The sequence below is a fragment of the Mercenaria mercenaria genome, chromosome 16, assembly GCF_021730395.1.
Source record: "Mercenaria mercenaria strain notata chromosome 16, MADL_Memer_1, whole genome shotgun sequence".
NCBI classification, from domain to species: domain Eukaryota; kingdom Metazoa; phylum Mollusca; class Bivalvia; order Venerida; family Veneridae; genus Mercenaria; species Mercenaria mercenaria.
In genome coordinates, this window is record NC_069376.1 from 30,950,698 (window position 1) to 31,022,786 (window position 72,089).

At 34.2% G+C, this 72,089-nt stretch overlaps 2 protein-coding genes across 2 annotated transcripts; both read left to right on the plus strand.

The window, feature by feature from the left end:
• Positions 1–6,016: 6,016 nt before the first annotated feature.
• LOC123540492 (uncharacterized) lies at positions 6,017–11,519 on the plus strand. Its single transcript, XM_045325576.2, has 3 exons — positions 6,017–6,917; positions 7,896–8,110; positions 9,208–11,519. Exons 1-3 carry the CDS (start codon positions 6,116–6,118, stop codon positions 10,180–10,182), a joined length of 1,992 nt encoding a protein of 663 aa, XP_045181511.2. The 5' UTR covers positions 6,017–6,115; the 3' UTR covers positions 10,183–11,519.
• A 10,661-nt stretch (positions 11,520–22,180) lies between these two features.
• On the plus strand, positions 22,181–53,172 carry LOC123540487 (integrin alpha pat-2-like). Its single transcript, XM_053525843.1, has 17 exons — positions 22,181–22,222; positions 24,442–24,574; positions 26,461–26,546; positions 27,179–27,259; positions 27,999–28,172; positions 29,649–29,757; positions 30,179–30,364; positions 30,947–31,138; positions 31,621–31,769; positions 43,641–43,787; positions 45,307–45,815; positions 46,250–46,424; positions 47,281–47,421; positions 48,203–48,322; positions 49,220–49,309; positions 49,707–49,826; positions 51,702–53,172. The coding sequence occupies exons 1-17, from the start codon at positions 22,181–22,183 to the stop codon at positions 51,873–51,875; spliced, it is 2,628 nt and encodes an 875-aa protein (XP_053381818.1). The 3' UTR covers positions 51,876–53,172.
• Positions 53,173–72,089: the final 18,917 nt, after the last annotated feature.

Genomic DNA, 72,089 nt, shown 5'->3' on the forward strand with positions numbered 1-72,089 from the left:
ACACGGAAAACTTCCTTTCAAAATAGGTAGGGATTATTTTAGATGCATAACTCATTGCATAACTCAAAACTCTTTCTCATCTTGCATACTGTTTGGGCCAGAATTCGAGTCTTGGTTTTAGAGAATTGTCAGAAAAGCAGCGGGCTGTCATCGAGTATAACGTAATTAACCTTTATCCTGCTAAATTTTTAGAATGAACTTAGCCGTCAATTTGGACAGTACCATTAACTGTTAAAAGGGATGCTTACCAAAAAGAAAAAAAAATGACTGGATTGCGAACAGTGCAGATCATGATCACACTGCACGGATGTGCGAGTTAATCATTATCTACAACGGTTGCAAAAAGGCAGAATCAATCGTGTCCAGCATGATGAGGTTTAACTGCTATCCATTCACACTAACATGGCCCGTGACGGTCTTATGTTTTCCAGAGACCTCATTAAAATTTCGTAATTGATGGATTTTAAATCTTCAACTTCCTCTTCAGGACTTGGAAACTCTTTCTACGACACCTTACACTTTCCTTTTAAAGTCTATGTAACCGCAGATCTACGAATCGCGGGGTCGTAAGTTCGATACCCGGGCGGGGCGTATGTTCTCCGTGACGACTTGATAACAGACATTGTGTCTGAAATCATTCATCCTCCACCTCTGATTCATGTGGGGAAGTTGGCAGTTACTTGCGGAGGACAGGTTTGTACTGGTACAGAATCCAGGAACACTAGTTAGGTTAACTACTCGCCGTTACATAACTGTAATACTATTGAGAAAAAGGCTTTAAACCCAAACAAAACAAAACAAATAAGACTGTTTAACCATAAATCCCATAGATTAAGAAACGTTGAACAATTGGCACTGATCTAACGCGATGGTACTATACATTTTATAATTATCTACTGTGCGAGTAAATGTAGATATAATTATAGTAGTATAATGGTATATTTGGCAATGATAAGAAGCATGGAGGTGTAATTCTATTTATTTACTTATTTATTTATTTATTTATTTATTAGGCTTCGAGGGGTATGAAACATGCCGCTTAGAAAACAAGGCTGCGGAAATCGCCATAAAGGTGATGGACAGGGCTTTGGCGAATGAAAGTATTATAGGTAATATTGATTGAAGTTCATTACACGTTTCAAGTTGTAAATTAAAGTATTAGTTATATGCTGTGTTTTATAAAGTAGAGACAAATAAGCTATCTATCATACATAAACAAGACTATGTCACCAATCAAATATATTTTAAAAATGAACATAGTGGTAGAGTCACATGACTTTTTGGCCAAGAAATAAACACACATGATATTATGTGGACATAAGAAATAGATTATTTAACAAAGCAACAGCCATATGTTATGTATACACATTTACTACACTAAGGTTAATATACTTGCTGTGTCAGCTTTTATATTTATACCACATTTTTTAATTTTATCAGAATTTAGTGTATATAGATGTAATTAAACAACCACATTTTTATCTTCGTTCAGTTTATCATCGCTAACCAGTTCATCCTTGATCTGATCATGAACGATATTTGCTATATATTAAGACATTTTTGTAACGCTCCAATAGTACCACTGTTTTTCAGTCTCAGTGTCTTAATAGTACTTACTTTTTGGCAGTTTATAAATAAATTATGCGAAGGTAATCTGACTTCTGTGTAATTAGTTTGTTAATGTCCATTGATTTTATGTCTCTTCTGATTCATTTATTGAATGACGAATAACATGATAGTTACGTTCGCTAAATCTTATACATATACATAATTATTATTGTGTGCATTGTAAAAATTGTTATATGTTTATGGGATGAAAGTTAGATAAACTATTAAACAAAGTAGATAACATTATCCTACTTACCATAGCGTGTTTAAAAATGGTTAGAACACAATATTCACAAAACCCGCCCGCTTAGCTCAGTAGGTAGAGCGTCGGTCTACGGATCGCGGGGTCGCGAGTTCGATCCACGGGCTGGGCGTATGTTCTCCGTGACTATTTGATAAACGACATTGTGTCTGATACCCATTAGTCCTCCACCTCTAATTCAAGTGGGGGAAGTTGGCAGTTACTTGCGGAGAACAGGTGTGTACTGGTACAGAATCCAGGAACACTGGTTAGGTTAACTACCCGCCATTACATGACTGAAATACTGTTGAAAAACGGCGTTAAACCCAAAACAAACAAACAAACAAAAACACAATGTTCTCATTATAGAAAAAAAACTAAACATTTTATGAGTAAATAAACTCCAAAATATCACTATTGTCTTACATTCATATTATTTAATTTCAATATTGGATGTAACCGTTTGAAATAATGTGTTTGAAAAGAAAATATTGTCTTATGTCCCTTAACCAGCTTTAAATATGCTATTTAACAACTCATTGTAACATATTGGAATATTAATCATAAATATTATTTATAATAAAGATAATAGGTAAAAGCAAAAACAAGGATAAATGTCCAGTTAATGCAATGCTTGTATTCTCTTTCTTGAATGTCACTTATATTTGTGTCCCTAATTTGCTCTTCCTGTAATCACATTAACGACTGAGATAACTAGAAAGTACCAATTAGTAAGTAAAACTTTAATTTTATTGGCCTTATGTCTTTGACATCATAAATTTTGGCAATTAAGACAAATCTAAAGCCTTCGTTGTCCCTGGCTCGGTTTTAATGTTTACATTGAAGTGATTGATGGACGTTTAATAAAACTGGATCTATATTTACACGGTGAAGACGAACGCACTATTTTTAAAAAGTTTTAAAGGTTATTGATAAAGAGAAGCTCCCCTGAACATTTGAACATTTCATGAGTATGAAGTATATACACATGTCACACGTGTTCATAAATTGATATAATATCAATTTTCATCTGTATATTCCCGACCTAATTGTACCCTGGTATAATCGAGCATTCTGGCTTAAATGTTTCGCAACGCTACTTTCTAGACATATACTAGTATTCTAAACCATGAACTTCACATTTGTCATTAGATACAAGTCTAAATGTTGCTCTTTGATTTTTATTGCTGCCAAAGCTCATGATAGACCTTTGCCAGACTTCAAGTGATTGTGTTCGGACAACCGGTAATAAAGCACCGAACGAACAGTAATATCTGTAATGATAATTTATTAATTTTGTATTGCCTAATATATAGGCTTGTAAAATATATAGATCTATAAATTCAAGATAAAAGAAAGTTGAGAACTTTAAGAGAGACTAATTATTCAAAATAGTCATTACATAGATATTATAAATGGACATGATATTTGATTAAATCTTAAAAATACGAAAAATCTAGTTTAACTTCCTGTTTCATTTTGTGAATATTTCAAGCACGTATAGTTTCCGTGTGCTGTCAAAACGCATTAAAACGTTTCATGACTACCTTTCGACATTTTAAAGATGTACACTGTATATATATTAGCTATAATATTTGGTTACCAGTCAAGCACTGTTTTGCTTCATACATATCATCTCAAACTGAATATTTCTCAACATTATTATCATTTACCAATTCTTGAACTTATCCTGCTTGTTATTAAAATCTGCCATAGGGCCATTTTGTTGAATCCTATTTTCGTTAGTTGATTTCTTATATACTTGCCATTTGCTTGGACATTGATTAATAAAGAAGAAATCACTACTGAGTTCTTTGTTCTGAGTACTTCTCTTAATGGCTACGACTTTATATTACGTTCATGTGTAATAATAAAAGAAGTGTTTGATAGACCATGTAATTTTTTGAGTTTTAACTGAAGGTTTAATGCTTTATTCGACTTACTTTAAATGTATTTCTTCAACTTCGCATCGAACAATTTAACATATAAGTGTATAATAATAAGATTCAACGCATATCGGCAGTGAACTAATGAAAAATGAATTTTGAAGAAGCACACATTATTCATATCCGTTACTTAATAAAATTCCGATCTTATCTTATCAACCAAAAATGGCATGGAAAAAACTATAAGTAAATTTTATATTAAATGAATTAGATAGATAGATAAATTTTCTCATTACTGGCTTTAATGTCAAACTGACACATTTGTATGGCATATGGCAATTCTTCAGCTTTTTATGTGATGAAGTAAAACTCTGGATAGAACCGAAAACCTTCCATAAGCCAGCTCGATGGCGTCCTAATAGCACATGGAAATTACTACGACCTATGCGATGCTCGAACCAACATCGATAAGAGTCAATTGATTTCAACTACCATAACCATTTGGTAAAGGACACCACCTCTAATGACAAATGTTATTAATCTATTTATAAAGAAATCTATAAATAAATCTATGGGGATACTATAATAATAACCGATATTCATTTTACTTTATATCTAATGCACTGACATTATACTCGATTAAGGTGTTTATTCTTTAAGTAATTTTGATTAGAATTATATAGAGGATATTTGTTTGTTTCAGTGTAAGATCGAAATATATTTCACCGAGTGAACACTATAATGCAATATTTTCACGAGTGGCGCAGCCACGAGTGAAAATGTAAATTATGGTGTTCACGAGTGAAATATATTTCGATCTTACACTGAAACAAACAAATTTTCTATTTATTTTATGTATTTTTTAATGAATTTAACCAAATTATATCCAGTTTGTCCGCGCAACGTCACGTGCATCGCATCATGACGTCATAATGTCGTGACGTCAGAATGTCTTTGTAAAAAAACTGTAAATAGTTCTATTACGTTTCCTGATTACTGTTACACTTTGTTATGATAGAATGTATATATTTATGATACTGGCAGTATTGTTATACATCTATATCTTAACTGAAGTATATTTTGCATGGAATTTTCTATTATTTATAATTCATATTCTTTCGCATTCAAGTGTAGTTCCGTACCAGTGAAAAAAAAATCTATTTCACTGGTAAATATCAGTATTTCACTGAAGAGCATAAAATAAAAAGTCATCTCGGTTTCGTTTTCAAACCTTAAAGCATAATAAAAAACATCATTTTATCCTCCACTGTTTGTCAGTCGAGTGAATCAGATTTTCAGTTTTTCACGTCAAATAATAAACGAGAAAATAAATTGAGAATGTTTGATGAGAAAACGTTTTATTTACCTAAACTTATCTTTTTGAAATAATGACATTGGTAGCATGGGAATTTTAGACAGGATTGTATACCTTAAACCTTTTAAATCTCAAAAAGTAAATAACACTTTGAAATTCGTGACATGTGTCATTTATTTCGATTATCCATTAAATATTTACTCTGATAAAGATTTAATCAATAAGAGGAGCATATAAAATGTTCTGGTTACAAGACCATTAATCTTGCTAATGATTTTATTAGTTAAATCGTCAAGAAATAATTGGGTGGTGTTAGACGATTATGACGATTATGACAAAAACATGCTTATGAGAGGGAAAAAAATCAATACAGAATATTACTTTATAGAAGTTGGGATATTTTTTAGAAACGTTGTTGTTTATGAGCTTGTAATCGACTCAACATGTAACATGTAACTTATATTTTCATGTTATGGATGAGGAGCTGTAAAGATTGCCCTTAATTATAAACTATGTTGAAACGACATTTTTTCACCTCATCTAATTTACGTTGCAATATGGTTTGAAGTTATTTGTTTTGTTCTACATTGTAATGGTTGTAATTGTAATTTACTAAACTTCTGCAATATATTAGCATTTAATATGGCTATATACTATACATGTCTTACCCTCCATTGTTTTGCTACGCCGATTTACTATTCCAGTTGAACGGTTTCTCATTACAATAAATTAAAGGACTTAAAATAAAACAAACTGATAAAAGCTAATTGTTTACCATGGCCATATTGGTGTTAAATTATAGCATATATAACATTCTCATAATAACTGCTACTATGTATAAACCATGCACTGACATCAAAATGTTATCAACACATTAAACACTTTAAACATCCCTTTTTTGTGGCATAAGATTTTAACATTTATTCTTGTAATACATGTATGCTTCTTAAACGTATGTAATATTAGTCTTGAACAGTTTCTACATTAGTACTTATGTCAGTAATCATAGAAACGGAATTCATTATTAACTAAGAACAATTAAATTGTACTGATTTTATACTAAAAATGATTGGTGTAAGGTCATTTTTAGGTCCCCCGGAGTGTTTTGCTCCTTATTGTTACTTAAGTAAATATATTTTTGATATAAATCAGCGCTATGCCGAACTTGCGAAAATCCTTGGATTCTCAGACAGTTTAGAAACACCAAAATTTGGTTGGCTGAATATACATATATGTGAGCAACAAAAGTGTATGAAAAGCCTAGATATAACAGACGTCATTTCAAGAAAAGGTTACAAGTCTATAGATGTTAAAGGACAGATCAATCACAAGAATTTAGGTACATTTCTAGAGAGAAATGAAACATTAAAATCAACAAATGTGTCTCTGGTATTGATAAATAATAGCTTGGAGTTGTTGAGTGAAGTAAATGCACTTAAGAGTACGGAAAAGGACATACTGTTTATAATAATATTAGACAAAACTAATGAAAAACAATCAATTTCAAAGTGTCAAACAGAGGAAAGATCAAGTGGTAATGTATTAATTACATCAAGGGAGAATGTGAATGACGATATAGGTGATATGTTAGAACGCATCGTACTTAAGACAATGAAAACAAAATGTGAAAATGTTTACAAATGGCTGAATGAAATGAAGTCTTCGGTTGTGAATAAATTGACCACAGACGGAAGCAGGAAACGAAAGTCATTTGATGAAGCCCGCTGTAAAATTAAAATGATGTGCACTCATAGATTGACTAGCCACGATAAAGAAAACGACAGTATGTGTCAACATTTCTACACACCAACAGGAATCGACGACCACGTTTCTTCTAATGACAGGAATATCAATGATAAAAACAAAGGTACGTATAAGCAATGTCAATAGTCTCGCGTTGAAAAAAAGTAAATTGTACCTTGTAAAGATATAAAAGTATTTTTTATGGCTTTTACATTTGTACACAATGTAAGTATAACTGCTATCGTGTAATATTTGGTAATACGTAGTGTAAGGGACATTTTCTCTTATTTCTGCCACAATTAAGTTTGTAAGATCACGTGATTCAGAGAAAATGTCTTGGCGAGGATGATAATACTTCTACAAGATAACTGTATAACGAAACATTTATTTCATATACTAAGCCCCGTAAGTACTTCCATTTATTATCTCCGTAGCTGGTATAATATAATCAGAAAATCACCCTCCTTTATTCTTAAAATATTATATCCTAGCGTTTATATAAAGTATATTTCAACTATTACAGGAACAAATAATTTCATAAATGCACAATTTGAAAACATTATTTGATAATAATTGCAAAAATGTGGAAAATTTCATAGAAAACTTTATTTGTTGTTGTTATTTTTTATTTTTTTTATTTTTTTTGTATGTGTTTTTTTTTTTTGAAAAGGCAATCTTATGATTTTGAATTTAGACATCAGTTGTAAAATACTTAAATTTATACTTAAATTTAAACATTTTACCGCCTGAATAAGAGGCGGAAGACTTTAAAGGTAAAATATGTATTACGACTTTCGGAAAATTACATATTCTCCATATGCGATTTCGGCTTATACGAAAAGTCATGTAAGATAACAACTACTTTAAATTACGTCCGAAAAAAAACCGAGAATACGCTATCGCATTGAAATTCCCAATTATGATTACGGATCTATTTACGTCATGTAAAACATTCACTTTGCTCGCAAATCGACAACATATACTCGTATCAATTTGTACAATGTTATTGTATTTCTGAAATATAACTCAATAAATGTTATCAATTTAGGGGAGTCTGATCTAAAATGGTAACCTATCAATCTGAACATTTTCTTTGATGTAGTTTGTCCACAGACAGGCGTTGAGGAAAATAGCATAGCAAAACGCACAGACAGTCGCAGCTCATCGACGTCTACTTCTTACAGACAAGAATGTATTGACCGCGATACCATTGAAAGCTTACTGGGGGAAATGGTTGCCCTCTTTAGTAATAGTAAAGTTCCGCACTATGAACGACCCAACCTCCCGCAGTATGAGGAGAAGGAAATCATCGAGGAGGTAATTATACTTTTATTTAACTTATATCCTGATGGCGGCAAGTGGTTTTACCTTTGCGACCAGTGCAGAAGAAGATTCACTGTGGGAAAATGCAGATTGTAACGTCATCAAAAACCAAGCGCAAATGAGTTATCCACGCAAAAGTTAACGCCACTGCAGGTAAGAAAAGTCTTGTAACTTATTTATAATCGGAATAAAGAACACTGTAACCGCCTAGGAGTATTCTATTCTGTGGTATTATTTCATGTTGAACGTATAACTTGATTTATTTTTCCGAAAACGCAGGGGCATGAGCGTATTTTGCCGTTCTTTCGTGAAATGAAAACGTAAAACTTTTTACTGTACAGGCCAGATTTTAAAACGATAATTGGCTTAATTTAAAATGTCGTTGTTCTCAATCAAAATCGTACGTTCGAATGTTTTGGTTTCAATAATGTTTTCTGTTTTGAATGAAATATTTTCTTTAAACCTTAAAACGCAGTCGAAAGCTGCAGTATTAAAAAAGTAACAAGATATTTCTTACTTGAAGCGCCCTTAATTTCTGTGTGGACAACTCAGTAGCGCTGGTTTTTGATGTCGTTGCAATCTGCGTTTCCCCACAGAGAAGTTAGCCTGCACGTATATGCAGGCTGATCATGGTCTACACTGTTCTCTATTCAGTCTGTAATTTTTAAATGAACACGCCCTTGAATAAGAAGTGGTGCTGCCAAAATTGAATGATGGACAATTTGAAATTTAGCTGGGTCAAGGTTATTATTTGAAATGAAAAATAATGGAAAATGATTCAAAACAACATATTTCTCTAAGCTTTTCATAAAAATACATATGTGTGAACAATAATACTAAGACAAATAGCTTGTATCAGCAGAATTTCCTAATTGGGTCTCATGTTTGGGTGAATTAACTCTATAATTATAGCTTGGTATAAGTAATATGCACATCTACTATAATACTTATATATAAACTATTGGGCTATTATAGGATAAGGTTTTGAAATGTCCGAACAGGTCAGATATACATGTACGTATGGTTAAAAGTATCTGTTTGAAAACTGTATTTCTTTGTTGTCGCATAATTCCTAGTTTTCATTTTCACAGCTCAGAACAGAATTACTTGATATTTCTCCATCTATAAGGGGAGTCGGCTTTCGTTTTACCTGCTTCGTCGTATACGTTGAAAGAACGGGGACAAAACGCCTTCTACGAAAAATACGATCTGTATTAAGGAAGTACCAGATAGATGACTATGAAATACAAACCGTTTCGGAACAAAGAGATTATTGCCGAGTTGGTGCCAAAATACGTGCAGCTAGAAGATGCAAAGATCAGAGCAAACCAGTGGAAGGTACTCTTGGATGCTTTGCGAAGAATACGGATGGAAAAGATACTAATATGTATGCTTTAATTTCGAAACATGTTGCACAATTTTGTGATTCATTTAAAATTTCCTCTACCTCTGCTTCCGACATATTATGTAAAGTGATAGAGCGAAGTGTGACACAAACGGGTTTGGACATTGCAGCTCTCTGGCTTGATCTTAATGACAAAAGTATTAAAATCTGCGCTAGATATAAAACTGAAATGATTGACGATGAATCGGCATCGGGAAGTGCGGAAGGCAATGACGGTTCTGACCTATTACAAGGCAAACTCCATCACTACTCTGATCAACTCAAATGTGGTCAAAGTGATATAGTATGTAATGGGCAGAAAGTGTATATTTGGGGAGCTGTATCAAAACCCGGAAAAGGCGTGATAACGATGCGTGCTTTTAAAAGTGGAGAAATGAAAGCATTGATTCAGGTCGAAGATAGAGTGCCTAGTATGGTAGGAGAGGTTCCAGAACGGTTTTGTTGTTCTGGAGATAGCGGTGCAATTGTGTGTGCGGAGGACAGGCGTGGTAAATGTGTCCATATTCTGGCTATGGTTATGGGAATTGCAAACGAAAAGGAAATTAAGGAAAATCCAAAATTAAGAGGGAGATATTTAACGGTTCCATTGTCGAGCGGACTTGAAGAGCTTCAAGACCGAACGGGACATATTTTTCAGATTTGTGAATGTATAGACAGCTAGTTATTTATTTCTGCTGCTCTCCGAAGACAATTTGTTTGAAGTCAAATGACTTTAGAATAAAATTCATGTTGGGTAAATGTCATATATTTGATAGGAGCACGTTAGTATTGGTATTGAATTGTCGGTAAAACGCAGTTCTTATGCAAAACAATTAATAATTATTGTAAGGTTAATATAATCTTGTTTTTTATTCAGTGTGGTGCACCTATAAAAATACTCATACATGATATATACATGTTTTTAAGAGGTCGTAGTTTTTGAAGCCAGATTAAATTACATTTAAATATTAAATACTTTACTGTGTATATAACAGCAAAATTTTACACTTCAGTATATTGTTATCCCTGCTTAATCCCTCTCTCTCCCAAAAAGCACAGACAATAACGTACAGGTAAATGTAAATGATACCAACTCGCATGTCTTGACAATGAAAGTAAATACCTTCGTGTATGTTTGTTTCTGTTTGTTGCTTCTATGTTATTTTTACTGTAGTCTGTGATCGTGTCATTATTTCATATGCGCAGCATCTGTTACATGTGTATATTTTACATATTAATATTCTTTATGGACTGTATGGAGTGCTGTCTTCCCAGCAGCATTTTTTGAATCCTGTTTGTTTCCCTGACAAAACTAATCATTTTATAATCTTATGATTTATGTACTATATACTTATGATACTTTCTATATAAGTATTTACAACCACTTCCCACTACCGAAATTCACAAAGGGTAATTAACCGTTTAGATTAGCGTTACTTACAGGTTGATCCCATGTATCAAAGGCCTTGAAAGAGTAATTTGTAAGATGTCATGATGCAGTGGGTAAAATGTGTGAAAAATTCAACTTTCTATCGTAAGTTCTTGTTGAGATATCCAAAACCCTCTTATGGTGAGATATTCAAAACCCTCTTAAGGTTCTAGTAAGCTGTTTTTTTTTGTTTGTTTATTTTTTTAATTTTTTTTTTGGATTTAACGTCGCACCGACACATGATAGGTCATGGCGTCTTATGGTTCTAGTAAGCTGTGGAACTATGTATAGTTATCAGTAAGTATATAAGGTATTCGCCAGGCGTGGATGATTTGTATTAATTCTGTCCTCAACGTATACAACATGGTAGGATTTGTGCGCAATTTATTGGTTTAAGCCCTACAATGGTGTTTATGCCTCTAAGCGTTGAAAGCCAGTGCCTCATTGTGTTTTCTAGTGTCCGTGTTGTCTATTAGTTTCACTTTATGTATTTTTGTATGTTTTACACATACATACGCTGTTTCGGGAGCCTGCGTTCTAGGGACGTGGCTGTTGCTGTTAGATACATGTCCTCCATTCTCGTCATTTGGTGAATAAACATAGTAGAAAAATATGTGTTTATTGATTATAGCTGTATTTCTATGTTACAAACGAATACTTATTTGGTATGCAGATAAAGCAATCTTACCCTTGATCCGCCAATTTCCATCAAAGGGTTTCTTCCTTATGCTCTTACATATAAAATTTTAAACAATTTTAAAAAGATAATTTTACTCTAAATCTGGAGTCTAGTCCCTTTCAGCCAAACGCTTGCTAATATCTCGTCTGGTTGGTTCAAATAAAAATAGATTGATGAAAACGAAAATAGCAATATTAGAATTTCGATTATACAAGAAGTTCTAACATCTAGAAGGTCGATCACTTTAGTCATTTGGTCAATTATTGTATGTGTAATCGAGGTTGCTACTTTAATGCATACATTGTCAAAACACTAAATACATCATAATAAGCTTCCAAGAAAAGTTGTCCAATACATTTTAGTTAGCTAATAAATCAGTATTGATTGATTTATTTATTTCAGTATATTAAATACATGGGATGGTACAACACACATCAAGAATTTCAAATATCACATATACAATGACTAGGAATTAAAACATATTGAAAGACTATTAAGAATCATCACTAACATAAATTATTAGTAACTGCAAAAAATGTACCAGGAGATGTATTCATATACCCATGTTGACACAAAAAGGGGAACGTGAAACCCCTCATTTCCATTGTGATCCTGGATGAACGATGACATGTCCTAGTTTGACTGTTTAAAACTTACAATTTTAGATTCACAAGTGCATTTGAACTTGCTCGTACAATGATGAAGTCACAACGTCTCTGTTATTTGTACAAAGTACATTGTATTTACGTACAAAGAAACGGGCTGTGTCCTCCGCGGAAAGTCACTATGGTATCATTATATTCAGATTTCATTTACAAATGTAATACGTAATGTAAACAAGTTTCAGAGCCATTGCCACTAAGGTTGGCGACTTAAAAAATACGGGTAGCCCTATAAAGGAGTCTATTGCTTTCCACAAGCTAATTTCACGTAGTACATTTTCTTTAACTGGATTCATTATCTTTTTTTTTAAGTTGCACATGTACATTCTTGGAAAATATAGCCCTGTTATATCCCAAAATGGTGGCAACAGATTCTGGTAGTCACTGCCGAAATTCGGCCGAGTTTTGGTAGCGAGAAAATGCATTGCAAGGGTACATATGATGTGTTAAGGATCATGGAATAGAGCGTATTTTGATAGCTTTTTCTACATCAGGGGTTATGCTCATTTTAACATAATGCACAAAAGAGAGAGGAGTGAATGTCTCCTATAAAAATAGTGGGGAAGGGGGTTCGGAGTTCCCCTTCCGAGATATAGCTTTCGTTTAAAAACAACCAAAATATAGATTCCTGAACGTGTGAAAGGGGCCACAAAGGACGCTTCCTATGCAATTATATTGTATTGTTTAGTTGTTTAAATGTGCTAGTGTTGTCGGAAGGATAGTCCACCGAAATGTTTTAAAGCATGAAAATGTTGAATTCTGTAAAACGAAGTATAAATATAAGGATAGCACGTGGGTCCTCTATCTAGATATTTTTTAAAACATCCCACATAAACATAAATAGTAAATTCTGTGCGTGTTTTGGGGGTCTAAGAAAAATATTTCTAGCAAAATAGATGTTTTTCTCTTTAAAGGTGAGGGGTTTCGAGACCATGTCTATCTTGCATATACTTTTAAAGGTATTATACAGCCCGTCTTATGTGACCTTTTGTCGTGAATCTCCTGAAATTTAATCTCAAACAGTCTATACTTACTTATGGGCGTTTGTGAAATCTGTCACTGGGTTATGCGAAGGACGTATCAAATAATTGTGGTGAACAGCTGTGCCAATTTCCTACAATATCTCTCGATGTATGTCCAAGTTAGAGTTGCATTGACCTCTCTCACGTGTGTGCCAATGGTCTTGCTTGACTGAATCTATGGCCGTTTTATTTTCAAAGTCAAAAGGTCAAGGTCGGATGAGCGACTAATTTCCATCATGAATCTCTTTGAAATTATATTGTTTATTCCTCACAAAATATTCTTTTTGTAAATCATGAGGTTATTATTGATACCGTTTTGCGTTGGATGTGTGCATATCAAACGCATATTGGTACAACATTTTTGTAAACTACCAAAGTGCGTAGAGTGTAATGTATTTTGGTAGTGACTTCCAAAACACGGCCGAATTTTGGTAGTGAGTACCAAAATACGTTGCTACCATTTTGAGGTGCGACATAGCCCGCTTAGGTTAATAGTGAGTTCAGATATATTGATCATGGGCTTCGAGTCTGATGCCCTGTTAAGGCATATGTTCTCACTGAATATTTGAAAGTGTGTTTGAAATCATTTAACTTCCGTATATGACGTAATGATTCATGTGGAGAAGTTGACAGTTACTTGTGGAGAACAAGGTAGTACTGGTGCTTAATCCAGATCGAAGAACTGTTTAAAACGGCACTAAATAAAATATAATCAAAATAGATATAAGAAAATATAAAGCAAGATGTATTATACACATTTTGCATAAATATAAAAATGTTATAACTGATTTGTATCTCTTAAATGTAAATGTAGCGTAAATGAAAGAAAATATATAAACACTGAGAAATACTGGGCACTTGAAAACCGCTGTTACAAGCCTGGTAAACAACAGAGCTACCTCTTTCAGAAGTACACGGTAAATTGCTCTGTCGCAATATCCGAGCTAGTACATGTCGCCATAAAAGAATGTAAACAAAATTTAAGGCGAGTGTCATCATACATTTTTTTTTGTATTTTTTACAAGCATTTTATTGAATATCAAAATTCGGGGAATGGTAGGCGATGTAGATTTGATTTAACGTTACAGAGAACTAAAAGTTCGCTAATTTATTTTTAATTAATGGTCGTGGCGTTGTTTACCAATAAACTGATTTAGCGGTAAACTGTGTTTTTTTGTTTGTTTTTTTTCTCTCCATTTTTTTTTTAAGATTTAGACACGATTTTCGATCAGGTGGATGTATTTTGGTCGGTTTTAGGACCTAGTAAATGTCTTTTCTCGCATTTTAGCACTGCAATTGTCAGAATGTTATTGAAATTAGCATGTTTCTGAATGAACATGACAAACAACCGATTAAATTGATTTTGAATCGAAATTCCACGAATAAGGTAAAACATATTGAAATACTGCTTGCACAGGGCTAAATTTTGGAATGGGGGTGACCTGTAACAAATGGTCATTTCTCTAGATTTTCTCAATATTTTGCAACGAAACTTAGCAGGATCATTGTGAAATAGGTGTACCTTCAGAACGAATGCAAATTCGTGAAAAAATCACACAAACAAAAATTCTCTCGTAGACTGATCATTACCAAATAAAATGTAAGCCCCCACAGGTCTATCACAAGTAGTCCAAATATAAATAGTGTTTATCTTTTTTCCTTTCCTGTCGCCTTCTCATCAGCAACATGTTTACTGTTTCCCTACCGCGTTTCAGTATGAATCACTTTGCATTCTGTCTGTTCCTATCGCATGTTAGGTAAAAATGGCGACGTAAGAATTTAATATCTCGAAAAGAGAAATTGTAAGAAGCGAAAAGTAGTAAATTCAGCGGGTTGATTTTAACGAACTGTAGTTTTCTTATATAAAAATTAACTCCCCCTTTTCTTTTTGTTTTTTCTAAGTAGCGAAAATAGTTCTTTATGGGAATATAAGTCTCTGAAAATCTGATATGCTAGAAAATGTCGAAAAACAGTCATGAAGTAAGTGGATTTTATATGAAAAAAGGCCGGATTTAGTGGTGTTCAGCCTTCAACAGCTGTGTAGTGTGTACCCGGTAAAAGAATCAAGAGTACCTGACACAGCGGAGATAGTTATTTATAGTTTGATTTCGAGGTCAGCGATGTTTTTGTACTATAAAAATTATTTAGGTAATTAGTTATTCTATGGAACAGAAGTAGGGCAAAAACTGCATTGTGCTTTCCTACATCCAATCTTGCAATTTACATGCATGCATTTGTGATTCTCTTGTTCACATGCTTCCTTCTGACATCCGACTTTGCATTGTTACATGGCCATTTGTCCATCTTATGTTTGCGTGTTTCTTTCTGACATTCATACATGCTTAATTCTGAGAAAAGATCTGTGCTTGCTTCATTTTTCTAAGATATTCGTATTGCTTTCGGACATGCTGTAATCTGACATACTACAATCATCATTCATCTTATTAACTAGTGGTTACTTGCATCATGCCTTGCTGGGAGCGTCAATGGTGTATACTTATTGATGAAAAGAGCACAAGACTTGAAGTGGTTCTTTAAATATTTGAATGCAAGGAGCTTTGATGCTTACATACAAATTTAACTGCGGGTTATGAGAGCATCTATTGATTTATTCTCAAATTCTTGTTTAAGTGGAGATAACCCCTTGTACGGAAACACACGAAATGTACCGAGAGTGTTAAGGCTACACGTGCGGTAACCGGACAAGCAACAAATATTCTTATCTGAATCCAATGGAAATAAGCGTGTTCTTTTTTTGTTTCTTTTTGTTGTTGTTATTGTTGTTCTTTTTCTTCTTCGAAACACTATCTTTGATATTGTGTTGGCAGCAGATAATTATAGTGCGCTTGAAAAAGTCTACACATTAATATCATGTCAACATGAACTCAGAAATTTACACATATGTACCCTGCAAAGATCGGACAAGCGTGTATACATATTTTTGATAGCCGTAAATTGAGATATAGTAGCGCTATATCCGCATCATTAGTAAATATAATTGTTGAGGTGCTTTAGCGGTTACACTTTAAAGCAAAAATCCAGGAACCGCCCCTGTTCACGACACTATAAAGACTGTGACTCAATGCAGACTTGGAGCGCCGGTATAAATTACAGACTCCGGTATATACAGGATTAACTAAATTTGAACGAAAAATATCTTAAATGTATATATTTTGTAACCATGGTGATACTAACCCTAACCTTTAGTCAGTATATTATGCATACTATACACTAAATGCGTGCGGACATGCAAAAATATGCATATTTTTGCCGTGCGCTACAATTGATAATCATTTCCGGGCATGCGCAGAAGACCGCTCCAACTCTGCAATGAGCAACATCACACTAGAAAAAAGGAGGAAATAAAGATTAAACACTAGTTTGTTTATCAAAATTTCGGTGAAATATAATGACCTGGACATATTTTGGCAAAGCATTTGTTGTAAAATTGTTTAATTTTGTGCGTGAAAAAAAGTCATGGTTTTACTCAAAACAACCATTTTGTTTGGAAATTTTCTGGTCAAGATTAGAGAATAGGAACTTGTTTGTTGTGATTTAATTTCGTTGATTGATGCAACCATTATTAAAGGCCATTTCACACATATACCGGACCCATTTTGTTTTCGTCGGAATCGGCTAGAGTTTTCACTGCTTGGATATATTTAAGAAAAGGACGCCGAAGAAGAAGGCGGAGAATGAAATTAATTGGTTTTGTGAGCCACAAATGGAGAATACCGCGATCTCGTTTAGGAATTGCACAATTATCCTGGAAGATTCAGCGGTTTATTATTATTATTTTTGTTTTTGTTTTGCTTTTTTTGCATTAGCAGAAGAAAAACAAGATAATAACGGTATAAGCGATTGAAGTTCCCAAAAGTATGATTATTGCATATTAAAAGAACAAAAGAGGAATTCTCCGATTAAGCAAATACCTCTTTTAGTGGGGAAACTTCCAAATAAATTCCTTGGACCTCAAGTAAGCATTTGCTGAGTGAAACTTTCCCTGAAGTTTCGCTAAATATTAGCTAGGAGTTGGTTAGGAAATCTCTGGACAAGAATGGCGCTATAGTTCACTAATGTTGAATAATCAAAGGGCAATAACTCTATGTAAAATCATCCGACCGGTACATGAAAACAATGCACATATGTCCTCTTTAGTATTTTCATTAAATGCCAGGCAGTGGTTGCTGACCAATACTTCGGATAATAACTGGTACTAAACAGCATACTAATGTTGAATATCAAGGGGCAATCACTCAATAAAGATATCATACGACAAGAACATGAAAAAAAATTGCGCATTTTCTCTTGAAAGTGAAGCTTCCTATGAAGATTCGCTGAATTCAAGCCAGTGGTCGCTTAGAAATGTACCAAACAAGAATTGCAGGACAGACTAGGTGGTTACTATATGCTTTCGCATTCGGGAATCATAATAAACTAACTTGTGGAAAAACATGACTGTTTTACATTTTCAACCCGACTTTGGTAAAGTTCACGTGGTCATTACCAAATTTTTCATCTTTATGATCATTTCCGTAGATATATTCAGCCGGCCCAGGAGCCAGTTCTATCCATAGCATCAGCACATATACAACACAAAACTCGGGAATTGAGTGTCTAGGTTAACCACAACCTAATACATGCGTGTCACATTGTGGTATGACAGATATGCAAGATATGCCAGAGACTGATGATGATGTTATCAAAATTTAACAGTTCAGCATGTATGAATGTAAGAAAAGAACACTTAAATATAGGATGCGCAAATGGTCATGCAACAATGCAAACTGTGATGTCAGAAAGAAGCATATGCATATAATATATATCGCAGATTGGGGTGTTACGAAGCATAATGCAGTTTTTGCCCTAATTTTGTTCCATATTAGATACAGGCCTTGTCCCGGGTAACTTAGCCTAGGTCTTTCCGAATGACATTCTGGTTCTAATAATGCCTGGTGTATATCATCGATACACGCGAGCTTTTTTTCCTGGGAAGAACAAGTACGGGCATCTTATTTAGGTGGGAAACACTCAAGGCATATCATAAATTTCAATTGCCTGGACCGATATTCGAACTCGAACCCTTTTGGGTTGACAGTCAAGCGTTTTAACCTCGATAACACCTACCGAAGTGCTATCTCTTCGATAACTAATTTTATTTCTTGGCTCGAAAGGATATCTCATTTTATTACTGTAACATGTTTTCAGTTGATTTCGAAATATAAGCGTGAAATTTTTCTGCTATTTTCCGCTGAAAAATATCAAATATTCCGGTGCTAGAAAAACTCATCTCACACCCAAGGTTGTAAGATGATTCACGCGCTATACTTTATGAATGAATGCGTTAATTCATACGGTACTACAACAAAGTAGCGCCTTAAAGAAAAACCTTCGTTTTATCGTCTACAAATTGAAGAATAAGTCATGCAAGAAAAAGAATCAATCACTGGCAGCAGGTAAAGATGGGAAAAAGAATCAATCACTGGCAGCAGGTAAAGATGGGAATATCCGGCACTCGGCAGGAGCCTCGTTACCGCCTAAACAGTTACCCCCGTGCCGGATATTCCCATCTTTACCCGCAACCAGTGAAAGATTCTAATATGAACTAACGCCGCCCGTGAAAATATTGCATCTGGTGTTTACTCGTGAAAGATATTGTACATGTAATTAATTACTTAAAAATCATATATATTTTAGATAAACAGCTTTAAACTTTATGAAAAATCACCTTTTTTATTATTTCCTGTAGTTACTCAATAAATCTTAAAGCGACTTGCAATATAAGGCACGCATTTATGAAAAAGGCACACTTCTCCAGAACTATTTTTCAGAATGCATGTATCGGCAACATACATACACAGTAAGCATCTACCACCCTGTATATAATTCCGTGTTTCATATTTGTAACTTTTGTAAACGTATCTGCACCTACATTTTCAGTCGGTTAAAAATGTATAGCTAACCTAGATTTTTTCACTTATTGATAATATCAGTGCAGTCCACTTAGCATTTAACAAGGGAGCATCTTATACGTTTTATTTATGGATGATTATACACTTTTCAATCGGAAGTAAGTAATCTGGCAAATATTTATATTTCCTTTTCCTGGTTAAAGGTAATTGTCCTAACTTTCCATTACAATGAACTTATATTATCTTTTAACTATCCCATTAATGACTGTACAAAATCTGAAATAGTACAAGTTAGACACGCTACAGTTAGCAATCATCTAAAATCTGCGTAACACCACAAAAAAAACCGGCCAAGTGAACGCATTTGTGTAAAGTTATCTTTAAAAAAATGCAAAAGTAAAACTTGAGACAGAATAAATATCTCACGGAACGTACTGGTCAGGAATTTTTAATCACATTAACAACTATGCCTTTTAAATGAAACAATTTGAGAGATATTTTAATTACTTAATTAATTACTTAATTGATTTAAGGTTGCATTCTGTCTATTAGATAAAATATTTTGCTTTTCAAACGCGTTACTATCATTATCGACGTAACTGATATCTATGCGCCACTACCTTTAATATAAGCCGTTTTGATCTAAACAGTAGCAATGTTTGCTGCATAAGCACATCTTCACGTTACAATGTTAGAAAATATTTATAAAATGTGACCCAAGTGGTAAAAATGCGAGTGGTTTTTTGTGTTGGATTATCTACATCTATAGATTCGCTTTGACGCTTGCTCTATATAAATTTTCCCTTTAATAACAAATATATGTACTACTAGTTACCATAAGTCACTGATCCATTAGTTTAAATCAATAGTGGAAAAATAGGGTAAAATAAATTTGATTATGCAAACATGTTTTTATCAATTAATGTAATATCATAATATTTCTTTGGAGCGCTTTTGCCTGTTCTGAGTGTTGGATTTAATATAGATGTGAAGGTACAGTGACATTACGTGGATTTTCGGATCCTGGAAGTTATTTTGGATACTCTGTGGGGATAGCAGTAAATCAAAACACAGGGAATAAATGGTAAGCCAGTTTTCACTTCATTACTAGTATTTTACTTTTTCTTTTCATTCAGATTTCGTTCTCTTCTTCTTTAAAGCCATATAACTAAAGGCTTTAAAGTTTACGTTAAAACAAGTGAAGAAGATGAATTAATATAGTTAGAGAATCAAAGGGAGATAATCATAAAACAAAGCATTCGATAAAACTTCCTATGTTAATCAGTATTTTCAGTATTTAAAAATTTGACCAATATTTGAAAATAATTAATAATTTGAAATAGTACAAGAAATTAATACAATTATGTTAAAAAAAACAAACAAAAAAAGCAACAAAAACAAACAAAAGCTTACGTAGCATTATTATAAACAAAAATATTATGAGCCTTAAAACCAGCTGTTTCCTTTGTATTTTTATATATAGTATAAACATGTATGATATATACTTTGTGTTATAAAGCAAGAAGCGTATCAATAACTGATACATGTTTGTTGTAAGCATGTCCGTCAAAACCCGGTTTAAAGATGATATATTTCAATCTAAAATTAAAGTAATATCTTTATTAAAACAATCCACTGAAAATCATGTAAAAAATTGCGGTAAGTTACTGCGAAACATTTAAATTTTTTAAGGCATGATTGCCGTGGATTTCGCGGTTTAAGCAATTCACCATAATTATTCAATACCGACAAAATACAGATACGTTCCCATTCACTTGCCCTCAAATTAAATAATTTCACAATATTCAGTAAGTTAACAATAAAAGTCCGGCACGTGCTGAGAATGAGAAAAAAATGCTTTGTCAATATCCACTTATATATAAACATTTAACATAAAAAGGGAAATAACTCCCAAATGCCAATTTTGACATCTTGCTGCAGATTTCCATTCTATCACGCCTCGGTTCCATAATGTGCTACACCACACGTATAATGACATACAATTGCGCAATTAAAAACATTTTGGTAATGTGGTATTTTTTCATGTTTTTTTTCACGTTATCTATGGCAGCTTCTCTCGAACATGACACAAAAATATTCCGTAAACTACGGTACATGCCTCCTTTTCTTTTAATGATTTCATTTTGTTTACATTTTTAGCAGTGGCCATGTTTTTTTTTATCAGAAAACGTTCTGCGCTGTGTTTCTCTGTTGCCAAAAAGCGACGTGTTTTATAGTGATTTTTTTATAAACGTTTTAAAGACATTTTATCTATTCAGAAGTCGAAAATTTATATGATCATATTAATATAAGAAAAGGAAGTAAAATCTGGCCCGTAATTCGTTTAGAGTTGGATTTTTACCATGATAGGTCAAATTACCCGAACGGCTACTAAAAGCATGACAACTTCTTTAAATAACTTTGATGAATTTAGACACAATGTCTTTCTCACAATATGGATAACATACTCCTCGCCTGGGATCGAGCTCATGGCCCAACAGTCTGTTGACTGCGCTCTTTCAACCGAGCTCGCAGGCAGGCCCCATTAAGTAGCAAACTTTGATACAAAGTATCCCAGAAAGATTAAATCGTTTTTTGCCACTACAGGATTTTAGTGGGTGTCTCGAAGTAATGACCAGACCTTCCCAAAAGTACCGGGACCCGGTGCTGTGTTTGCCTGCACGCTTCCTTTACAAGGGAATTCAACGTGTACCAAGTTGGACATTGATGGTAAACATTTTACAGTCTAGATAAACTTCCTGGTCCCGGATTCTGGGTTTAAGCCATCGCCGCGGATATCTGTTTTGGCGCTACATATTACTCCAAAGAACTTCTTTGATTGCTCCTTATTCAATGGGAGTCCACTATGTTAGAGAATTTAAATAATCCTTCAGTGTATATTTAAAATAAATACACTACTTTTATAAATGATATCTATTCTTGTAATAATCAAGATTTTGCAGTAAATTTTAAACAATGGCATATAGTACAGTGAATGAGCGTTCAGTCCCTAACTCCGTAAGGTATGAGATAACCCTTTACTCTAAGTATCATATTGCATGATATTAAATCAACAGGTTTTTTATTCTTAGAACACAGGGACTTGATAACGTGAACTTTGGTGGAAGATCATTAATTTCAAGCACGGTAAATAATTCCTGGTTTGGAGGATCCATTGATGTTATGACGTCAGGTTCCTCTGATATATTTGCTGTAAGTATTATTACGTCACAAATAAGTTTTGATTGGCTGCTTCATTGTTTGGCAATTTATTGAAAAGCGTTTGCTTTGATTTTAGATTTATTAATATAATTATGGATGCGTCCTATATTTCGTAAAAATTACATCGGTGGACAGAAATGCGATGTGAGATTTCATATTGCTTATCAGTGATGAATTTAGTCTACTCTCATAGGCTGTGTTGCATATTTTCAAAGTTAAGCAATATTTTTCGTTTTGCTTTCATGACTTTTAACGTTTGTTTGTATAGTCTTCTTTCTATTTATCGTTAATCATTTTTGACAATAATCTGTCGGGTCGTCAGGCCGCTTACTTAAGGCCGCTAAGCCGCAAACTTAAGGTCACTAGACTGCCATGCCGATAAGTTGCCAACTCCTGTCAAGTTTCCTGAAACTCGAAAACATCTCATAAAACTCCACCACGCTGGTGATTCTGGGAAAATCCTGATATTTCTATGGAGCAGGTATTTTGTCGTTCAACGTATCTCGAAATTCATATTTCTCAACCTAACCCTACGTGCCACAGATATAGCATGGATATTAACACATGCATGATATACAATGCATTAACGTATCCGATCCACAAATAAGCAAGTTTTATATAACAACTTGCTGTTGAAAAATATCAAATATTGATGCATATTAAGCTCATGATAATTTTGGTTACATTTAACAATGTATTGTCTACTGAAAAAGAAAATATGACTTAAACGTAAAATTTTTATTTATTTCATTTCATAGCCTTCAGAGATACTTCAGCAGAAATCCAGTCATTACAGCGTAATATTTATCATTTCACAGTCACGAACATTGCTAAAATCATTCTTGCATATTATATTTGGTAATTTTATACCAAAACCATATATGGTAACCAGGCATCGAAGTTAACCTATTTGAGGATACAGTTAATATTGCGACAGTACTCGCATATACTGAACATAATAATGAGTTAAAGATATTTTTGCTTTTACATTGTAATTCAAAGTAATTTTGCCTTTTTCCAATAAGTTCAGTATATTTCCTTAAATTATTTGGAGTACACTAAACTTAAGGGAGTTCTGCATGATTAATGAACCGGAAGTATAGCGTGACGTATCTAATATGGAAAACGAACAATAAAATCCCGGACCCGGCATACGGAATGGTAAATCATCCTGAGAATTAAGGCCAAAGCGTGTGTGGATTTGTGATGCAGTAATGTCGCCCTTTTTGTTTTTTCACTATATATATACATCATAATTATATTTCTGTTGGAATGAACGTAGAACCAAGTTTAATGAACTAAGCACAATCGTTTCAGACATGCGCACACAAATGATATAACACGTATTTTTATGAAGAAAGAGACTTTATCTACCCTGCAAGGTTTGTGTTATGAAGTTCCTCTTGATTTAAACATGGCAAATGTGAAGAAGATACCCGCTATGACGAGAGATGATTTAAAACAATTTACGTGACGGGAGCTGACAAAACTGTGTGGAACTTCGGATTTGCTGGGCTTGGAATATCTGTTTCATTTACTAAGGTAAGATTTCATGTTTTTTATTGTAAGCATTGTTAATTTGGGAAAAAAGAACAGCGGTTTCCCTTTCTAACCAGTACTGATAACGAAATAAAATATCAATTTTTTTTCAGTTTTAAATGGGTAATGTGCAAGACGGGGATTTTCGTTTTGATTGCATATCTATCAGGTCATGTTGGACTTTTAAATACATTCGGTGCAATATACAGTCCTTCCAAAGTGACATTTATATACTCGACACAATTATTTCCCTATGAGCGTGTCGTAGTCTTGTATTGAATGAAAACTGGCATTGCACATCACGTTTTCAAACTATTGAAATGCTCTAAAGTACCGATGATTAGGTCTAAAGATTTAACTGTTTACATGAAATATAAGAAAGAACTTTTATAAGTATATAGATGATAGATGTAACAAGGAAACATTAAGTGCCATTTAGCCGTATACACCTATTTAGTGTATTTGAATGTTTTCAGAACGCGGATCACCTGTTGTTGGGGGCTGCAGGAATTCTTGATTGGATTGGTGGGTTCGTGGATCTGGAAGGCCAGCAAGTAAAAATCATGCGGAATGCCATAAACACCACTGACATTATCAGACCATACATAGGTAAACAGAAAATGTATCAGTAAACTACAATTAAAATATTGAAATCAGAAGAAAATTACTGTAAAATCATAAATTAGCTAGCACGGAATTTCGTGGGTTTTGGACAAGACGGCTTTTGGGGGGGATTATATATTATTCGTTGTTTTACCTTTAACATTTAAAAAGATAGGATTTTCTGTTTCGTTGAGATTAAATTTTATTTGGGTTAACTGAATCGCAAAATCCACGAACAATTAGACCCCCGCGAAAATTTATGATTTCATAGTATGGTAGTAAGAGTCAGGTTGTTTTTGTTCAAAGATGGTTTTCATCAAAAGTTTGACTGTATTTCTATGTTTTAATGATTTATATTCAGGACATTTGTTTGTTTTGGAGGAAGAATGAAATTAATTTTATTGAGTGAGAACTGTAACCAAAGCGTTCTCTATTTTTGCGTGGACGGATGAATATATAGATACGACAAGAAGTCCAAAGAATCTTTCACTGGTTGAAGGTAAGAATGGAAATATCTGACTCGAGGGTAACTGATGTTAACGAGCTAGCTATAGGCTCTCCTCCTCGTAACCGCCTGCGCAGTTACCCGATAGCCAGATATTTCAGGCCGCATCTTCAACTAGTGATAGATTCTTTTTCTTGCATGCCGTATTTTTAAACTAATGGAGGAAATAAAGTAAAACGAATGTATTTGTTTTAAGCACTAATTTATTATAGTAGCGTATGAATTTATGCATTCATTCCAAAGTACATCACGTGACTCATCTTACACAGCGGGGTGTAAGAGGAATTATTCAAGCACCGGTAAAATCAAGTCCGGCATGCAGGAAAATTCTTTCGTATCCCAACTCCAATCAGTAATTTAATTCAACGACAAATCACTGATTGGGATATATATAATTTCTTTATTAACACCGTTATTATAAGTGATTTAGAAATATGCAGACGCTTCAAGTGACGACCGGATGTACTTATAAATAGATAAAATCAGTGTTGAATTTTAGCTATCATCCTCGGATCGCAAGGTTTCTGGCAGTTTAATACATATTTTGTTTAAACAGTTTTATAAGTGCAAGCAATATTAAAGTTATCAGTTAGAAAATGTCGCTAAAATGTTGAAAACAAAATGCATAAAAGTAGTTTTTTAGTATTGTCATTTACCTTTTTTTTGTTGGGCGTTTTTATTTTATTTATTTTTTATTTATTTATTTATTTATTATTTTTTTTTTGTTTTGGGTTGGGTTTAACGTCGCAACGATACAATTATAGGTCATTTGGCGATTTGATGGTGGAGGAATACCTAAGGTGCCTCTCTGTGCATTATTTCATCAGGAGAGGGCACCTGGGTAGAACCACCGACCTTCCGTAAACCAGCTAGATGGCTTCCTCACATGAAGAATTCAACGCCCCGAGTAAGGTTCGAACCCACATTGGTGAGGGGCAAGTTATCTGAAGTCAGCGACCTTAACCACTCGGCCACCGAGGCCCTTTTATTAGGCAGTATTTGTTTGTTCTGAACGGAAAAGACATTTATTTCAAAAGTGTGCATAAGTACATCGTCTTATCTATATGCAAAACATACTGTGAAATCATTAATATTCGTGAGGGACAAATTTTCATGGATTTCGTGGTTGAGTCCATCCACGAAATTTAATCCCAACGAACAAGTAAAATTCCCATTCATTTTATGCTCAAAAGTTGAAATCCACGAATTCATATCCCCACGAAATTGCCATTTTGACCAAAACCACGAAATTTCATGCCCACAAAATTTAATGATTTCACAGTATATAAAATATACAATAAATTTAATGAGGATTGGACACATTCTATTAGGTTTTTCCTCTTCCACATGATGCGTTTTGAACAATGATGAGACTTGTTTTGTTTAGGGTATTCCTCCACAAGCGGTATGTATTTTTCCGACGATCAGACATATCTCGTCTTTGGAGCACCGAGAGAAGAAATGAGGGGCATGGTTAGTTGTGCACATAGCAAAGTATTTAATCTATAAACTGTTATCCGCTTGTTTGAAGTACATGTATTTGATAGACAACCTGCACCATATTCCGCCATTGATACAAATCCATTCTTTACCATATCACTCTATACATGTCTATGTTTGGGCAAATTGCATTTTTCACATACTGGTATATTTACATATCTGCTACGTTTCTTTGATTCACCTCTGGATAACATACTACTAATTAGTGGCATTTTCCGTCTATCCTCACTGTACAAATCAGCATTTCCAAACAAAATATTTAGTATGCATCAGACATATTTTACTTCTTTACCATTCCTGTAAACTAGTTATGCAACTGAATTATAACAAGATTAAACATTTACATCGAGATTTTTAGTTTCTCTGTACTAGCATTTGAAAAATGAAGCGTATTTTGTTTTTAAATACTATTTTTTAAACTTTGATTTGAGCTTCTTCACAGCATATATATCTAGGTGTGTTCATGTGTTTGTCGATAGCAAAGTCTTTGTTCTAGATAATGTCAAAAACGGTTTGGAGAATATTTGTATTTCAGTGCTCTTCAAATTTGCATTTCAATATCTGTAAAGTAAAAATTCATTGATAAATTCAACATCACATTGCAGGTGTTATTCTTCAGAGCGGGCGAAGCTCAGCACAGTTTACAAAATACTGCCAAGGTCTTAGAAGGTAGAGAGAACGACAAGGTAATAGAAGTAAATCTTATTTGAGCCGCGCCATGAGAAAACCAACATAGTGGCTTTGAGACTAGCATGGATCCAGACCAGCCTGCCTGCGCATCCGCGCAGTCTTGTCAGGATCCATGCTGTTTGCTAACGATTTCTCTAATTGCATTAGGCTTTGAAAGCGAACAGCATGGATCCTGACCAGACTGCGCGGATTCGCAGGCTGGTCTGGATCCATGCTGGTCGCAAAACCGCTATGTTGGTTTTCTCATGGCGCGGCGCATGTTATATTTTATAATGTTGTCATGTGCTAAAACATGTTGCTGATACTGGTGTTACTTGCGACTACAGGTTTGTTGTTATCGTCATGTGACAATACAATCTTTTAATGCTACCATACGGACGGTATTATGCATTTCCACTACCGTCCATGAAAAGACACAAAAAAACTGAGTCTGCAACATTTTCATTTTTGTCGTGTTGCGCGACCTTTGAGGTTTTCACTTGCATAATGCTGGCTTTAATGTAGAGTACATGTGCTTAGAGTGCCTTATGACAATACAGTTGCTGATTAAGTTTTACTAGTCATTATCCATTTTGTCCCAACTACATTTTGGTTGCTGATGCTTTGCTGTTTTGACTGCATATACATTTTTATTAACCGCAATGTGCAAAAGTTGTATTTTCGTAATTTGGTAACGTCTTTTGTCTAATTTAAAATTAGATTTTCACACATTATAACTTTCGTTTATTTTTCAAGACTTTACCTGCAAACGCTTATTACGGAGCTACGTTATGCACTATGGATGTAAACAATGATCAGAAAGATGACCTGCTTGTAGGAGCCCCAATGTACAGCCCTTTTATGAATGACGCTTTCACCGAAGAGCAGCTGGAAACAGGAATGGTGTTTGTGTATCTTGGCTCAAAGACGGTACAGATTTTGTTGCCTAAACAAAGCAGTGAAGAATAGATAATTGCTAGCAACGTGTAACAGAATTTAGGTAGTGGATCCGTAATGACAATCGATGTTTCTCATTACAGAGCTGGTGCAACCGTTCTGCGCATGCCCGGAATGATCATCAATAGGAGCGCACGGCAGAATTACGCAATTTTTTGCATGCCCGCACGCATTTAATGTATAATATGCATAATATACTGACTAAAGGTTAGAGTTAGTATCACCACGGTTACAAAATATATACATTTAAGATATTTTTCGTTCAAATTTAGTTAATCCGGTATATACCGGAGTCTGTAATATATCACTGGCATTTCCGTTCGATTACGTAATCTCCGTATGTACTTTCGGCAATTTCCGGCTGATATGAAAATGAATTTTCTGTTATGACCGAAGGATGCCGAAACCGTATACGTAGAATACGTTAAAATGCGGAAATTGTCGATTGTCAACACGGGTCCACTACAGTACGTTATTGTGTTTGGATAATAATGCCAAACCATATTACAGGAAAAAGTCATAATATGATTGGTTGTACCATTTTCTCTAGAACCAGCCTAATCCATAGATTGAATACATAAAAATGTCTTCAGCCAATAATTCTAAAACGACCAGCTAATAATCTACGTACTTGTACTCGGGTTATTCTGCAATAAACCGACATTCAACTATGCTGCGCGCGTACCCACCGTGCTTTGGCTATTCCATTTATACACTGAGTGTAAAGCTTTCCCTAGAAACTAACGTCGTCACACCTTACGCGGGAGGAAATTTCAAGTCAAATGCTGCTGCGTAGCAGTCAGTTGTAATTTACATTTGATGAAAATATTCCTCTGATTCTTGTCTGACTTTATTTGAAGAAAGTCGTGTTAGAATCGAAATAATATGAATATACATATGACTAATCGTAGAATAACTCTCGTGTTTATCGTTCTTATGAGTAGAACTGTATCATTCAGACATTCGGCCTTCGTGATACTCGGGTTATTCTACGATAAACCTTATTTTGATACTTATTATGTGGCAGTTTGAAATGGGTTATTTATTTTAGGAATCCTGGAAAATATTTTGAAATGATACACAAGAACAGATTATTATTTTAATAAGAATAACCATATTCAAATTGATAGAACATGTTTATAGTACATATTGTTTTGTAAAATGTTAAGACTATTACTAAGTATCATAACTTTGTCGTTGTTTTGGAGGTCTCCATACCGAGTAGTTAAGATCTCTGAGTTTGAATTACTTGCCCTTCACCGATATTGGTTCGAAACCCCCGTTTGAAATTTAGAATTCGTCATAATAATGGAGAAGCTAGGAGAACTGCACGAAGAAAGAGTGGCTAGAGGGGCGCCTGTGGACTTCCTCTGCCATCAAAAGTTGGGAAAAAGTAGCCACATGACATGATTTGTGTCGGTGTGATCAAATGTCATTTTGTTATTTCAGTTTATGGGATTTCAGACACCACCTCAGATATTAAAGGGAACCCAGCCCTATGGCAGATTCGGAAGTGCCATCGCTAACCTTGGCGACATCAATTCAGACTTTTACGCAGGTTTGTACATCCGGAACTGTTCGGAACTTTTTCCTTCAATTGAAAATAAAATTTGTTTGTTTTAAGCACTTCTGAAAGACTGCCTTACAGTAAAACATTTAATAACAGAAAGTAATTGATAATATTTGATAATAATTGGAAATACACGTACTTAGAAGTATTTGGTACCTATTGGTATTTATTGGTAATGTGCAATTAGTTATTTATCAGTATTATATATGTTAATTAGCAAATGGCATATTATGTTGACATTGCTACTGAAGTCTGCTGTTGTTGGTGATGGTTATGGTGTTTTTGCTGTTGGTGGTTGTGGTAAAATTAAGTTAATTTCCTTGCAACACTTCTAATGTAAGTACAAACTTTGTGATACCGGCCATGTTTAGAATTTAAGGCACTAGCATGTTTTGTTTCATTCTTTCAGATATTGCAATAGGTGCACCTTATGAAAACAATCTAAAAGGGGCTGTGTATATCTACAATGGCTACACAGGCGGTGTTTGGCCACAATACTCCCAGCGTATACTTGCTTCGGAAATTGACACTGGGTTGCGAGGTTTTGGTATTTCAATTTCATCTGGAAAAGATGTGAACTTAGACAATATCAACGGTAGGCAATCCCTGATTAAAATTACACGGTATACATTTATTGAAAGGTTTGCAGGTCAATTGTTTTGACTGTTCTATACTATTCTAGTCGGGTATGATAACACCCTCAATATGTCCGGTCAAACCTGTATTTAAGGTCACCCTTGGTAAAGATAAGAATTGGTCTTCATTTTTGACATGTGATTTTTATTCACAGGTTAAAATACACTGTAAATGTTAAAGCTACTCGCTCACAGAATGTGTATTTTCTGTTTTATTTCACAGGTTTTCTACTTTCTGCACAATATTGTTGGTTATTAAATTTTAATGATATAAGAATATCTTGCAAAAATCTTACGTTTAATAAGTTTGTGCCATCAGTCACTTTCAGGGTACTCACTTTTTATGGATGTTTGAGATAAATTAGTTTTCGCCTAAAATGGGTAGTTAGTCCCTTTAAACATGTTAAAATACAATGTAAAAGCTTAAATAGGAACCCAAACCAGCGACCTTTAAAAGCAGATGGTCTCTGTTCAAAGGTGATCTTTAAGACAGGTCTGCCTGTATTATGATATGCTTTGCAAAATTTGATTTCTAATTTTAGATATGGTTATTGGTTCCTATCTCTCAGACCAAGCCCTGGTAATGTTTGGGCAACCAGTAGTCCCTGTGCATGCCCAGATGGATGTGCTCGACAGTAAAGGTTCAATTACAAACTATATCGAGGTTGACAATGACAAGCGAGACTCTATCATCGTTTGTTTCCGGTACGTGGATCGCCGCTGTGATCACATTAGTAAGTAAATATATTTAAGGAATGAGATATCTCATTTAGTTATTTGTCGTTGAATATAATCATTGTCTGGAGTTCAGGTGCGAAGGAATTATAAGCCCTATCCCATGGGCGCAGTTCGAGTGATATGAAAATACGCATGTGAGCGACAAACTATGATATTTTTTGCAAACGCAGATCCCTAAATGAGATATTATAATATTGTTTCAATTGTAACACGTTATTAAGTGTTAATACCTACCACTTTAAAGATATTTGCCAAATATTTGCCAGTTTTATGTGGTTTTCTTTTCCGGCACGCCGCTGTGACGTTTGACGCTATGACGTCATAGTTTTGACGTACAAACTGTGTGTGTTTCACAATACACAGTTTCAAGGGAAAAAAAGCGGGCCGCGTTAGAATAATTGCTTAAGCGCCACGTTGAAAGGAATTATTAAAGGTTCGGATTATGTTAACATGTTGGTGAAGTGTTGATTGATTTTAGAACTGAACGTGACCATCAGTCTAGATGTGGGGAGGAGCGAGCAGCCGAGAATTGTATTTGCTGCAAACAATGAAGCCTCTTTGTCACGTGTGTTGAAGATGTTAAATGGTGATCTTAGATGTTCAAACCCTGCAGACATACTGACAAAGGTATGATACGATCTGAATTTCTAAATCACGCGTTAATTATATACCAAATATGTGTCAATTGTGTGTCGTGAATGCGTTATGCAAAAAATAGCAAGACGCATTTCAATGTTTTGTGTTCGGTTAGACTAAGTGTTAAATAGCACTGGGTCAATTTTGGCAATTTTGCCATTAGCTTATAAAAATCTTTCACTGGTCGAAGGTCTGATGTCACCCTTCTTTTTGCTCCCAACTAGCTCAAGTATGTTATAGTTGTAGATGACTTGGCTACATGGCTGTATGAGGGGGTGGGTCGGATGACAAAGAATTTTTAATGTTCAATCATGGGTTTAATAATAATGTTCAATATGATTTCATTACTATCATAGATGTACTCTGAAAATATAAAACAACAGATAGTAAATATAAACAAGAAATAACAAACATCATTTGACAGATGACAGCTGTCAAAAAGGTAAACAAACGAGCATTACAATAGGTGTGGTGGCGCGTAACTGACCGCTCTAAACACAGTAATTTATAACTCGTAATAATTCATTAAATACATGAAATATCAATACAGAATTTCAGTTATATCAAGAAATATGATTACAAAGTACATAAATGCTAATTACCTGAATATATGTAGAATATATCCGAAGATATTTGGTTTTATTTGCACAGTATCAACAAATAAACGTTTTCAAAACATTGACCATTTATGAGTGACCAGATCGTGATTGGTTGGAATAAGTCACATGCATAAATATTAGTAAGATTAGTAAAGGAGGCGATGATTTACTTCCCTTATACTATATATAAATATTGGAGGATTTGGTAAAAGTACGGAACACCAGACAGGACATTAACGGGGAAAATGAAATAAAACAACTAAAACATTAAGGATTTATAGGTACCACTATTTACCCTACGACATACTCCCCCTGCTTCGAAAATGGCGTCCCGACATTTAACATGCAAAATGAAGCAAACCATTTTGTATAAATGTAAAATAAAACGACTATGAAACAATGTTTTCTAAAGTAACATCACGTGAAGTATCAAAATACATTACACATGATACATAAATAAGAATACATGATATTATGTGGTGAATAAAATAAATGAAAATGTGTATATCATTTAGAATATTTTGATATGTGTGAGGTTTATGTGTGTATTTTATTTGATATGCGGACGTAATCCATAATTCATATCTCCATCAGACCTCGAGATCACAATATATCACTATACTGTCAACATGAACATATTCATTCAAATAAAACTTTCAGCTCAATCCACATACACTCTGTTTACTGTTATTTCAATGTTTATGATCACTTTTATTAAAATATTTCTCTATGTACACTGTCTGTCACTAGTAAAAAATTGCCATCGTGGAGTATTTCGCGTGCGAATCGGTCGTCCGTATGTCTGTTCAGAAGACGTATCTATTGCAAAACTGTCATCACTACGTTGTCTATCCAGTACGCTCTCACTATATGAATTTCTTCTGTTTGGATATTGATCACTGCATGTACCTCTTCTAGCTGGGATAATGTATTTCGGTACTGATTTATTTGATTTGTCTTCCGGTGGAGTAGGAATGTCTTTTGCTGGCGATGATTTATCTTGGTAAGTATCTGCACTGACCTCTACTTGAAGATCTGTGGAAGTATCTTCCAGGTAAGTATTATTGTTTCCAATCTGAGTACTTTGATTTTCATTTTCCAGGTTAGTATTTTGAACTTTCTTGCTTAGTGGTAGAAGCAGGTTTCTGTGTAGCGTCCTTGTCTTTTTTGCCTTAGGTGAATCTTTTCGTACTACAAAGACTGGTATATCCGGATTCGGTTGCTCATAACCACGTATGGAGTATCTTCCCACTTGTCCGCTAATTTGCATTTTCCTCGGAGAGAAACGTTTCGCACCAAACTAGATCACCTGGTACAATAGTTGAGGCTTTAGCACGAGTATCGTATCGCCTTTTGTTGGTCTCTGCTGTATGTCGTGCTGTTTCTTCTGCTTTCTTATATGCATTGGAGAGGCGTTCCCTGAGTTTTCGGACGTATTCATGTTGGTCTTTGCTATCAGATTCATTGCTAGAAGTCCTAGAAATGCATCGACTGCTAGTTTTGGATGACGACCAAACATTAGGTAATATGGAGAATATCCAGTACTGTCGTGGATGGTCACATTGTATGCATGAACTAGAGGAGCTACGTAGGACTTCCAGTCAGATTTTTCATTGTTTTCCATGTCCCTAGCATCTTTAGAAGTGTAGAGTTTGAACCTTTCAACTTTTCCGTTACCGATCGGGTGGTAAGGAGTAGTATGACTCTTGGAGATGCCAGCTAGGTTGCAGAGATCTTTAATAAGTACCGACTCAAAGTTTGCTCCTTGGTCGCTATGAATACGAGCCGGAAATCCATAATGTACAATGAAATTGCTCAAATAACACTCTGGCGGTGGTCTTTGCAGTCTGGTTCTTGTGGGATAGGCTTGAGCATACCTGGTGAAGTGGTCGGTAACTACCAAGATATTTTCAAACCCACCCTTTGACCTTTCTAGACTGAGAAAGTCGACGCACAATATTTCCATGGGTGCCGATGACCTGATGTTCACAAGTGAAGCAACGTTTGGGAAAGTCTTTCGTCTGATGCATCTAGCGCACGTTGTACTTTTTCCTGGATCCAAGCATCCATACCGGGCCAAAAGAAACGTTGTCTGAATAGGTAAGTAGTTCTGTCACGCCCTTGATGACCCAAGTCGTCGTGAAGAGTAAGGAAATTTCTTCCCGTAGGTCCTTCGGTAGAACTAGTTGGAGGTACTCTTGGTTTTTCAAGACACCACGACGATACAAGACGTTGTCTCTAATCTCTAGCTTGTCCCATTCCTTGAGGTATTTAGTCACTGCAGGATCTGTTGAGCAAGTCCGCTTAGCGGATGGTCTTGTTCCTTCCTTTAGGTGAGTAAGAATTTGGGATATTGTAGCATCGTCATGTTGTGCTTTTCTCCAGTTCTTCGAGCAAAGAGATTCTGACTCTATCACATGATTGGGGATATCATCCGACGGAGACGATTCGACATCAGGTAAGTTTTCTGGATTTACTAAACTATAGCTTAATGGTGCCTTCTGGATGTCAACAGTTGCAGAAAAGGTAAGTGCTTTTATTACTTCTTTGTCTATAGTTGTGTTGTATTCGTGTTTGTTTTGTTCAAACTGTCTTGATAAGCCATCTGCGTCGGCGTTCTGTTTACCACTCCTGTAGCTGATTGTGTAATCGTAACCGGACAGAGCAGCCAACCAACGATGTCCTGTTGCATCAAGCTTTGCGGTTGTTTGCACGTATGTCAGAGGATTATTGTCTGTCAGAACAACAAAACTTGTTTCGTAGAGGTAATCATTGAATTTCTCTGTGATGGCCCATTTTAGTGCCAGAAATTCCAGTTTGTGTGCTGGATAATGTCTCTCTGATTGTTTAAGGCTTCTGCTTGCGTAAGCTACGACTCTTTCAGAACCACCTTGTCGTTGGTATAACACCGCCCCAAGACCTGTTGATGAAGCATCTGTATGCACAATGAACGGAAGTTGGTAGTTTGCATACGCAAGTATGGGAGGATGAGTCAACTTTTCAATAATCGTGGTAAATGCTTGTTGTTGTTCTTCTTTCCAAGTGAATGGTACCTTTTTCTTTGAAATCTTCTGTTTCTTGTTTGTTGTGAAACCTATAAGTAGGTCATTTAGAGGTCTTACAATGGAGGCATATCCTTTGATGAATCTCCTATAATAGCCTGTAAAGCCAAGGAATTGTCTGACTTCTTTTGTTGATTTAGGAACTGGCCAAGACTTCACTGCTGCTATTTTATCCGGATCTGCTTGGATTCCTTCCTCTGAGACAACATGTCCCAAGGGAAGTAACTTGAGTTTTCAGGAATTCACATTTACTACCTTTTAGTTTCAGGTTATGTTCAGCGAGGCGTGAAAAGACCGCATCTAGTCTATCTAGATGTTGTTCGAACGTGGATGAAAAGATGATTATGTCATCCAAGTATATGAGGCAATCTCTGAGGTTAAGATCCCCCATACACCTCTCCATCAATCTCTGGAACGTTGCTGGTGCGTTTGTGAGTCCAAAAGGCATCCTATTGCATTCGTAGAAACCAAGTGGACCAACCGTGAATGCAGTTTTGTGACGGTCTTCTTCCTTTACTGAAACTTGCCAGTATCCTGATCTGAGATCTAGTTTGGAGAAGTATTTGGATCCTGCTAAAAGATGTAGAGTATTCTCTATTCTCGGAATGGCATATGCGTCTCTAATCGTGTGTTTGTTTAATTTTCTAAAATCTAGGCAAAATCTGATGTTTCCATCTTTCTTCCTTACAATGACAACATTTGATGAGAATGGACTGTTTGAACGTCTGATAGCACCGCAGTCAAGCATTTCTTGCAGATGTTTCTTTCACCTCTTGAAATAATCCAGGTGGTATATTTCTGTGCGGCTCTTTAAATGGTTTGTTATCAGAAAGATGAATTTCATGCTCCACTAAATCTGTGTTACCTAAGTCAGTAGGACCCGTTGAGAAAATGTGGTGCCATTTAGAGAACAAATTGTTTAGCAGTTGCTTCTGATCTTCTGTCAAATTAGTGTTGTCTATTTCTACACCAACTGGTAATTTTCATCCTGTCTAGCTTCATCTACAGTTTGTTGTTTGAAGTGTTGTTTTCTTTGTTGTTTCGTCTTTGTTAAACAGTGGTGCTTCCCGTAAAATTGTAACTTCTTGCAGATCACATAAGTTAGACTTAGCTGGAATAGATATTGCTTTTGCTGATAAATTGAAAACACGAACTGGTACTCTTGCAGTTTTTCCAGGGTTACAAAGTTCAACAACTCTTGGACACACACTAACTCTTGAAGAACAATGGTAATCATGACATGGTTCAGTAACTGCAGCTTTTACTGATTTTGCCTTTCTTACAAACCCTGTGATGGTCTTTGTCTCATATGGCTGCAATGTAAATCTTTGTGTAGCTTTGACTATGCCTACTGATTCATTGGTGATACTTTGAAATGCCATATCCCAAGCTTCTGGAAGATTTGTGGAAACTGGGTCTGTAATTTCCTCTCTACAAAGACGAATAACATTTGTTCCTATTATAACAGGGATATCTTGATTATTTTCCGTCATAGGAACAATCAGAACTGGAACGTCAAATGAAGTGTCCTTCATAAAAGGTACGGACATTCTAACTTCAGCATACCCAAGATATGGAACTTTCTGTCCATTAGCTGCATTGATCTGAAGATTGAAATCGTTAATTGACAATAACTGTGGTTTTGGATTAAGGGAGTTGTAAAATTCAACTGACATCGTTGTTATCATTGAACCAGTATCGACTACGCCTTTTGTATGCTTTCCTTCTATTTCAATGTCTCCGATGTTGTTACTTCCAATTATTCTATCAAAAATGAATTTTCTCTTGGAGCTTTCTTGTTTTCCATTGTCTCCTATCTGCCCCCCGACAGAGACGCCTTTGAGTTTAAAGTACTCGTCTTATCTTCATTTTCATTTTTCTTCCGTGTTTGTTCGTTATCTCTATTTAGCTCTCTATATTCTCTGTCATTTCCTGTTCTAGCACTATCTTTATCGTCATTGTTTGGAGTATATCTTCTCTCATGTCCATTATCTTTGTAGTTTCTTTCTTCATATTCTCTTCTATCTCTACTGTCTCTATAATTTCTGTAATATCTTTGTTCTTTCTCTTTATCTAAGTAATCTCTTCTATCATTTCTTCTGTCTCTTGGGCTATATCTTCTTCTATCTCTATATTCCTTATATCTATCATCGTTTCTACTCCCTTTACCGTAATCTCTGTAATATTTCTCATTACTTCTACCGTCTCTTCTATAAGCTCTCTCATATCTATCATATCTATTATATCTGTCGTCATATCTTCTGTGTCTTCCATTGTTACCATTATGTTTATCATCAGCTCTTCCATCTCTTCCATAATCTTTAACATATATATCATCAACTCGTTTGTCGTTTCCATAATATCTCTTTTCCCTACTGCTGTATTCCTCGTCTTTCCTGTGATATTCTGTATCTGCTCTATTGTCATTTCTGTACCTTCTTCTATCTACATATTCTGTCTCTCTTGTCTTACTGATTTCTGTTTCCAGCTGCTTCATCCTTTCTACTAAGTCTTGTAATACTGTCATCTGTTCATGTGTTTCTGTTTGTCTCTTCAGTGTGTGTAGTTTCTCCTCTCTTATGGGTTCTTCTAGAGCACTTTTCATTTCGTTCTCTTCTATTCTAACTTTCCTTCTCAATTCTTCAAACGTTCTTGCAGTCTCAAAGTACATTCTTGTAGCATTCTTTAGGTCTTCATTATAAAGTTGCCTCCAAAACCTTGTCTTAAGCATTTCATCCTTTTGACTCTCTTGTATATGTCCTTTCTCTATAGCTGTTTGTATAATACTCTCTAATCTAATACCCCATTCTGCAATTCCTTCATCTCTTTTCTGTCTTGCCATGTAAAATTCTGTTAAAACAGATTCTCCAGATCTAACATTTCCATATACACTTTCCAGTTTGTCTATGATATTTCTTGTTGTTGTCGACGGAGGTATTGTTAGCAAAATTTTTCTCGTCTGTCCACAAAGAGAAATTTCTAACTGCCTGTCTCAGCAAACTTTCTTCATACAACCCAGACTTCATAATAACTTCCACTTCTATCTTCCATTCCTCGAATGTTGTTTCAGTCAAACTGGGCACTGTTGGTTTAAGCAATTTTCCTGTCCAATGGTTATTTCCTTTTGCAACATGTTCATCCTCTTTCTTTTCTTTGTGCTCTGATTCAGTGTTTCTGTATTTTTCACTTTCGACGTCTTCCTCTAGCTTACTTAACGTTTTCTCTTGTACGTTAAGAGCACGTTCTAATCTCTCCTTTTCATCTTTCAGCTTCCGTAACTTTTCTGCTTTCTTTCCTTGCATTTCTTTCTTTAACTGTAAGTCCTCCAGTCTTTTCTTTTCTTTTTCCTTTCTTTGCATGTCTTTCAATAATTTGTTCGTTCTATCTTTTCTTCAACATTTCTTTTCTGTATCTGTAGTTGTTCAATCTTTTGTTTAAGTTCAAGTTCCTCATCATTTTCATTATAACTAAATTCTCTATCACCTCTTATTTCTTCCCATATACTACATCTTCTCCTTTCAAGGCTTTTACTATAGGTTCATCTTCCATATGCTTTCTCGACTCTAAATGTCTACGTGACCTGTCTAATTTTTCACTTGTCTGTTTGTACTGTCGTGTAGTTCTGTTTGTATTGTGTTCTAGTTCTATATTTTTCTTGTTTATTCTCCTTTTCTTTATCCTCTAACCACTTCATTTCTCTTTCTATTCTCAATAATTCATCCTGTTCACCTTCTACGTTCGAACTTTCATATATTGGTGTTCCTATATTTATACACGTTTCTGTGTTTTCTTGGTCTAAATCATCCAGTGTAGTGTATAAAGACTCATCAAGACTTTCATCACTTCTTTCATCACTTATTTCTCCATCACTTTGATCATTATCATACACCATACCTTACTCTTTGGTGCCTTCAGCATTTTCATCAATGTTCAAATATTTACTCATTAATTTCTGTCTTCCTTCCATCATTCTTTTACGTTCTTTCATTTCTTCTAGCTGATTTTGTTTTTCTATAATTTCCCTCCTTCTATCTAACTTTGCACGTTTTTTTCACTCCTAATTCTATCTTGTTGTAATTTTAATTCTCTCAGTTTCTTGCTCCTGTCTCTCCTTTAGTTCTCTATCTAGCTCTTCTAACATCCTCTTTTCTTCTTCCTCCTCTTTCCTCCTTTGTTGTTCTATCTTCTCAATTCTCTATCTGATAAGTACTGAGCCATGGTAATAGTCAAGTTACTTCACAAAGAAATATATCTAATTGATAAGATGTCTCTATTATCCACCGTACTTTTCAAACTTTCGACTGTTTTCATTCAGTTTCAGGCAACCATATATTTCATAATTTATTGTTATCAAGTGTCTTTTCACAGTTATGCCTCTATATGTACTCCATACATTCAATAATCACTTCAAACATTCAATTTCTCATTCATAAAGTTTCAGAGTTCATTCTCTATTACAAACAAGCTTCAAACTAAGTTTTTCAACACATTCAATGGTGGCCCTTTCTGTGCACCATATATTCGGCAGTGTTTCACAAGAATTTCTATTTCACCTCTGTTTCATTTCAATTTCAGTAATATTAGTTCTACTTCACTTTATCTTTATTTCAATTCACTTTAGCTCCAATACACTTTATTTCTACTTCACTGCACTGAGTTATTTTTCACTTTTCACTTACTTCTAATTTACTTCAGTTCTACTTCACTTTGTTTCTACTTCACTCTACTTCACTCCTTTTGCAGCTTCAGTTTTACTTCACTTTATTTCTACTTCAATTTACTTCACTCCTTTTCAACTCTAGTTTTACTTCACTTTGTTTCTACTTCACTTTTCTTCACTTTTTCAGCTTCAGTTTTATTTTACTTTATTTCTACTTAGATTTACTTCACTCCTTTTCAACTGCAATTCTTCTTCCTTTATTTATAATTCACTTTGTTCTATTTCACTCTACTTCTATGTTTCACTTTAGTTCTATTTCACTATAGTTCCACCATACTATACTTCATTTTCACTTTAGTTCTATTTCATTTCACTTTTATTTCACTGTGTAGTTCTGTTTCACTTCATTTCTACTTCACTCCACTTTTATTTCACTGCAGTTCCTTTCAATTCAATGATATTTCATTTCACTTTTATTTCATTGTAGTTCTTTTTCACTTAAGTTCTGCTGTACTTCATACACATATGAGTCTATAATTCTGCATCTGCTGAATATACTCTATATTTTCAAATATATTCTACCCTTGTTTCTCCTTTTTACATTCCACTTCAATTTAATTCATGTTTTCAGCACTTGCAATTCAACAGTATGTATTTCAGAAAATTATTTTCAATTTTCTATTTTTGACTCAATGTATTTCAACTGCCTTTCATGTATATTTTTGTATATGTTATGTGTTGTTGTGTGTAACTGTTCTATTTTAATATTTCTATGTGTGTAAATAAAATATCTCTATATATTTTATTGTATGTATATATTGATATATTGTATGCAATAAAAAAAAGGAATTGAAAAAAGAAAGAAAAAATTGTTCCGGCGTCAAGAATCGATCCTGGGTTGCGAGTTTACAAAGCGAGCATCTTACGCATTAGACCACTGAGACGGTAAGTAAATACAGTAGCAAGAATCGATGCGATTAAAATTAAGCCGTGTACTGGAACAGCGACTATCGATTTTACGGCAGATCAAAAAATTTAACGCAAAAACGGCTAAGTAGCTGTCTGATCAAAACCGATGAATTACCGGTAATCAACAAACAGTTTTTAAGTAATGAATACGCAAACAAATGGACACTTTAACATAGAAGAAGGAAATATATATTATATCTTTGTATAAACAGACAAAATCCGTTTGCACACCGATATAAAACTAATATACAGCGCTGTACAGTGGAATTCAACTATACCCTTTATAAGATGTCTGGCTACCCAACAGTTTATCAACTATATAGGGAATATATCAATCAACTATATAGGAAATATATCATATAAGAAATATAGGACTGGTTAGTTTGGTATTAATCAATGATGCTGAAACAAAAGTATGAAAGTGCCCTTGAAGTCTTACGAAAAGTATATCTTCGAATCTAAATCAATGACAATGATGGACCAAAATGTCACACAAAAATATACCACAACAAACTAGTTTAACAAAAAGTACATAAAAATAATGATCACATGTGTGAAAAAGAAAGTCACTCACCACACCGTGCACGTCTGTCACAACAAAAATCCTTATATCACAATATCACAAATGTTTATACACAATGTCTGTATCACAATTTGATCACAGTTAAAGTTACATCCAAAAGCACTATCACTATTCCATCCTGTTGCTTAAAGTTCCTGTTGAAGTCCTGTTTTCCATTCCAAACGTATCCGCGGTGCACCGATTAATCCGTTCTGAAGAGTTGCATGCATGCAGGCAAGCAGGCAGGCAGGTCCCTGGTGTGTAAGTATTCCAGTTAATCCAAAGCATCCCATTCATCCATTAAATAGGTAGGCCACTAGTTATCACTATGAACTATGGAATAAATCTCCAATAGCTGATTCATTTATTTCACTATGCACTATTCCAAGGCAACCCATATAAAACGTTGGGCGCCATTTGTCACCCTTCTTTTTGCTCCCAACTAGCTCAAGTATGTTATAGTTGTAGATGACTTGGCTACATGGCTGTATGAGGGGGTGGGTCGGATGACAAAGAATTTTTAATGTTCAATCATGGGTTTAATAATAATGTTCAATATGATTTCATTACTATCATAGATGTACTCTGAAAATATAAAACAACAGATAGTAAATATAAACAAGAAATAACAAACATCATTTGACAGATGACAGCTGTCAAAAAAGGTAAACAAACGAGCATTACAATAGGTGTGGTGGCGCGTAACTGACCGCTCTAAACACAGTAATTTATAACTCGTAATAATTCATTAAATACATGAAATATCAATACAGAATTTCAGTTATATCAAGAAATATGATTACAAAGTACATAAATGCTAATTACCTGAATATATGTAGAATATATCCGAAGATATTTGGTTTTATTTGCACAGTATCAACAAATAAACGTTTTCAAAACATTGACCATTTATGAGTGACCAGATCGTGATTGGTTGGAATAAGTCACATGCATAAATATTAGTAAGATTAGTAAAGGAGGCGATGATTTACTTCCCTTATACTATATATAAATATTGGAGGATTTGGTAAAAGTACGGAACACCAGACAGGACATTAACGGGGAAAATGAAATAAAACAACTAAAACATTAAGGATTTATAGGTACCACTATTTACCCTACGACACTGACACATGGGTAACTGTTTAGGCGGTAACGAGGCTCTGTCGAGTTACGGCAAAATAGTTTCCCGACAGCCAGATGATTCTTTCCTTACCTTCAGACAGTGATCTGTTTTCTTTTTCTTGTTACAGTATAAAGTAATCTTCAATTAAATAGAAAAAAATAAATAAAATTTACGAATGATTTTCGTTTGAGAACTATTTTAGTAAGCGTATGTGTTTACATATTCATTCATAAGTTACAACACGAGAGTCATCTTACATCCGTTATGTAAGACGAGTTGTTCCAACACCGGCAAAACAGGGCAAAATCATGTCCGGCGTACAAGAAAAATGTCATGTACTGCATGTTGATTATGTTTCCAATCAGTTATTATTCACAAAACTGCAAACCTGCTCAATGCCATTGATTAACTTATTATATAAATATTAGTTTTGAGAACTGATTGTAACAATCTATGGGGAAAATATTAGCCTAAATGAAAGACATTACAGTGTACATAAGTATCAAGATAGTTGAATCGTAATGACACTCGGCAATTTCCGTATGATCACGTGTTATGCAATTCGGCATTCTTCGGATGTAAATATAGGTATGACTTTCCGTAAGAAAACGGAAAATGACGAAAACGCATACTAAGAATACTTAATTTGCCGATTGTCATTCCGGGTCCACTATCAGTTTAACCCTTACCCTGCTAAATTTCTATAATGAACTTTTCCATCTTTCAATTTTGACAGAACCATTAACTGTTAAAAAGGGGAGCATACAAAAAAGATACTGACTAAATGGCGAACAGTGCAGATCATGATCTGCACTGGTCGCAAAGGCAGAATAAATCGTGTCCAGCATGATAAGGGTTAACATGATCATCTTTTTTTACGACAGTCTACAAGTGACCTTGTTAGTGAGATAGAAATTCAGGCAGACTACATAGTGGACGAAATAATCTGTCCGGGCCTCACTGTCAGCGCCACAATCAGCCGCTTCAACGGAGCAAGCCCCGGGGACCCGATATTGCAACTACGGAATCAGGTTTGTGTGACTAATTAGTATAACATGAATACAACAATATTAAAGTTGAAATGGGCAAGGGCCAAGAACTCTAACTGATCTTGTTTCCAAGTTAAATAAGAATAGCGTTCAGTCAAAAGTATTGGGCTTGAAGTGTGACATATACTTGGAATAAAGGAATTGACATGCACATTCAAGATATAACGGAAATGTGACATGCACAAGATATAACGCTAAATGCACGAAAAACAACGGAAATGTGAAAAGTACTACCAATAATGGAAACAGGTCTAATTGATTGCTTCGAAGGGTCTGACGTCACACCAACACAATTCAAGGTAATTGTCAACTATCAAGCCTTTGATTGTGGAAGAAGATCATTGGTGCCTCTACAGGCATACAATTTCAGGCACGGGCCCATACACCAAATTAGGCTTATGAAGCTTTTGTAAGCAGGGACGCCTCCTTACATACAATAATTTCGAACTCACAGTGGTGACGTGCAACTAGATAGAAGTTAGCGGCCTTAACCATTTGATCACAGAGATCTTAGACCATCACTTTTTGAAAAGCAGTTTTGGAGACTATAAAAAATTGCAAGTTTGTTACAATATTATCGCAAATTTGTCCGTCTTTCTAAAATAAGAGTAAGTTGTCACACGTGCAATACTGAGACCTCTTGCCATGTGTTTATAATCTTAATTAGAAATCAAACAATTCAAGGTGGTTCGTAAAGAATAATAATTTTATTGCAGAATAAAACCATAGCTTTCAGAAGAGATTCCAGAAGAGAAGGAGGGCAAGGTAGAACGCGTTCATGATGTTAAAGAGTCCAGTCTAAATCCATGACCACATCCACCAATAATTGTTTTCTGTATTGTTTTCTTTTCTAGCTCGAAGCTGCAACGACTAGTGCTATAACGTAATAATTATGACGTATAAACGGTTATTTTATTGCACATTCCAGTATGCTTGTCTCTGTTAAAACATGCTAACGTTAGAATGACCTCACGTTAACGTGCGGTGACGTCAATGCTTTTGCGACCAAAAAAGAGTGCAACTATATTTTAACTATTGTTTTAGATTAAGGGCATATTAGAATCGAAAAAAATTATAGCAAAACCGTGTTTCAACACTATTTATACACTCGGGTGGTAATACGTCGTACAAATAATTTCACTTGGGCTGCGCCCTCGTGAAATAATTATGCCTGACGTATAACCGCCCATCGTGTATAAATAATGTTAAAACACTCTTTTGCTATAAATTATTTCTTAGATAACGTCACACGTTCAGTTTTCTTCGTTTAATAAGAAAAAAAAATCGGTTTTTGTTAGAATGATTTGCATATTAGATTTGAAACCGTATCGTCAAAATGACTGTATCAATATTTTGATTTAAAAAACGAATCAGTCTAACACGGCCCAATTTGTTTTATTATTATTATTAAACCAGGAAGACTGAAACTGAGATGTCATTATGCAACAAAATCACCATTTATGGACATTCTATTTTCACAACACTACTTTTCTTTTTACAGCTGCAGTTTAGAAACGATTGCCCAAACAACTTGTGCAGAACGAATCTTACTATCCTGGCCGAAGCCAAATACACAAACGTTGATGGCTACTTCGTAATTGGAAACCACGACCTTGCTATTGATGTAAAGGTCACGAAAACCGGAGACTCATCTTACGGATCTGTCTTCTATATGGTCTATCCTCAATACCTTAGCTACAAAAACATGGAGAAGTTCCGAGGAGAAAACGACGTCACGTGTTCTTTGATTGACAGTAAAAATAATGATACAGCAATAGTTTTGAAAGAAGAAGAATCGGCCATTTCATGTTTGTTTGGAAATCCGATGTCAAATGATACAGGTGTTGGCTTCCGGTTGTTTATGAAAGTTCCGATTTCCGTTGTTAATGATGATTCTACAATGAAGCTTCGCATGCGTGTGACAACATTGAGCGAGGAACTTGAACCAACGGACAACAACCAGACAATCACTATTAATTTACGACATAACCTAGAAGCCACGTTTTCAGGGTAAGATATTTGTTCTCCCGGTGATATCTTTAATTAAGGTGGGTGATCCGCAATAACCGTCGGAATCTTCCGTTCGATTGACGCATTGTCCCATTTTGGCATTCTCCGGATTTGATGACGTCAGGGCCGAAGTATTCCGAAATCGCATACGGAAAATACGTAATTACACGGAAACTGCCGATTGACCGTACGGATTCTCTTCCAAAATACTTTATTACGTAGATGTTTCCTACTTGGAAAATGTTTATACATGTTATGCAGAGTTTCATCATTATCGGTCTTTAGTTACGTCTTCTTAACAAACATACAGTATCAGTATCTGTGAAAGATACTCAAAAGATATGTAGTAAATGTGCACAATTCATCAATAAGAGAAACACCATTTTTTTAAACAAATAAGCGTTTGCAGCTGGTCTTCTTTTTTTTTTTTACAGAATATCAACACGAGAACAGATATATCTGGAAGAAAATAAGGACGCATATGACATGGAAAATATATATGAGTTATACAATAAAGGCCCGAGCATTATGCAGTCAGCAATTGTAGATATTTCGTTTCCACAGTTACAAAGTTCCAACAAAGCTCTTTTGTTTCTGAACAGAACAGAGGTAAAACGATTATATTTTATTCATGACTGTACACATTAAACCTGTATTGTCGTTGGTAACAAGCTCGGTCGATATGTGTGTGCTCTTTTTTTATTATTTTATTTGTCTTGGTAACACTAAGAAAGGTAATGATAATAATAATAATAATAATAATAAATAATTAAGATGAGATAGAAAATAATTATAAGAAACAACCAGGTATACTTAGATTTGTGAAACATTATAAATGCTATGTAGCGGAAGCTGTATATCGGCCCGAATTCAGACTCAATGTTATTGTATTGAATTTTGATGGTTTAGATTACTGTGTCCATGCAATGGTACTGCATAACAGAGTTCCACTTAAGCCAGTGTTAATTTGTGTGATAGTGTTGCATATTTCATTGCGTCTTAAGAAAATACTCAATCGAACCGAGTCTTCCATCATTTTGCTTTCATTCTTACACTTTAAAGGATTTTCTAAATATGGGAGAAAATAGATCATTGAGGCATTCGCTCCTGTCAAATGTAGACATTAACTCTAAATATCCATCATTTTTCTTTTCTTGCTGGAAGTATATGTGTAAATCTAGATAATTAAGTCTGTTTACCCATAATTACAATCGGCAAATTATGTATTTTCCATATGCGATTTCGGCATTCTTTGGTTTTGACGGGAAGCCATGTAAACATTCAGCTATATTTTTGCCCGATGTATGCCGAATTGCCTGACGAAAATACGGAATCACACGGAAATTGCCGGGTGACAGTACGGAACCATTACCTTATATACCTTGACAGCAAGGAAATTTATTTTTCTCATCATATTATATTATATGTGTGTTCTTTACCTTGTAATATACTATATTCATTTTAGATTCGATGTGAACAAAATTGTGAAGCCAAGTGCAGTCTGGTAGAGGAATATACGACACCAGCCATCTACTCCTTCTTCAAAGGCCGACTTGTATCAAACACAGGGAAACCAGAAACGGCGCTGTCAGATATTCAGAATAATGTATATATCATTTAAAATTACAAATAAATTTATAATACCATTACAATAATTCGAAACTAAAGTCATAATGTCGGTAACATTGTTTTTTCCTTATTTGCTCATTTATGCCAAAGAGAATGGTATAAATATGCTACAAGAACGAACTCACCTATCTGAAAACTACGGTTGTGCAAAATGGCCAGATTTCCATATGGATTGATAATTATTAGTTAGGCTAGTTGTGAAATTAAGGCCCTGCAATTTAGCTGCTTATTCACTTAGATTGTTTAAGTTAGTAGGCCCGTAAATACAATCGCCATTTTCCGGTCCTTCACATATTTCCCGCATGAGATTTCGGCATTCTCCGGTGATTATTGAAAAAATAATTTTCTGTTTAAACGGAAGAATACGTAAAAATACGGAAAATGCCAATCGTCACAGCGGGCATATGAGCCGCACCATAAGAAAACCACATAGTGGCTTTGCGACCAGCATAGATCCAGACCAGCCTACGCATCCGCGCAGTCTGGCCAGTATCCATACTGTGCGCTTTCAAAGTCTATTGCAATTAGAGAAACTGTTAGCGAACAGCATGGATCCTGACAAGACTGCGCGGATGCGCAGGCTGGTCTGGATCCTTGCTGGTCGCAAAGCCACTGTATTGGGTTTTTCATGGCACGGCTCATATTATATTGAAGTAAAGTGTTTACATCTAATACACAGCATTGGAAAACTATTATACATGCGTATGTATCTATGGAACTATTTCAACCCACAGTAATTTTATATTCTTTCAATTTAGGACTGTAAACAGCAGAAGTGTTCCAAATTCGTTTGTGCCATTTCTAATATACAACCGAAGACTAGTGCAGTTGTTTACATGAATTATGTTATAGACAGGGGTATCCAAGGTGGAATGAAGGTAACCTTATATTAAATACAATGTAATTACAAACAAGGACGATGATATACAATGGCTTTACAAAAAGAATCAATATTAAAAGCATATGTGTTTACACACAGGGTCAGTGATATATGCAACATCATTGCAAACAGTGTCTATAATGTATGCAGTGTCATTACAACAAGTTCGATGATATATACAATGTCATTACAACAGAGTCGATGATATATAGAATGTCATTACATCAATGTCGATGATATATAGTATGTCATAAAAGCAATATCGATAGTATATAAAATGTCATTACAAACAGAGTCGATGGAAAAGCTATATAATATCCATTTTAATAAGCGACTCTTTTACAATTTTGGTGAGTAAAAACTGTCCGCTTCATATTTGTAAAACAATACAGTTTCTAAAAACGGCTTGACAGGTTCTGTTATCATCTTGAAAACATTTCCTGGCACATAGCAAAATATTTTGTCAAACAGAAAAAAAAGCGTAACTCTAGATAACGAGGAAGAGATATTTTGACTATCAATACCATTTTCAGCTTTTTTGAAACAAAGTGTTTGTCAGGTCATGTGATCGAGTTGATACGGCAGCGTGTGTAACAATGATATTGTCAACCCTTGAAACAGAATGTTACCACTCGGCTCTCGCCTCGGTGACATTCTGCCCTTGGGTTGTCAATATCAGTGTCACCGTATATGCCGTGTGTATATGCGTAATGGGGCCATATGATATCTATATAATATTTTCGATTCAGTTATTGGCAAAAATAAAATTACAGTGTTGAGCAGTAGAGAGAACCGAATGTATTGTAAATAGCATGTAAGAAGGGTTGCAAAGCGTAGTTAATGATGTATTCAGACTTTGTACATGTAGATCTTAAGGTATCTTTATAAATTTCAGGAAGGAAAATCAATGACTCTCATCTCAACAGCCATGGTTAAGATAAACAAAACAAACCTTATCAGCAATCAGACAGAGTTTCTACAACAGGTAAAAAAGCGTTTATCAGTCATAAATAAATGAAAAAACATATCAAATCAATGTATAACACTACCAGCAAATTTGTCTTTTAAGCTCTTTTGTGCTAGTACATGTACAACGTACGCCTTTTACAAACAGAATCTTGTAAAATGCACGTGTCGTATGTATAAGAGGTCAATCTACATCTGATCTGCCTTTGAGACTGGCGGAAAAACATAAAACCTGCTATACAAAATATGAGCACACCTTCTGACTAAAAAAAAAAAGAACTTGCAATACGAACGGTGCGAACAACGCGCCTTTTTAATTAAAAATATTTGGATTATGTTTATTTTGTTTGTTACTAAACGATGAAACCTTCACATTTTTATTATGTTTTAATGATTATCTTCAAAATTCTACACAGCTCAGTACTACAGTAAGGAAGAGAGCGCCTATTAAGGAAGAAATTCCATGGTGGATTATTCTTGTCAGTGTTCTTGGCGGAATTTTGCTTATAGCTCTAATTGTTCTTGTGCTCTGGAAGGTAACACTTTATCATTTTTTCTCAGTTTACACAATGTACAGGCTGGTAATAAGTGCATAATTGAAATGTATATGTATTACTAATGTAAATTGGCTTAGCATAGCTTAAAATTTTTTTATGATGTACAAAACTGAAAGGGATAAAATTCAGAGAGTTTTTTCCCCAAAAAAGATAGTAATACATTTTTGTGCCCCCACACCCAATGGGTAGTAGCTGCATATAGATCTGCTCTTGTCTGTCCGTCCGTGCGTCCTTTCGTCCGTCCGTCCTTCCGAGAATGTTGTGTCACGCCTAGCTACAAAAGTATTTGACGTAGAGTCACAAAACTTTACAGGAATGTAGTTGTGTACCTGGGGTTTCGCGTCCGGATTCATTCAGTCGTGTAGGAGTTATGGCCCCTGACTTTGTTAAAATTGGTCATTTTAGTGTTGTGTCGCGCCTAGCTCCAAAAGTATTTGACGCAGAGTCAAAAAACTTTACAGGAATGTTGGTCAGCATGTGTAGTTGTGCACCTGGGGTTTTACGATCGGATTCATTCAGTCGTGTAGGAGTTATGGCCCCTGACTTAGTAAAAAAAATGGTCATTTTAATGTTGTGTCATGCGTAGCTCCAAAAGTATTTGACGCAGAGTCACCAAAGTGTACAGAAATGTTGGTCAGCATGTGCAGTTGTGCACCTGGGGTTTCTCGTCCGGATTCTTTCAGTCGTTTAGAAGGTATGGCCCCTGACCTAGTAAAAAGTTGGTCTTTTTAATGTTGTTTTGCGCGTAGCTCCAAAAGTATTTGACCTAGAGTCACCAACGTTTACAGGAGTGTTGGTCAGCATGTGCAGTTGTGCACCTGGGGTTTCGCGTCCGAATTCATTCTGTATTGTAGGAGTTATGGCCCCTGCCCTAGGAAAATATTGTCATTTTAATGTTTTGTCTTTCTGCTTTTTATTTTGGGTATTTTAACATGAAACTTCACAAGTGATCGAGTAAAAATCAAGTTAAGGTAGTGGATCTTTTGTGACAATAAGCAACTTGAAATTACGTAACTTCCGTATGCGATTTCGGCATACTTCGGTTTTTAAGGAAGATAATGGTAGGCACAAAGAATGTCGAGTTGCTTTACGAGATCACGACATCACACGGAAGTTGCCGAGTGCCATTACGGGTCCACTGCCTTAAATATGTGCATAATTATGATTTATGTGAGAATCAGCTATTTTATTTTCTTTAAGGAAGCAAAAGAAAAATAGCAAGCACACCGGTCCGCGACAGCTGTAGAAAAAATAATCCAATTGAAACGTTTATTATAATTAATCTAACAATATAAGCTTATAATTCTGTTATTATGTCTCCCACGACAGAGTGGTGTGCGAGACATATTGATTTACTCCTGTCTGTGTGTGTGCGTGCGTGCGTGCGTGCGTGCGTGCGTGCGTCTGTCTGTCTGTCTGTCTGTCACAAATCTTGTCTGAACTCTAAATCGAACAGTTCCCATCCGATCTTCACCAAATTTGAACAAAATGTGTTTGAAAATAAGTCCTCGGCAAAGTTTGATAACTAGCCAAATCGGCCCAGGTACTTCGGAAGAATGGCCCTTGAATTACCGAAAATACTGATGCCAGTGAAACATGTCTTGGTGCATGGTCTGTCACAAATCTTGCCCGCAGTCTAAGGCGAACAGTTCTCACATGATCTTCACCAAACGTAAACAAAATGTGTTTGATAATAAGTCCTCGGCATAGTTAGATAACTAGCCAAATCAGTCAAGGTACTTCAGAGTTATGGCCCTTGAATTACCCATAATACTGATGACAGATGATTAAGCAGTTGTGTGAGACATGCGCTTTTCTCAAAAGCAGCTCTTAGTTATTTTATCTTCTTCTTAGGTTGGATTTTTCAAACGGAAGAGGAGAGATGAGCTTGAAAAGAGAAAATCACATGCTCCTGATTCTGGAAATAAAGTGAATAATGAAAAGAAGAGGGATTCATACACTGATAGTGAAGGAGGAATTATAGACAATGAGATTCCACCAGCGAATAATGAGAAGGAAAAATATTGATGGTAAACATGTTTACCTGGTTGAACACACAGGGCTATTTAAAATGAAAAAATCTTGTACGACTTAATTGATCGGTCCAAGAGGCTACAGGACTACGTATGTGTCAAAAAAGAACAGAAAACAAATTGCTGAACATTTACTGTTTATAGAGGTACTTCCTATGGTAAAACTTGATGTTTATTTTACGTTAATATTATATACATTTTGTGCTTTTCTTTGAAGAAATGATTACATGTATACAAAGTATCCATAAGACAGTATACAACGCCTACTCGATGTGGTAGTTACTATATTAACATATATTTATATAGTTATATTTTCACAGTTACGATTGCTGTTAAACTTTCACAAGTATGATTGCTGTTAAACTTGTACAGTCACGATTAATGTTAAACTTATATACAGTCACGATAAATGTTTAACTCATTTACAGTCACGATTACTTGTTCACTAACTTACAGTTAAGATCAATGTTAAACTTAATTACACTTACAATTAATAACAAAATCATTTATAGTCATGATAAATGGTAAATTCATTCACATGTACGAATAATTTTAAACTCATTTATTGTTAAAATCAATGTTAAACACATTTACATGTACGATTAATTTTAAACATATTTACCTTTACGATTACTGATACACTCAGTTACAGTTCATACTAATGGTAGATTTGTTTTACATTTACGAATAATGTCTAACTCATTTACACTTACGATTAATGTTTAACTCATTTATAGTTGCGATTAATGGTTAACTCATTTACCGTTATGATTAATGGTAAAGTATTTTGCAGTTAAGATTAAACCTTTCAGTGCTAAGTTTCTATAATAGACTTGTCCATCTTTAAATTTGGACAGTGCAATTAACTGTTAAAAGTAGTGCTTACTAAAAGATACTGACAGAATGGCAAACAGTGCAGATATTGATCAGACTGCACGGATGTGCAGGCTTATCATAATTTACACTGGTCGTAAAGACAGAGTCATTCGAGTCCAGCATGATAAGGGTTAATGTTAAACGCAATAAATTTTTACACTTACAATTAACAGTTAACAACCCTTCAGCTGCTATCATTGGTAAACCCATTTAGGGTTACGATTGTTGTTAAAATCAATGTAAATATGTTTACAGTTACGACAAATGTTATACTCATTTACACTATTGCCTGTCTTATTGTTTCAAAGTGTCATGTTGTTACTCTTTATTTCAGATTCCATGTATCATATATGCAATAACCTACAGATGTTTGTTTTTCTTTTCTGTTGCCTGAATAAACATGATAATGCCTCTTATATTATGTCACATTAAATCTTTCCCCTCCACCACCCCCTCACATGTCCGTAGTTCATCGTCAAAATATTACTAATAACACTGTAGAGGTTGAAATTTAATTTGCTTAATCTTAATGAAACTTGGTAATAATCTTACCTTTAGTAGGTAATCTGGGGTAAAAGCTAGAGAAATAAATGCGAAGACCTTGTTAAGATTCTAGGGGCACATTTTCTATTCGATCCTCATTAAACTGTGTCAGAATGATTAATTCTATAAAATCTACTCATCAGAATGTTTGTCGTTATAAAATGTAAGTTGGTTTTAAAACTTGGATACATTTTATAAAACAACTAAGTCACAAGGTCAAAGAAAGAATTTTATTAACACTTTTTAAGCAATATCTTTCTTTTTGGTCTTCATTAACCTTTGTACTCGTCATCGCGATATTAGTCCCACAAATGAAAATATATGCAAAGTTTAAAACCGGATATCATGAGGTCAAAAGATGGGTCAAATCACAGAAATTTTTTTTTTAAATAATGAACATTCTACAGACGGCATTTTCTATTCTAATTCATAGTTTTATTTCTGTGTCACAGTGTTTGTCGAAAACATGGCCAACAGAAGAGATTATCACTTTTTCTCATATATTGCATGCATTGAAAACTTTAAGAATCGTGAAATTGATTTCAAAATATGAATCACAAATATGTTCCAATTTACAATAAGTTAAACGACATTCTGTCAAAATTGTGCAAGCAGTTTGTGAGACTCTAGTAAGCGACCTAGTGTCATTATGACTGTCTGGTTCTTGTTAGCATTCTACGCAATACTCAAAGCAAGGCAAGCAAAACATAACGCATACATGTATATTAAGGTATTCGCCTGGCGTGGATGACTTTTATTAACACTGTCCTAAATGTATACGACATGGTAGGATTTGCGCGCATGATTTAAGCTCTACAGTGGTGTTTATGCCTCTAACCGTTGTGTTTCTTAGAGTGTTCGTCATGTCCGTGTTGTCTATTAGTTTCACTTTGTGTATGTTTCTATATTTACACGTACATGTACTTAAATACGCTGCTTCGGGAGCCTGCATTCTAGGGACGTGGCTGTTGCTATCGGATACATGTCCTCCATTCACGTCATTTGGTGAATAAACATAGTAGAAAAATATGTAATTATTGATTATAGCTACGTTTCTATGTGACAAACTAATACTTATTCGGTATACAGATAAACCACTCTTATGCTTGATCCACTAATTTCCATCAAAGGGTTTCTTCGAGAATTGCAGTTTTAAATTTTACCATCCAAACAAAATTATACATCATTTCGAAGGCTTCCACGAATTGAACTTTAATATATACATATATTTTAAGATGTCTTAAATAGTAATATTGAATAATCTGAAGTGTGTTTCAGAGTTCAGATGTGTAGGAATCCAACTACGAGAGTGTTAGCTCAAGTGATAAAGTATCCAAGTATCTGAACGGTAAAGTCAGAGCTTCCTGTCCAATCCTTTATTGTATATTTGTAATCATGTTGTAAAAATATTGCAAAATAAAATATGTTTAAACCAAAGTCAGAACTGTGGTAAATCATACGATAAACAATTAGAAATTCTTTAATATTCTCATTGAAATATTATGATACGAATTATGTTCAACTTTATTGAACCGAGTTGTAATAAACCGGGTGTCAAGTGGAAATATGATATCAAAATTGAGGTCTTAATGTTCTCTTCTCTCACCTTTCCGAATCTCATCCGTTGTTTATTGCAAAGTATAGTACACTTTCCTCTTTGTCCGATCGCAAACAAATCTAGCTGCACTATAAGTATGTATTATAGGAATGGTAATGGATATGTTTAAGAGAAATCAAAAATGCAGAAATTATTACTAAAACTGCGGATCAAACAGTAGAACCACTTGTAAACAATGGTGTGTTTGTTCTGTGCGGTATATTTTAGCTTTGCGATTTTTTCTTTTGGAAAATAAACCCATATATATTTGCAAGACAAGGACGAGATTACAGATAACACATTGGATACAGATTCTTAAAACAGTGCATACTAGATAAATTTGCAAAGTAAATGAATATATTGAAAGCGACGTTGAAAGTATTTATCTAACGGTCTTGTTTTTTATTATTGTTAATTTTAATACTCCTTGAATCGTAGAATACATTTCTTGTTCTGTGTTGATAACATTTTGTTTCACTTCAAAGTTCAACTTAACTAACTTTAATAGTATTACAAACCTCTTGACGTATAACAAAATAAAAAATAACAGTATTCCTTGAGTGTAGAAACATGAGTATGGTTGATATTGATTGGCCATACAGAAAGACAGACAGACAGACAGAGTAAATGTATAAAAGTGGAATACCGAAAAATAGTGCAAATCTTTGTCTTTATTTTTTAAAGACACTGAAATATAAGTTTAACGAAATACTTTAAAACATGTTGATGCCTTTCAAAGAAGATTATGTTAACAGACAAAGTGGACCGTATGTGAAATATTTCCTTGCTTTAATTTCTATAACCTGGTGTCACGTTTACCTAACTGTTGAGAAATTTGAAATACACTATCCTTTAAAATTTCGGAAAAATGTTATTCGTCAAAATACTGCTTTTAGAGGTCGTTAAATGATGAAATTTTGCAGAAGCGTGATAGAGCTGAACATATATCTGTATCTTCTTCTTTTCAGTGAAACAGCTTTCCGTCGGGACAGTCCTTCAAGCATAAAAAAGTTTCACTGATATCAATATTATTTACACCTGTATATATTAACCGGTGACAGCTTTGAATCCCTCCCGAACGCTTTTACTACATTAATATATCACATTAAACGATTTTTACATTACGCGACTAGTGTACACTTAAAACCGAGTCCATCAAGTAAAATTGTCTGAAAAAGTATAAACTATACAGTCGTGTAAGAATTTTCCAGTAATCAAATAATTAAGTTTACAAATGTACACATACAATTAAACATCCAAACAATTAAGCAGAAATTCAGAAAAAAACTTTTATGCTATATTTGACGGTAATTAACAGATCGCTTGTTTTCTACTGACATTTACGGTCTTTGCACCTGTCACTAATTGAAAAGTCCCTTTGCACTTAAATTTCAAGTTTTGGCCGGAACAGTATGACGTGTCTGCTAAACACAGAAGGAAGAGCTGCAATCGACGGATCGCGGGATTGTGGATTTGTTTCCGTAATGTTCTCCGTGACAAATTAATAAAATATGTTGTGTCTGAAATCATTCGTTCATCATCTCTGATTAATTCATGAGGGGAAGTTAGCAGTTATTTGCGGAGAACATGTTACAGAGTCCTTGAACATTGGTTATTAGGTCAACTATTGGCCCTTACATAACTGAAACATTGTAAAAGATCAGCGCTAAACCCCAAACAAACACAAACAACAACGAGTTAATATTGTCGCATTAGGCTGTCACTGCAGTGTTGTCGAGGCAGCGTCCATGTTTGATGACTGAACGAGAAAGTAAGTGTCAGCGCACAAAAGTAATAAAAAAACAGTATTTGAAATTAAGATTTCGCGATATAGTTGAACTTTTAATGCCAGTCACTTTCTTTGTATTTTCTATCCAGATATCCAATTGTTTTTAATATTGATAAAGTATTGTTTGATTATAAATCTGACTGACAATTTATTAATGAATACATTAAAATCATTTGATCAAAAACAATGGTAACTTGTAATTAATGTAACATATGGAGGTGTGTTTTACTTTATACCATTGATATTCACAAGAGTCAGTCAAGAGGGATCTATTTACCTGAAAAAAAAACAAAACAAAACGTTTTATTTAAGTCGGGAATTCTGTTAAATTCTTCCAAAGGTAGGTTCTTTTTTATTGTTTTTATATTCTTGTACTGTTTATGTTATTACAATAGTGTGATTACAATAGTGTTGATAGGACACTTTTAGTATTTCTTTACGGAGTTCCGTTATTTTGTAATTAATGCTTTGACTCAAATTTTCCAAGTAATATAAGACAAAATCATTCATATTATATCAGTCTAAAGAAACCTAATGGTGGTCATGGGAACATTATAAAGTTTCATATAACTTCATTACTATTTATATCAGTCTAACGAAACCTAATGGTGGTCATGGGAACATAATAAAGTTTCATATAACTTCATTACTATTATATTAATCGTAAAAATTACTTTCATAGACTTATTTGAAAATCAGGAAAGGTTATTCTTGGAAATAGTAAAATATTTTTCATATCAATTTTACGGAAACTCCTTGTTTGGCAATTTAAAGTCAAACAGTATATAAATAAAATGTATACAAATATCCTTTGGAGGCATAGAATACGACTAAGCAAAACATAGGAAGGGTCCTCTGATTGATTGTGTCTGTTCATGAGAAGTAATGAAATGTGTAGCACCAGTCAAATCACCTTGCACCGACCTATGCGAAACGCTTTTTGACATATAAATTGAATGGATCCGCTGAAAACAAGTCCTCACAGTTAACCCCTACCTATTATAAAGTTAAAGGACAGTGGAAATCGGATGAATCCGAAGTATACACATGTGTAGCAGAGGGCACGTTATGTAAAATACAAAATATATGTTGTTAATCATCATAAAACATTATTCAGCAAACCATATACGCATATACTCAATGCCTTTGCAAAGGCTGAACGACAGAGTAACAACATTGAGCTAGACAAAGACAGTATTGGAAAAAAGCAATTTGAAAATAGCAACACTGCCTTCGAACTTTTAAAAGGAACTGAGAATGAAACGTGTATTTTAAGTATTCTAATCTCATACTTAAATAAAAGATAAAGTTATGCATCTGCCATACTGACATAGTTTTGATATATATGTACCTACTTCTTCAGAAAATACCTGTACAAATAATGTTTCAGCATGAGGAAGTTCAATGTTTTGTTTGTTGTGAGCATTCTTGTGTCAGGTGGAACAGCCGCAGGTAAATGCGGAAAGTCAAAGCCAAAACAACGTCCGTTTGACAGCGGATCAGACCTTGTCAACCTTGCAGATCTTGAACAGGTAAACATAACTGTATTATTAGTGAAACATCCACGTACATCATTATGCAAACAATGAATGCATTTTGATCACGCTTATTTCATTTGTTGTTTAATGTGTTTCTATCAACTGCCCCAACAGCTTTTAAAAACAAAAGGGGAAAATATGAAGACTTTTTTACCCAAAAAACTTTTAGCTCAAACTATTTTGTTTAAATTTTTTACTTTAAAAAAAAACAAATAGAAAAATTTAAAAAAGTAAATTGCGCTTTCTTTTGCACACCTCTTCCCCCCCGTTCCACCTGTAAACGTGTAAAAGGGCCACAAATTTAAAAATGGGTTTGGTTTTTTTGTTTTATTTAATAAAACCTTTTTGGTTTAACAATTTGTAAACTGACAAATTTTTTGAGCTTTCAAGTAGGAAATACCAACAAAAATACGATTTTATGTTTTTTCTGGGGGGTTACAAAAATTTTAAAGTAAAATTGATAATTTTAAATAAAAAGGGTTAAAATTTACACGGGCTCCAAATTCAGAAACAGCGAAACGTTGGGAAAAAATGAAATTTTTAGGGGGAACCCTTTTCCGTTTCCGCCCAAAATAGAAAGGAAACCGTTGGAAATCTAAAAGAAAATAAACGGGTTTTTCTTAAAAACGTACCAATACAACTTACTGATGGGAAAAAAAGTCAAAAATTTTTATTTTACATTCAAATTGCAAAAAAACACAGCACAAAAATTTTTCCGGGCCAAACGAAAATTAAACTGTCAGGATTAAGGTAATATTGATTTTTTTATATTTTTAAAAAAAGCCCTACAAAAAGGGCCCTTCCTTTTCATTTTATTATAATAAAATAAAACCCGACCCTTTTTAAAGAGAGGGCAAAATCTTTTTCGTCAAAACCCCCCCATAAAATTTTAAAATGTCATTAAAAAAAACATATTTGCTATATCATAATTTTTAGGGTGAAGGGCCCAAAACTATGCCGTTTATTTTGTAATCCTGAAACCCAAAATTTTTAGAGAGATGCTTTGGGCCTTTAAAATATTTTTGTCACTATGTACGAAAAAGGCTTTGCCCCAAATTGCTTGCGTTCGCTTTTTTAAAAATTAAAAAAGTAAAAATTTTTCAAAACGCGAACGCGGGCAGCATTTTGCCAATGCTATATATTTGTGCAAATATAAAATTGTATAATTTTTAAAAACCCTTAAGTTAAAATTTTTTAAAATTAAAAAAATACTTTTTTCATTAAGATTTTTTCCCCATTTTTCCATGTTTTTTTTAATTTAGTAACATTTCAACGAAAAATCTGGAACTAAGGAGCGATTTTATTTTAAAGGGGGCCCCGATGAAGGGATAGGCAAAAAAGGAAAAGGGAGGTATTGTAAAAAGGTCTTGAAACCCTACATTTTTTTGGGTCAAAAATCCGTATATGTAACTAAAATTTTTTTTTGGGGGGTTAAAAAGAATGTACGATATTTAAATTACATTAAAAAATAACATTTACCCCTTGATACTCAAACTCGATTATTTAAACTTTCTGGCTACCTCGGGGCATTTTGAATTTCCCACCAAGAACCCATGGGGAAAAACCATTTTAAGTGTATTTGGGTTATGTCAAGAAAAACACTCGATCCATAAAATTTCGAGGTCTATGTTTTTAAAAATTGTTTAAAGTTTGGGGGAAAAAGTGGATAAAATCCAATTTAATGATTTTTTTTGTGTAGAAACAACCCCCTGTATGCTTAATGTATTTCAGAAAATCCCCAGGGGCTGCGAATTTTTCCCGGCGGGGAATCAGTTTAATATTTTTGGAAACATATTTGCTTTGGGCTTTAAACGACGCTGGTGTTTTGTACGATTCCCTTCTTAAACCTTTTTGTAAAGTCTCCAGATTTTAGGAAAGAAAAACTGTTTCAAATTTAAAAGGAAAATTAAAGGGTCCCCTTTTCGTGTTTTCCCTTCCTGCTTTTGCAAAAAGCCCATTTACCCGGGCTTTAATTTCACCAATTGACGTATTAATACCGATATACTTGGGGATTTGATTATATTCTAGAAACTGAAACTACTTTTTTGTTTAAAAATAAAAAGTTGCGGCATATCCCCGAAAGGAGCCGACGGCCCGTATTAAGTGGAAAAAACCCAATATGTAAAACTTTTTAAAAGCTTATCTTTAAAGCAACACTTTGCCCCTATATTCTGTTTTTTTGAAAAAAAGACTTTTTTTAAATTTTAAAAACATTTTTTTTTATTGGTTTTAAACATTTATTTTAAAAACCGACTCCTCCAGAAACTTTATTTTTGGTGGGTACGGAAAACCCCCGGGTCCGAGCCCCGTATTTTTCCCGGGCTCTTTATCGTGGCCAGTTTTAAAGCACACACACACAGAACTCTTTTTTAAAATGTTAGATATTTTTAGTTTTTTTTTGGTTTGGGGGGAGGGGGGGAATTGTAACTCTGTTGATATGTTACCACTGGACCCTCCATCTGTTCAAAAATTCAAAATATTTTTTTGGGAACCCCCAAATTTTAACTCTGTAAGCTTTTTTTTAAGTGGTAATTAAAAATTTTGCTTTTTGGGGCAAAACCCCCGTGTTTTTCTAGAACTTTATGAAAGCATCAAAACCAAAAATGAGGCGCTCATTTTCTCCCAAGCAACTGAAGATTTTAAAAACCAGTTTTTTAAATATGTGGGGTTTTTTAAAAATGCTCTGTCTCACTTTCATGTTTTTTTATTTTAAACCCCCGGAAAAAAAGAAGAAAGAAGCACTAGCCCGGGAAGTTGCCTTGGGCACCTTATAGTTTGGGGGGGGATCGAAGAAAAATTTTTATTTGGTTTTTCCCGGAATGACAAAGAAAATTTTTTTCAGGGGAAGACCGGGTTTCTTTTTCAAATCTTAGGGCGTGGTGTCAAAAAAACGTTGAAAAAAATTAAACAAAAAGATTTTTTATATTTTCCAATAAACTAATCAAATGAAACGTAGCAATATCGTAAAAAGGGGGAAAATGAGAGATTCGTACGCATTATATTCTGAAAAAATTTTTTTTTTTTAAATCTATCAGATTTAAATTAATCCAAACTTTCAAAAAAACCCCCTTAAAAAAAAATTGTTTCAACCCACCTTTTTTTAAATTCTTTTCAGTTTGGGGGTTTTCAAGGAAAGCTTCGATGGAACTAACTTTTGAGTTATTTAGAAGTGTGGGGGGGGGGGGAAAAAAAAATAAATTTTATTTTGCCTGTTTGAAATTTTTCTTTTCTGATAAAGTTATTTTTTTTTTCGAAAACTAGGGCCACTTTCAATCAGCCCCTTTTTTGCAAATTGCCCACCCCTTAATTGTCTAATACTACATATAAAGGCATAAATAAATTTTTAAACCCCCTTTTTCCGCTTTAAAATAAACTGAACGCCCATGAGTCTTTGGGGTTTTTTTTAAAACACAACCATTTTTTTTTTTGGGGCTTTTCTGTGGTACTTTATTAAATTTTTCGGCATAATTTTAGCAAAAAATTTTTGGAGACAGGTGTTTGTAATTGCCCAAAAAAATAAATTTTAAAAACCTTTTTAAATTTGCCCTGAATTTTCGCAAATTATACTTTCCGTTTTTGGGGTGCTTTTTGCCATTTTCAATTTTAAATAACTTTCTTCATTAAATTTTGTTTAAACTTAATATTTTTTTTTGGGCTTCAATTGATCCGTGAAAAGATAACCCTTCTAAAATTAGAAATTTTAACGATTTAAATTTTTTTCCGCCTTTTTAAATTAGAAAACCCTTCTCGTTTGTGAATTACGTAGTTGTTTTAATTAGGGACTTTAAATTTTAATTAACTTTTTAAATTTTGTGCTTGCAAAAAAAGTACACTTTCCCTTACCCCAAATTTTCCCAAAATTATACAAAACGCTATAACTGACTTATAATGACAATATATTTGAAAAAACAAACAAAATTTAAAGGAGAAAAGTTAAGGCCTAAAAAATTTTATTAACAAATTAAATCTTTAACCTTTTTTGTCATTGCAAAAATTTGGGTTTTAGATAATCAAGACCAAAAACTAAATTTTAAATTTCCCCATGCTTTTATTAAATTAACATTTTTGGGAATTTCAAAACAATTTTATATTTTTGGGGTTTGGGTTTTTAAAAAAATTACCCGATTTTATAAATTTTTGACTGCTTATTTCATTTTTACTCTTGATTAAAATAAAAAATCGATAATAATTTTTCCTTTGGGAAGCATAAAAATAGCAAGTTCTTTTTGACGGGATCAGGTAAACCCACTGCCCCCCAATAGAAACCGGTTGAAGGGGAATACAAAAATTTTTTTTTACTCCACACCAAATCCCCCAAAAAATAAAACCCACCCCAAAGTTAAAAAATTCATTACTGCGTTTAAAAATAATTGTTTTTGTCATTATAACATGTAAAACCCATTTTTAAAAAAATTTTAAGGGTTAAATAATTATGGGCCCTTCCGAAAAAAAAAAAAATCAATGCGTTTTTTTAAAAACATTTTTTTTCCTATTGTGTTGGTAATCCGACATGATTTGCCAAAAAAAAAAAAACTGAAAAAAATGACTCTTTTTTTCCCCTTTTATTTTAAATCATTTTACTGTCAAAATTTTGAGGTCTTTCTGTATAATGGGCCCAAATTTAAATTTCGTTTTTTGCGGTTCCCCCCCCTTTTTTTTATTTTTTTTTTGGGGTTTTACGTCACACCGACACAAGAAAAAGTTAGGGCGCCCTTTCCGTTTTAAAACGTGGAGGAAGACCCAGGTCCCCCCCCCCCCCCCCCCCCCCCCGCAACCCGTCCCTTAAATTTTCATCACGAGCACCGGAACCCCCCTTGAAATACTCTAAACGATTTGTTACATGCAGGTCACGTAAAATCCCTTTCTTCCCCCAACCCCTTTTGATATTTTCTCGATGTGGGAAATGTGCACCATAAATATTTTTTTTCGGGCCCTGCCCCGGGATGATTTTTTACATGCGGTCTTGTAAAATAATTTCATCCCCTTTAAGCCCCTTTTAAAATTCCCTTTTGTGCACCTTTAAAAGTAAGTCGGGAAAAATGAGATTTTTAACCGTCAAATACTGATCTTTTTTTTAAATTTTTATAAAAAAGAATATATGTGCACTTCGTACGATTTTGAAATTTTTCATTAAAGGGGTTTAAAACCTAAATTTAGGTAAAGCCCCCCTTTTAAAGGGAAACCGCTTTGCTTTTTTAAATATCCCAGTATTTTTATGCACATTTTTTTTTGCAGGGGGGGGCGACAAGTTTTTTAATTTGGGCCCTCTAAAATTTTTTTTCTGATCATTAAAGATTTTTAAGATGCCCCCAAAAAACTTTTTTCCAGGGTGACAGTTTGTGTTTAAAAGTTTTTTAAAATTTCGGTCAACGTTTTTTTTAAAAAGTGGACCAAAACAAAAAAAAGGGCATACTAAACTGACCCCTTTTGGATTGGGGTTTTTAACCTGCATTTTCCAATTCCAGCTCATAAAACATGTTTTAAAACGCTTTGAAAAGTAAAAATCGCCCTTTTGGCCCTTAGTCTTAAAGTAAAAATTTATATTTTTTAAAACTTGACCTTAGATAATGACCCCCCATGCGTTTTATCATTTGCGCAGGTTGTTTAAAATTGTGAAAATTTTTTCCGCAAAGGGTATAGGGAAAATGAATAGGAATTACACTTAAAGGCGGGGTGATAAATAAAAAAACCAAAAACCAAAGTGGGAAGGTTTCATAGCTTTCCGTTTGATTTTTTGATATTAACGAAACGCAAGATTTCGTTTCATTTTTATTTTCTAGTTTTTTAAAAAATGGATTTTAAGTGTTTTTTTTTTTCCCAAGAGTTTTTTCCCCGGGGCCATTTGCCCACACTATTAAAAAATCTTTTAAAACGGCTAAAAAATTTTAATTTTTTTAATTAACAAACCCAAAAGAAAATAGTGCAAACAAAAACAGTCCCGGTGACGCTTTCTGGGGCAAGAAAACAAATTAAACAGAATTTCCGATAAAATTGGGTGATTTTTTTCAATGAGAACGGGCAAAAACAATTTTGGTGGGGGGAAGTAATGTGGTAACAGAAAAAAATAAAATTTCGTTTATGAAAGTGGGGAAAAAAATTGGGCAGTCAAATCATTTTTTGTTGTTGACAGCCAAGCAAAAAACGAAATCTATAAACTTGGGCAAAATAAATGTCAAATCCTTTGGGGATTGCGAGGGTGAAAAAAATTTTAAAACAGAATTTTAAAAGGAAAATTTAAAAAACCCAAAGGGGAACTGTAAAAACCGTCCACAAAAAATGAAAAAGTTTCCCCGTAAACGATAATTTTGTTTAAACGAAAATTTAAAACTCGCCCCATTAAAACAAATTTTTGAGGATTGCTAGGGTATGCGGAAAGGAAAGGGCTCTTCGTCCAAAAAGTCCCACTGGTTTTCCGGGATACTGAACTATCCCTATATCGCTTTCCGGAAAAAATGAAAAAGAAAAAGGGCACCTAAAAGGGTTGAAAATATTTCCGAAACGCCGACAAATCGGCCCCAGTAATTTTCGAACTGAACGCAAGCATATTTAAAAAAAAAACCCTTATCTTCTTCGCATTTCCTCCTCCTTGCCGGTAAAAAAGGCTCTGCAGGCCTGTTTGATTTCGGAAATTAGGGAAAAGAACATCAAAATTTGAGCGAAGAAACAAATGATTTCTCCTCGCCTAAATTTTAACAAAACACACCGAAGCCCCAACTAATATAGAGCCTTGGGGGGATACCCCAAAAGGGTTTTAAAAAGCTCTTCAACCAAATTGGGTACGTTAAAAAAAGTTGGGAAAAAGATACAAACCACAAAAAAAGGAAAAATGATTGGTTTCTTTTAAAATATTAAATTTTTTGGGAACAATAAAGATACTCATTAAAAGAAAAGGGTTTTAAAAAATAAAAAGATTGAAGAAAACTTGAAAAAAACCCAAAACATCTTTTTTTACAGTGGGCAATAGGGATTTTGCCTTTGGGGGATTTTAAAGGCCGAGTGGTTAAGGCCCCTTTCTTGAAACACTTGGGCCCCCCGGGCTGGTTTTGTTCAAACCTCACTGGAAATGGGAGAAAATATCCAAACTGACTTAAGGACTTTTATTATTTTTCCCAAAATTTTACGTTCAAAAAAAACGCATGGGGACACTTTGGGTCTTCCCCCCGCCAACCTAAATCATAAAAGGTTTTTTAGCTTTCCAAAAAAAATCGTGTTCATATTTAGGAAAAAAACTGGAAAATTTTTTAGGGAAGGGGTTTTTTTGGGGTTGGGGGGGGCAAAATTTGAAAAACTTATTTACACAGTAGAAAAAAAAGCTTTTAAAATTTTTCTGGGTTTTGCAAGAAATTTAATTTAAAAAGGGTTTTTAAGGGTTTAAAACTTTTGCTCCCTGGGTTGGGACTTTTAAAACAAAGTACAAAACCCGGGCAGTGCGCCACTGCGTTTTTAAAAGGTTTTGTTTCTTTCCCATTCTATTGCCCCATTTTTTCTAATTTGCTATGTGTTTTTTAGGGGGTTGGTTATTGGGAAATTTGGGTATCAAACGGAATCTTTTTTAATTTTTTTAAAGATAGGTAAAAAAAAAAGCCCGAGCTTTAACCAAAACTTGGGTCTTCAGCGTAGAAAACCAGTCTTCTAGGAAAAGGTCAAATACGGGGAAAAAAAATCCCGAAACGCCTTCTAGAAGCCTTCTTGCTTTTTACGGAATGAGTAAGTTCCCGAAACAGAAAGGGGCCCGCTGTTCCTAAACCGTTACAAAATTAGCAAAAAGGAAAAAAAAAAAAGTTCTAGTTTAAAATATTAAAAATAAAGTTTTTGTTTTTGTTTTAAACATAAAGAAATTGGGGGTTCCTTTTTGTTTTTCCCAAAACTCAAAAATGTAAAAAAAAGATAAAAAATGTCTGTTTTCCCTTTAATAGAACAAACGTTACTTCTTAAAAAAAGAAAACCCAAAAAAGAAAATTTCCGTGGTTAAAAAGTTTAATTTTTCTGCCCTTTTCCCCGCTGGGTTTTTATTAATTGTAATTTAAGAAATAATGCTTTACTAGCCCGAATTTCATGTATTTTACCAAAAACCTGGGAAAGGGGTTTTTTGCATTTGCATGGGAAATTTTTCATTTTTGGGACATATCCAAAAAATTTGCTTAAAAAAATTTTAAAATGGGTTTGACACAAAAGAAATTTTTCAAAACGATCTTTCATAAAAAATTATTAACCCAAGGGTTTTAAAAATTTCTGATGGAAAAATTTTTTTTTTCATTGCGTAATGAAGTATTTAAAATCATCCCCCCAAAAAAAGAAGGGGGTATCGTTTTACCGGGGGGGGGAAATTTTTGGGCAATATCTGTTTTAAAACCCAAAAAGTCAAACAATGAGGAAAAAGAAGGAAACAAATTTTGTTCTCTGCTGAAAAAATAAAGGTATTTTTTCCTTTCGAAATTTGCCCATGCCTTAAAATATCATGGGATTTATGCCCGTTGGGGCCGAAATAGAAGTAAGATCACCATTCCTGAGATCACGAACCGTACGCCCAACCCGGGACTGGGCAAAGGGGGCAAACCCCCGGGTTTTTTTTTGTAAATTTTTGGGGTGATGGAGAAAGGGCAATGCGGGCCTTCTTTTTCTAAAAACGTTTTCGGGAAAATTAAAAAGCGATGTTATTTTGTTGGTAAAGGGAACAATAATTTATCGGTCCATTGCTAGAAACCCAAAAAAGATCAACCAAATGGTTCCCTTTATATTTTTCCCCTGCATTAATTAAAGACATATAAGCGAAAAAGGGAAAAATTTCAAGGACTCACGCAAGCTCTTTTGAAAGGAAAATTAAAATGAATACATTTAGGATAAAAAGGATCGGTATTGAGCACGGGCAGTTTTGTTTTATTTAAAAAACGGAGCAAAGTCAAAACCCGGTAAAGGTGAAAAACAATGCCCTTTGTTGATAGTGGACCCCCGCTAGCCCCTTAAAAATTTAAGTAGAAGACCAGGTTACGTTTCCCCATGGAAAACTCCAAGGACAATTTTTCAGAAAAAGGGGATAGGGCCCCAATCGTGTGTGTTGAGGTTTCCCCATAAAAAAGTTGTACAAAAGCCCCAAACATGGTAATGGGGGGTCCCGACTTGGAGGATTCTCCAACAACAAGAAGAAAATATCTTACAAATTTCCATCATCAAAAAGGGTTTCAAAAAGTTAAAAAAAAAAACTGGAAAAAAAAATTTTTTCTTTGTTAAAGGGGTTCCCTTCCCTATCTAAATTTTTGGGAAAGGCTAAATTCCAAATTTTTTTTGACATAAATTTAAAAATTTTTTTTTTTTTACTATATTTAAAAAAATTTTTTTAAAAGTTTTTTTAACACAATTTAATTTTTTTTTTAAGTAAGGGAAAAAAAATTTTCCCTTTGATAATACTCAAAAACCAAAAATTATTTTTGAATTAAAATATTAGTAAAACCCTTTTTTTAAAACAAGACAAATTTTTTTTAAAAAATTTAAATGAAAAACTTTGGAAAAACCTCCTATTTATATTTTGGCCGAAATTTTTATTTAATTTAATTTAGAAAATGTTATGTTCGCCCATATTTTTCCCCTTTCAAGTGTACATCCCCCCCTTTTTTCAGTTAAGTTTATTTGAAGGGAAAAATTTAGTTAAAAACAGTTTTTGCATGTATATAATATTTTTCCAAAACATCATATTTCAAAAAAAAGAATCACAAAAAACTCACAAAAAGTTTATTCCTACGTTTTAAAGGCCAGGAGTATTTGGGAAATTTTTTGCGTTTACGATTATGTGATTATGTAAAACCGGGTAAAAGACTTTTCAGCTAACCCCAAAAGGGCAAATTTACTACCCAAAAACTCCAAAAAAAGGGATTCTGTTTAAATATCAAGGTTTTAAACTCGAAACCCCGCTCCAAATTTTAAAGGGGGTTCCTCCCTGGCAAAGAGTAACCTTAAAAACAAAAAAAATGCCAAAAGCCCCCTTAAAATTTGTTTAAATCTCACGTTCGTTTTGAAACTGACTAAAAAAGAGGGAAAGTCCCTGTAGGTTTCCCCCAAAACATTGAAACTATGATCTTCTAAAACAACGTTCCCTCAAAACATTGAAAGGTTGGCTTTAATTTCCCCACCTCCCCAAGTAATCATTTATATTTTCCCTAAAACCCCTAGTTTTCTTGAAATAAAACTCATTTTTTAAAATGATCCCATTGTGACCTTTAAGGTTTTTTCCTGCTGACACCAAATTTAACAGAAACATTTGCTCAAAAAGGGGAGACCTCTAAGGGAAAGTTATTCGTGAAACATAAACTTCTCCGTATGTTTTTTCCAAGACTGTTTTCATTACAAAAACATTATTAATTTGTTTTTTGATCTCTTCTAAAAAAGCAATATTTTCAAAAAACGGGGGGGGAGGAATTTTGCAAAGAAGTTTGTAACTTTTTTTTCTTAAATTTCATCAGCTATCGATGGGGAAAAATATTTTTTTAAAAAGGACCCAAATTTACCCAAAAAAAAGATATACTGATTTTAAAAAAAAATAATTAAAAATCACCTGTTTTCAGTATTTTTAAAAAACCCCTAGAGAAAAACCGGGAATTTTGTTGTCCCTTTTAAAAAACACGAATTGTTACGTACTGATAAAAAAATGGGGGAAATTAAAGCGTGCGGGTTTTACATATTTAAAATTCAATGAAAAAGGGGCCCTACCAAAAAATGCAAAAGAAGGGTCTTGTATTCTCGAGGCCTTTTAAAAAAATTACCGTTACCAACCCGATCACTAAAAAACCCCGGCTTTCATAAAAGGGATGATTCCCCAAAAAGGGTTTTCGCCTAATTTAGGTTTTTAAAAATTACAAAATTGAAAATTATTTTTGATTTTGGTGCAGCAAAAAAATTAAAAAAACCCTTTTCACAAGCCTTTGGGTTTAATAAAAATTTTTATTTTTATCTGGAAAAATTCAATTTTCCCCTTGGGCATTAATAAAAAAAATTTTTAAAATTTGGAACGCAAAATTTTAACTTTATTTATAAATTCACGCAACCCTTTTACATTTTTTTGCACACTTTCGTCCCCTTAACTTCAATTTTAGCAAATATGAAACTGGTCAAGCAACCTAAAATTCCAACAATACTACTAAAGTCCTTTAGACATGCTTTTTCTTTCCAAACCCTTTGGGCCCCTTACAAAAACTAAAATTAAAAAATAAAAAATGCAATTGGGGTTCTTGACCTAAAAATAATTTTTTTCACTTTGGAACATATTTTCTTGATTTAAAAAATTTTAAAAGTTTTTACTGAGTAAATTATCAATTGGGATAAAAAGGTGAATCCCTAAAGAAAAAGCTAAAATAATGTAAACTCATTTTTTTTTCGTTTGCCCCTTAATTTTTGTCGATTTTTTTCTTTTTTTATTTATTTTTTTATTTTGTTGGGTTTAAACGTCGCACCGACACAATTTTAGGTCATATGGCGACTTTCCAGCTTTAATGGCGGAGGAAGACCCCAGGTGCCCCTCCGCGCACAGTTTCATCACGAGCGGGCACCTGGGTAGAACCACCGACCTTCCGTAAGCCAGCTGGATGGCTTCCTCGCGTGAAGAATTCTACGCCCCAAATGAGGTTTCGAACCCACATCGATGAGGGGCAAATGGTTTGAAGTCAACGACTCTAACCACTCGGCCACGGAGGCCCCCGATTTTATTCAAATCTAATTAATGATACATGTATAAGCGCATGATTCAGTAAATATATTTATTTCAATGTCATCCATGTTAGTTCAGTTCCAATGCTTCATTAAATGTGAAAAATCTAGACAATCCGGACGAAAGTATCATATTTTGTATAGTTTGGACTAAATACAAAAGTTTTGGCTATAAATGCCAGGGCCAGAGCTCTTTAGAATTTGGTTTTGGAACAAAAATCATTCAAAATGGCTGCCATATAAAAATGCTACTTTAGTAAAATTTAGTTTATATTTTATTCTTGATACATATTTACTTATAAACTAATTCATACCTACTCTTGGGTCAAGTTATGCATATTAAAACACATAAAGTGAGGTCAATATTCAAATCAATACGTCTGTTCATCTGTCCGTCCTTAAGTCAAAAATTCCTTCTTTTTAAAACAATACACTCACTTGTGCGAACAACTATATAAATGAACTCCGTAATGTGCAGTTTGACTTTAATTCTCTATTGGTCTAGAGGAAACAGATTTGTCTGAACAAATTTTTGGGGAAGCATATTGTATTTTTATTTCGACCGTCTGTCCGTCGGTCGCAAAAATCATGTGTCTCAGAACAATTGGGGTTTTATTGTTCTTTTTTTTTGTATATTTTGTTTTCTAAGTCTGAGTGTTTTGCTTGATTTAGAAATTTTAAATGCCTATTGCTATAGGTAATATTCATGTGCAGCTGTGAAATATAGTGACTGTTTTTTGAATATCTTGTTATTAAAGCAAAAATATGTTCGAAAAGATTTGTTTTAACTGCTTAAAGGGCCATAATGACATTGTTTATAATGTGGCTGCCAAAGATGTTGTAACTTTTATGAATATAAAATATATCAATTCCTTATCAAATCTTATTACGGATGATTTATTTTTAACATATTTTTCAAAGGTTAAAATACTTGATTCTCATAGTAGAAAGTATTACTGCATCAAGTCTTCTTGATTACCCCCGTCATTGTTCTGATCGTATACATTCATGTGCAGCATTGACAGAAGCGCTTCTCCAACCATATAATTGTGCATACTCTGTATGTAGAGAATTGCTTCATTTGGTTTTAACATAAGATTTAAAGTCTTATTGGACTTTAACAAGGTGAAATTGACATAAATACACATGGTAAATATTAAATTGATATATACTTTAGACTTATTGAACAAAGGTTAAGGATGGTTATGTTTTTTTAATCATATTTGATACCAATTCTTAATATCTTGTTTGGAACAAAACACTTATTGTTTAGACGAGCTGTATTGTTATAGGCCAGGTGAGCGGCTCAGGCCCTAAAAAAGAATCTATTGCTTTTCCGTTTATAACAAAACACCATACCATAGGTACTGCAAACAATTATTAAAACGAATAGAATAGTATTTGACAGCGTTTTGAAAATGCCACCAAATACCATCAAAGTATTAATTACTAAGTGACTCTTATATACATGTGTACCGGCATTGTTTAAGACACGTCACTATACTTTTCAAACATCAAATTCATTGAAAAGAAACATTTAATCTGATATGCTGCTAGGTTCGTTTTAGGTCCAAAGTTGAAAATACTAGCATTTCAAACACTCGCAGTTCAGATGCTCAATAAGGCGACGACAACAAAAAACATATAGAAATATAATATTGACAATGATCATACTTTAGCGGACGTTGATTTGGTTGATATATATTTGATAAGCAAGTGTAAGGCATATTTAATGAAATATAACAGTAATATAATATAGCCTGTATTTTCTTGTCAACAAACATAAAGAATGTCTTAGATACTAATGTTTGTGCAGGCAAATTAAATTAACGAGAAGGTGATGTGTGATATGTAAGACACGAACAATGCATAATTCGATAGGAAGAGAATGCACATGCGAAATATAATTTGAAATGAAAGATATATATCCTAAGGTCAACATTCTTACTTGTGAAACCGGGAAATTCACATTTTTTTCATGTCTAAAGTATACATGAAGTTACATCATCAAAATCCAATGCCAATGGAATGTAGCATACTAAAATACACAGAAAAGGTATGTTTCGCACTTGTTTTTCCAGATTGACATCGTTAGAACCATTTTGTACATTTATAAGGCAGTATTAGTAATGCTTACACAGTTCTTAGATTACAAATTATGCATGACCGGTC

Coding starts and splice junctions, on each gene's coding strand:
- LOC123540492 (XM_045325576.2), top strand. CDS start 6,116: ATGATTGGTGTAAGGTCATTTTTAGGTCCCCCGGAGTGTTTTGCTCCT. Junction 6,918..7,895: donor TATCAATGATAAAAACAAAG/GTACGTATAAGC, acceptor TCTTTGATGTAG/TTTGTCCACAGACAGGCGTT. Junction 8,111..9,207: donor AGAAGGAAATCATCGAGGAG/GTAATTATACTT, acceptor TCATTTTCACAG/CTCAGAACAGAATTACTTGA.
- LOC123540487 (XM_053525843.1), top strand. CDS start 22,181: ATGGCATATAGTACAGTGAATGAGCGTTCAGTCCCTAACTCC. Junction 28,173..29,648: donor TGTATCTTGGCTCAAAGACG/GTACAGATTTTG, acceptor TTGTTATTTCAG/TTTATGGGATTTCAGACACC. Junction 49,827..51,701: donor TTGTTCTTGTGCTCTGGAAG/GTAACACTTTAT, acceptor TCTTCTTCTTAG/GTTGGATTTTTCAAACGGAA.